Source organism: Rissa tridactyla, chromosome 4 (assembly GCF_028500815.1).
Source record: "Rissa tridactyla isolate bRisTri1 chromosome 4, bRisTri1.patW.cur.20221130, whole genome shotgun sequence".
Classification (NCBI taxonomy): Eukaryota; Metazoa; Chordata; class Aves; order Charadriiformes; family Laridae; genus Rissa; species Rissa tridactyla.
Window position 1 is genome coordinate 84,610,777 of NC_071469.1, and position 71,816 is coordinate 84,682,592.

General features: G+C 42.4%; 1 protein-coding gene across 1 annotated transcript; it reads right to left on the bottom strand.

Moving 5' to 3' along the window:
• Positions 1–10,443: 10,443 nt before the first annotated feature.
• On the bottom strand, positions 10,444–40,460 carry CDH5 (cadherin 5). The gene is made up of 12 exons (XM_054200236.1): positions 40,251–40,460; positions 23,301–23,503; positions 20,713–21,001; positions 20,507–20,623; positions 19,587–19,751; positions 18,982–19,169; positions 16,963–17,216; positions 16,243–16,385; positions 15,624–15,748; positions 14,433–14,541; positions 13,911–14,156; positions 10,444–13,090 (listed from the first exon to the last, which is right to left on the bottom strand). Exons 2-12 carry the CDS (start codon positions 23,487–23,489, stop codon positions 12,597–12,599), a joined length of 2,319 nt encoding a protein of 772 aa, XP_054056211.1. The 5' UTR covers positions 23,490–23,503; positions 40,251–40,460; the 3' UTR covers positions 10,444–12,596.
• Positions 40,461–71,816: the final 31,356 nt, after the last annotated feature.

Below are 71,816 nucleotides of genomic sequence, written 5' to 3' on the forward strand. Positions count from 1 at the left end.
ATTAAGCAAAATATCTTAATATTTAAATGTGGTATTAAAGGCTGAGGATAAATGGCAGACAATTGACAATAACATTTGTATACAAATTGGCTTAGATCATGTCTTGCCATTGAAGATGAGTCAATCTGAGCCTTAGAGCTGAGTGACACTGAATAGATCGTCTCTTTGCAGGTTAAATTTCTGATCTGAAGCTCTCTTCTTTTTCAGTAGGTACTGCTCTCGCTGGCGTTTGTGAATTTTATGCAGACAAAGTGGGCTTGATTTCCGTGTCGGCTCTACTGCCCTATCTTCAGTTGTAGAAGACCACTGTCTTAGTCCTTCCTTTGGCTGCTTCTGTAGAAATATCTAGTGGCTATTTCATTTTCTCAGGCTTCTTGATGGGGTAAGTGCTGCAGCTCTTCATAACCTAGCAGAAGCGCATTACTTGGGTGCAGCGCAATCACATGCTCAGCATTCAATAAGAACCCTTCAGTTTCCTCAAATAAAGGAGATATGTGAAAAAGATATGCTGATTTTAGATTGAGTTGAAGCTCCTCTAAGCTGAATCTGAAAATCATAACTAACTGCAAATGGCAGAAAAAAGGCAATTGTGCTCTCTGGAGATAAGGGCAACTGATAGGTGGAGCAGCAGAAAAATCCCTATGAAAATGAATGCATTGGAAGGAATTAAGATCAAGTGCTCTAATGTTTTCTGTGTCGCAAACCTGCTATTGCAGCTTGAACTGTTCCCATTACAGCAAAACATTATTGCAAGGACTTAAATAGCTTGCCTAGCAGAGCAGCACATAGTAGTATCACTGTAATTAAGCTTCCACCAGCATTTCTATGATAAACATATCTTCAGGGTCCTATAACCCAGCTTTCAGATCTTTATTTGGTGCTTGCAATATACTGTGCTGTGATTTAACATTTGTCCAAAGATTATAATGTGGAACTGTGCTCTCATAGTGGTGGAGCCTCGTTCAGATCAGAGGCACTTAGAGCAATATGTACGTTCCAGAGCAGTGTATATGTTCCAGAGTCTCTGGACAGGATCAGCTCTTCGCAGACTGTCCTGCCTGGGGGGCAATGGGCAGCTGAACACATGGATATAGTGAAATCACAGCGTTTGTGGTCAGTAAGAGCCTTATCCCTGCATGATGAAGTAGTTGCGCAGTGCTCAGGAGAGGGCAGGGAAATCACAGTGGAGTGATGGTCACAGTCTGATTCCTGTTTCATCTCCCCTGCTTGAGGAGGAATGGAATCAGCGCCAGGCCCTTTCTCTCTGTGCGCAATATTGGGAAGTCTCTCAGGGTTAAGTGAATCCAGATGAACTTGTATTAGCACATGGGGGTGGGCGGAAGTTTGGATCTGCACTCAAAATACTTCCTGTGATAAGGGACCTAGAGAAGATTGCTAGTTCATTGTAGTGAGGAGCAGAAAGAGACTCAGTAAACTTCAATTTCTGCATGCCCTGGGTGCTTAACAATGACTTGGGCAGAGATCCTCTTTAGGAATGCCCTGTCTTTTTTCAGAAAGCCAGGAAGCCTCAGGAAGACTTTAGCTTCTAAAGGCAGCACGTTAACAGTACTCTTATCCCCAGCGTGTGAATGCAAGGATGCTTCCCTGGGCTGTTGCAGGTGCTTAGCATTTTGGGTGGTTTGTGAGAATCGGTGGATGTACAGTTCAGTTTTCCTTCAGGAACTTGGTGCTGTCAGCTCACCTGCCCCTGGGCTTCAGTCTGTCCCATCTCCTTTGGGATTAATATAGATATTTCAGAGTCACAACAATAAATAATGTATAATGTTCATGCAGGGGTTTTGCTAGGGATAAGTAGAGACTTAAACTAAAGTCTACAGCAATTCTGGATGAAAATTTTCTCATTACTGGGCTTCATATGGATGTTGGCGTGTGAAGGCCTCTCCTTTCCTAGCCAAAAAAGAGAAGTTTTGAGATATTGCCTCTTTAATACTGCTGTAAGCAAGTCTCGGAGATGAGTACCCTGTGAACAGTCCTGTGTTACTGCACGTTAGGGGCATGTCGTAGGGATTCTTCACAGCGTGGCTTATGCAGCCACAGCTCCTGTAGGTCCTGTTTATAGCGATGCAATTCTAAGCACCTTTGAGAAGCATCAAAATAAAATGCACTGCATAAACACATACAGTACTTGTTCTTCTCTGCCTAAGTAGAGTCCAGTTTAGTTCCACTTGAAGTGTGTCAGCTCTTAAGTTTAAATTCTACATGCGAATGCTTCCGAGGCCAATCCCTTGGACGTTAGTCGAACCAGCTGCTGGCATGGAAATGAAAGTTTGTCCAGCTGTTCACCTGTTCTTGGGGTCTTCACAACTGTCCTGGGATGAGCGTTGGGTAGTCAAAGGAAATGCTAATGAGCTGTGAGTGTGTTTCATGAATCCTTTCCTGTGCTGCAAAGGATTTGAACAAGAGGGCCTCTGAACTTGGTGACTAAAAACATCAGAGGTGGGTTGAAATTAAAAAAGCTAATCTTAGAGCTATGCAAGAGAAACAGCTCAGTGTTGATAATTTGTTGTGGTCTAAAATGGGATAATTTGGGCAGCTGCAATAAAGGTCTGATGTAAGTAGTGTGAATGGCTAAAATAAACATGTTTCTTAGAGGCAGAATTGAAGTAAAGAAAAGGCACTGAAACTTGAGTCTCTTGACTAAATATGAGTGTTTTTCCATCCCATATGGAGCCACGTGAGGTATATTGGTCATTCGTTTAGCATTGCATAAAAATAAAATCTGTGTTTTATTTCTCACCAGTGTTTTCTGCATGCAATAAATACTCTTTGTGGCTATGCCATGGATTTTAAATGCCTAACATGATAATTTTGACTTCCAGATGTGTACACGACTACCTTGCTCTAACTCTCCCTCATATTAACTGTGTTACCCATCACTCTTGCTCAGTGACCTGTGAGATGCAGGTTCTCCTCATGCCTTATGTACAGGTTCTCTGTTAATTGCAATGGGAATAATGCTGTATGCATCATGCAGAGCTGTAAATATGTGCAGGGGAGGGTGTTTTAATTATAAGTCTTCATAGATCTTTTGCAAAAATCTCTTGTGCCTGGAAGTGTGCTGTAAAATAATGAATAGTATTACAGCTTTCATCCTTAAAATGCGTAAGCATTAGAGAGAGAATGTTACTTATTCAGAATGCTTTTATGCATATTAACTAACCCTTGCGAGGATGTGGGGAAGTGTGTCTCTGTGGTTGCTGTGGCACATGGAGAGGAAGACAATGGCCGGATAACCTTTCAGAAGGGAGTCCCACTTTGAACAGCTGACGTGTAAAAGCGAAAATCTGGGCCTGCGTGATGTACCTGAGATGGAAAGGGAAGCCTGTGTCACAGCTAGGATACGAGCCTGCAGTTCTGCTCTTGCAAATAGGCTTCATTAGTGCATATTGTTTATTAGTCACAAATGTTCTTCTGAAATATGTCTACATCAAAGGCAGTCAGCTTTGCATAGGTCTCTGTGGTGACTGTGTAATGTTCTGCCAGGTAGCCTTCTCTTGGAAGGCCACGTGGTGCTTCTGGTTCACTCAGAAGATGCGTGTGACAGCAGACGGATTATACACAGCTGTGCCCGTAGAATGCCTTTTCTGCTTGCCAAGTACTTGCATCAACCTCCAAGTTGCCTCCAACCAACCAACACAATCCAGATGTTGCGACAAAATTCAAGAAACCCAGTTCTGATTAGGGTTGATGCTTAATCATCTATTTATAGGAAGGAATTAATTGTGGAGCTTGTTGTACTAGGATTGAAGAGAATCACTTAATTCTTCTAGCTAACTGGAAGCTCTTTTAGCAAAAGAAGAGGAGGCTGGCTATGTTCTAACACTCTTGTACGGCCCTTCAGTAAGGGTGTAAGGTTTTTCACTTACTCCACGCGGTTGCCCTGCCTGGCTTGGTGAGCAGTTTTGCCAGATCCCTGCAGGTGCTGAGAGACAAATCTGAGTCCGTTCAAGATGTGATTACGCAGTCAGGTGGCAAGTGGTCACTGCCAAATCAACAGAATGAGATAATGATTTAGTGTCAGCGTGAGACATAGCTCTGCTGCCTGGTACTGCTGACTGCCCTGCGTCTGCCCTCTGCTAGCTTTCTAGGGGTATTCCTTGATGCCAGCTCTTTTGCACGGTTGACTTTCTCGGTGGGTCCCTGCTAGCCTTGCCTTCTGCTCCTGCTGGCGAGTGCTCTTGAGTACTTAGAAGGCAACACAACTGGGCATGGCCATCGTGTGTTTCTGTCCTTGTCCTGGCTGCATTGATCACAAAGGTTGGGGGTTTTTGCAGCTCTGTATCCTCACCTGGATGCAGTTGCAGAGCTTGTGTCATTCTCAAGCATTGGTCTCCTCTCCCAAGTAACAAGCGATAGGACAAGAGGAAGTGGCCTCAAGTTGCACCAGGGGAGGTTTAAGATGGATATTAGGAAAAATTTCTTCACTGAAAGCGTTGTCAAACTTTGGAACAGGCTTCCAGGAAAGTGGTGGAGTCATCATCCCTGAGGGTATTTGAAAGACGGGTAGACATGAAGCTGAGGGACATGGTTTGGTGGTGAACTTGGCAGTGAAGATTGGACTTGATGATCTTAAAGGTCTCTTCCAACCAAAACTGTGCTATGATTCTGTGATTCTATGGTGCTATTAGGAGGAGACTGCACTCTTGCCCCCCATGTTTGCAATGACAGAATACTCCAGGTTTGGGAAATGGTCCGACACTCAAAGCTGGAGTAGTTAGCTCTAACATTTGGGAAGTTTCAGTATCCATGTGGATGGCTCTCACCCAACTGAGTGATACAGAGGAGAGCTTCGTGGTCTCCCCAGCTGTGTATATTACTGGTATAATCTCTATCCATCCTCCCTCCTGTCCAAACAGTAATTCCTCAACCAGGAAGGTGCCTGCTCTGCTGTACACCCAGGTGTGGTAAGTCATGGCGGCAGCTTCCCAGAGCTTCCCCTGGCTGCCCTTCAAGCTGGCCAAGGCCATGCAAGCAGGGCTGCCTGTAAGAGGTGCTGGACCTGCTGGCCTGTGAGGTCACTGCTGCTTGGTGGTCTGCTAGGACCACTGTTTTAGGAAGAAATCCGAAGCTACTTTCAGCTGCAGGTGTTGAAATGCGCTCTGATTCCCTACCAGAGAAGGGGCTCATCAGGTGGGAGCTCTGTCCCGTGAGGTTTGCTTGCAGCGCCCTGGCTGCGGCTGTGTGGTACCCAGCGTCTGTGGGAGCAGAGAGGATGGGACCCACGTGCACCAGGGGACAGATGGGTGAGCGGAGCAGCCTGAGGTGGCGCAGCTGCTGCCGAGGAGTGAGGGATTATGTCCCTCAGGCCAGTCTCTGCTTACAGAGAATTTGCTACTTGTATATAAGATAACTTTCTGAATCAGAGGGAGAAATAATTTTTTTTTCCTCTCCTGTTTCTGACATACAAATTCATGTGCTGCTGTTTCTCTCTCCCCATCCTAGCAGGATTTGCTTGCTGTCAAGGAGCTGTTTTGGGGCATATTCTTACACCAAGTTTTGCAAAGTCATCCAGCATTCAAGAGGAGGGTGGCAGCGGGTAGGGGGTGCAGTGGGGGTGCTGGGACTCCCAGCCCTCCTGCTGTTGGTGCATTGCAAACTGGTGCTGGCAAGAGCAGAGGATCAGGCAGAGTCTTGTGTTTGGGAATTGAGTATGACATGGATGTGAGTGCTCCGTCTGCAGCATGGCAAAATAGTAATTAAGGAGTGACAGGTGGGATCGGAGAGGTGGTGGCTGCTGCCAAGTCCTTTGTCACAGTGCTGCCAATGTCAGTCGTACCGGTGCTCAAAGAGGTCCATGCATTTCATTCTGCCTGTTCCTATGGGAGAATGGCTCTGCTGAGACTCCCATCAGTGTGGTGTCAGTGTCATCTAGCACAACTCCTATGGGAGTGACCTGAAATAAGGAGCACCAGGCGTTTTTTGGGGCTGGTTCTGGCTCTGGATGTTTTCCTTGAGGACAGGAACAGGGGGACATCACGGCTGCCGCTGTGCAGAGGGGGAGGAAGAGAGCTGGAGCTGGCTGGGAGAGGAAAGCAGAGTGACCAGGAGAGGTGGTGGGCTGAGAAGCAGCTGCTGAAGACGCTGTGGGAAACGCAGTAGATTGCTGGTGTGCACAATCGCTTACTCGGCCGTAAACCATTATCATAACTTTAGCCCAGTAAAACATTATAAACAGCCTTTAAACTGGCAGAGGTGTTTGCCTCTATTGCTTTGTGACCGGCCAGCCTGAGCTCAGCCTGAAGCTGCGCAGGCAGAGCCGGCCTCTGCTGCCACGCTGGGCTCTGCAGGCTTACAGTACTCTGTCCAGAGGAGCAGGAATAGGGGAGGGCATGGAGCCTTTTTAAATTACTGATTACAAATACTGAATTAAGTCCACTTGCAAGGAGTCTTTGACTTTCGTGAAGCCATTAATCAGTAATTGTGTGACAGGTGATTTCTGTGAATACTTTCTGCTTTTAGGTGGTCACTGAGAGGTTCCTGATACTTTTTTTTTTCCCCCTGCTTTGTTTGTATGACTACTTGGGAAAGTTTTGCTGCGTGGTTACAATATATAAATAATGAATAAATAATGACTAGTGGATAATACATGAGTTCATACACAAATACACTCATTCAATGAAAACCCAACTGAATTGCAAGAGTCACTGAAAATAAAAAATATTTAAATATTTTTTATTGCTTGAGAAAATCCTGATTAGTAGTTGCAGTTTGCTTTGGAAGGAAAAATATTTTTAAGTAGCGTTGGACAACATCTTTATCATTAAAAACAGATTTCAATGTCATATGACAAATGAGCAGGACTTAGTGTTTGAGTGCTTCTGGCAGCCAGGCAAACATGCCCCAAGTAGGGAGATCTGGACAGACGTATGAATGAAGACGACATCTGGAGCCGCATCCTTTCCCCAGAGCTATTTCCCTGCCCTTTATGCCCTTCAAAACTTACGCCTGAACAAGCTCACTGCTTTTTCCTTTATAAATCCAGGCTTTGTAGCCTTTCTGGCTTCTGGAAAGCTCTGAGTGTTTTTGTGAAATCAGCGTTAAAGCATGAAACTGATTGAATTAACTTTGTGGAAGGATTAGTTTTATTGCGCACGATTAAGATGTCGGTGCGAGGTGATGGAGCAGAGCAGAGCAGAGGGTGAGAAGCCCTGGAAGCAGCGAGCGGGAGCGGTCCTTGCCGCGGTCCTTGCCGCAGAGCTGCCATGGGGTGCCACCAGGCGTCCGCTCCCGGCAGCGCTGCCATGGGGTGCCACCAGGCGTCCGCTCTGGCCACGGCAGCCAGCGGTCCCCGCAGCTGGCGGTGAGGTCGGCTTCTTCCTTCCTTCACTTGATCAAACGGCACCGTCCTGACAGCACTGACTCAGGCTACACTCACTTGGGATTTCCTGCTATTGCACCAGCCTGCGTTTATACATCTGTGGTACGGGACATACTGCGTGCAGTAAGTGCAGCAGTAAAATCTGGTGCTTCAAGTTCCTTTCAGCTTTTTGACATTTTTAGGTTCTTCAGGTTTGCTCTTTAAATGGGGAGAGGAAAGCATGGACAGCTGTTCAGAAAAGACATTTTAAAATGAGGGAATTTGGACTCACATTTCAGTCTGTTTTCTCTGTACTGCCCCAGTTGCATAAAAGTAGTTTGTAGTGGCTTGATGTTGTCCGAAGAAATATCTGCAGTGGTGGAGGTTCTCTGCAGGGCAAAGCAGCAGGTGGCTCCATGGTGTCTCCTTTTGAACCTTTCCATTTGAGAATGTCCCATGCAGAGGGCATCGCAGGTCAGGCCTTGAGCTCTAGTGGTGCTGCCAGAAGAGCTCCGTGGACCATTTGCAGTCCAGCTGTTACTGACTTTCTGGAAAACCTTATTTGGCTTATTTTTCAGATGTGTTTTATTTGCCTGGTGAACGCTGCCTTGCTTTGTTCGGCTTGTTTTGGTAACTTAATTCAGAGCATTGGCTTTCAAGTAGTGGTTCCTTTTTAACGAGGACTGAGAGGACCACAGAGATTTATGATTGATTGTGGCATTGGTGAAGGGGTTCACTAGAGTGAACTAGCAGAGTGTTGTGGGAAAGCAGGTGGGACAGCCCCTCGCCAGGGATTAGTGGAAGGAAACGCTGTTTTTCCCTTTTCTTTCAGGTCAGGCAGAAACAAAGTCAGGAAGCTGAGAGAGGTCAGCGGAGATCCAGGGGGTTTTTATTGCTCATAAAAGAGCTGGTTTTGTTTACTTTTCCTTTTTCTGATGCAGACTAAAAGAGTGTTTTTGCAGTTTTGTTTTCTGTTGTGCTTTTTGTGTGGACTAGGTTAGGTTAAATCATCTGCTTTGATCTGATCAGACTCTTATTCAGTTCCTGGTAAGACTTGATGACTTGTGCTACAGTAAAATTGTGATAGTTTCTTAAATCATAAAGACACCATCTTGCTTGTTTCTTTCATTCCGGGAAGCACGTGAAGGTAAAACCACAAGAGTTTTATTCCTTACTCCTTCAAACTTGAAACATTTATTAAAAAAAAAAAAATAGGAAGGGAGAATATGTCAGGAAAGATGGCAATTATTCTTTTTTCTGTCCTAGCCCCACCTGAAATAAGTATAGCTATCATTTCTAGCCAAAGATATTGCATCTGCATGTTTACTGCCACCGTGAGCATCTCCCCTGCATGGGACATATGCGTAGGAGTGAAAACATTTCAAATAAATGTATTTAGGTGGATTTGTACTCCGAACTCTTAAGCTCCAAAACCCAGCTTGGGGGTGGCTTTAGGTGACTCGCTGGGGACAGGTAGTGCTGGCTGGATGATAGTACCTGTGCTTGAGCAGGGCTGACTGCCAGCTTGCCTGCTCCCTTCTGGTCCTACTCTGAGCCCTCGCTGCTGCAAGCAGAAGAGGGAAGAATCCACTAGTTGAAGAACAAGGATTCAGAAAATACTATATTTTTTTTTGCTTTTATAACTAATTCCTGTTATATTCTTCCTAGCAGTGTATAAGTAGTACTGGACTGTAATCAGATAATAACCGATACAATTGTTCTTTCTTTCTCTGAACAGTGGAAGTTTGGTTTGATAACGGGACCTTAGCTTACCTGCACTATCTGGGAAGTGCGGCAGTGTGCCAGGTGTTAATATTGGAACAGCTTTTCATCCCTGCTTTAATACTTATCAACGATGCTGATCACAAGTCATTATTTCATAAAAATTTCTAATGGGGTGGGAGTAAAAAACCTTTATTAAATGGCATGAACCTCTGCATCTGAATGTAATAAAATAATAATTTACGATATATTTTTAGGGATAAGATATTAAAATGCATATTAATTAAATTAATAATGAAAACTTTTATGAGAATCCCTGCTACAAGTTGCAAGTAGCTGTTTAATCAAATTCTCTCTATGGAAAAATGCATTTCATTATAACATAATTAGCACATCTATTGTGTTTTTAATACAACTTGTGCTAAAGCTTGTTTGATCTGGAGTTTGCTCATAGCAATTAGCAGTGAAGGAATTGAACTTTTTTGCTTTATTCCAGGCTTTGTAAATTCTAAGTGCCATATCTGAGGAAAATTGATGTGATCTTTTTAAAGCGCTAGAATAATCTTGGGATTATATTGGGATAGTCATTATTAGTAGTGAAAAGAAATAGCAAGAAACTGTGCTATCTGAAGCCACAAATTTAGGGGTCTTTTTTTTTCTTTTTTTTTTTTTCTCTGTCACAGGTGTGTACTGTTCTGTGCTGTCCTGACTAAATCCTGGGATGTGAGAAAGCTTTTTGTAAGCTCCGGAGGGATCCTGCCTCGGGTACGTCTGTAGGAGCAGGCCAGAGGAGAAGCAGGTAGGAGAACAGGGCTGGGGGGTGATGTGGGGGCATCAGCCTCTCCTCCCGTGGGGGTAACACTGACGTCAGCCTCTCCTCCCATGGACAGACGTCAGTCTGTCCTCCCGCTGACAGACCACTCGGGTGGTGGGCACACGTGTAGTTTCCCCGTGGGCGGGTGGTCTGTGCTGACCCAGGGGTTAGTACTGTCTGTTCTGCAGAGTCCTTTCCCGTTTGAGAGGGATACTCTTCCAGTAGGAAAAAAAAGGGTAGGATCTCAGTGAACGTGGTGGTTCAAAATCACCCTGGTGCCTGGCTGCTAAAATACCAAACATCTGGGAACCGGGATGCATCCTGCAGCGCTGGGAGGCACGAGTCCTCTGAAGTCAGGGAGTTCAGCCTGGCCAGCTGCTGAAACCAGACTGCACTCCTTACCCAGGAGCTTTACTGACAGCTCTGCAAAGAGTGGGAGAAAACTTCTTTTACAGAAAATCTTTTGGTGAATTTGTGTCTACTCTGAGTTCACTTAGAGCACAGATACCAGTGTTTTTATGGTTGAGTTCACTGTGCTATAAAGCCTGGTATTGTCTTCTGTGTGAAACTCATTAATGCACAGAACATGCAAACTTGAGATTCACTTTTATGTAGTAAAAAAACCAAAAAACAGTACAGCAATATAAAAAGAAACTATCCAGTGCAAACATCTTTATACAGTGGAAATTGATACAGCGTTCCTTAAAATAGCTTTATAAAACAGGTTTAAAAATAACGTTTACAGGTAATACTATCTGGATGATGCTTACCAAAGTACTTAGTGCACTAAATAATTTCATAACTAACTTTACCTGTTGATAGCCAATACCTAGTTACTGATGAAAACCTTAACCTGTAAGTATTATTAGTTAGCAGTCTTTATAATATACTAACACGTGGAACCTCAATAGCATAGACAGTTGACTGGATTAAGCAAAACAGAAGAGAATGAACACATTAAAAATAAAAGCAAGACTGTCATCCCAAAATGTACTTCTTTTGTAAAGGATGTGCTTCAAAGCTGATTTGACTGGTGGGCAGAATTCTACTTAGTTTTCCTTTAGTTCATATTTGAAAATTTGAGTGATTGTGTTATTGATGATAGTAGGCATCAGTGTCCAACTAAGTAATGTATTGGACAAATTTTTACAGTAGTGAGGACAAATGTGAGACCATATTACAGTGAATTGCCAGTTCCTGCCAAGAAAGCATTTTGGGGGAAGGGAGTGTAAATTAGAGATGACATGAATAAGTGAAAAGCAAATTTGCGAGGTTCCACTATACTGGTTTAGGAAAAAAAAAAAGATTTAGTGTTATTTGGTTAGCTACCAAATTTAAATAATCAAATCAACTAAACTAATACATACAGCTCCAGCACAGATTCTGCAAAATTGAGTATCTGTGTGGTCGGGCTCTGTTCCTGTTGAAGGCAACGGGGATCTGCATTGCCAGAAGCCAGTGACAGGCCATCGTCCTAAGAGACCCGCTTTTTACAACATGTATTTGGCTGGGTAACCTCCTGCATGGGAAGTTTCATTCTGTTCATTCTGTGGCTCTTCATCAGGCAAGAAACTAAACACACGCTTCCCAGGGACATAGTAGTTGCAGCTCCAAAACCTTACTTACATTTGCAGTTCTTTTATGCGGACAAATGTGTGGGTGTGTAGCATTCTGCTTTGGAAGCCTACAATATTTTCCTAGGTGGAAAATACCCGTTTTACAGTACCTGCTTAGAAAAAAATCAAAACAGTTTCACAGTAATGAGGCCCTTCATTTGTTTGTCCCTGAAATAATACAACTGCTTTAACAGTGTTGAATAAAAAACCTATTCAAGCTCTTTAGAAATCTAGAGAGACCTATGTTGCCATCTAGAGAGATTTACAGTATTTGGAGTCTTAACATTCTCCTGATCTCCACATTTCCTGCCCTGCAGGATATGTTCCATTGAGTAACACCGAGATCCTATTTACAGAAAGAAAAACCAATTTTGCTGCTAGCTAGCACGCCAGAAAAGTGCCTGAAATCATCATCAGGCTGTTAAAAAGGACAGATGAAACCAGATTGTGCATCTAAAAATCCTGTCTAATTTTATCTTTAGTAACTCGTATATGTAGTAGAAGACTGTAAAGCTAGAATAATTAATAGATTGGAAAGAAGGAAAAATCATGCCTCTTTTCGAAAGTGATGGAATAATTTCTAATATTAAGTGATAGACCATATGTTCCTCCTCTCCTCTGCTGGGTAAGCATAAGCGTGGAATATCAATAAAGATGTTACGAGAGGGCCAGGCAAACCAGCCGACTGAAGATACAGGAGGTTATCCAAAACATTCCTTCCCAAAGCCACTGAACCGCTCTGTTCCAGCGGATGGTGACCTTGGATGCAGGTTGATGAAAACAGTGCAGGAGGAGAGGAATGAAGGAGAAACTGGGGACAAAACCACTTTTCAGGAGAAGTGTCTATCTGGATAGGGAGAGGAGTTGTGTCCTGCAAGACTCGAGCAGGTCCTCGAGCAGCAATTTTGGGGAAAGAACTGAATGTTAGCAAGGATAGCAGTGCTGGGGGAAGTCAATATATGTGGTCTGTGTGTTTCTTTTTAACCCTACTGCTGTCGGGTTTTTTCATGTCTGTTTGAAATCCTAGCATGGCTTGGGTGAAGAGCTGTGAGTCCTTCTTTGGCCATTGACAGGCTCTTGGTGTCTATGTCTAGTGGGAGGGAGAAAATTCATGGCTAATTTGAGCTTAATACACAAAATCTTCATTTGGTTCTGATCCATACAGCTCAGCTAACATTTTAAACCTGGGTCCCCAGTCGTTTAGAAAGTCATAATCAATATCTGAGTCTGAGGAGCCCGATCCCAGAGAACTGAGAGATTCCGCAATGGACTCGGCACCTTCGTAGCCATAAATGTGAAGTGTGTCATAAGGCAGCAAATCCCTGTCATTGTCGGCTTCATCCTTCTTGACTTCAATCATCATTTCCATTTCTCCAGCACCAGAAGTTGGATTTCCAGGAGGCTTTTGGACTTGTGCATACGGAGAGGGCACCAGTTCCGGCTTTATACCATTCTTGCGGACAGAGTTGAGGACGGACACATCATAGCTGGTGGTATCCATTTCCCCACCACCTTCTTCATCGTAAGTGACAAGCTGCTCGTGAATCTCTGCCACATTCCTCCCAAGACCGCTCAAATCCTTCTTGTGTCTCTTTCTTAGAAGAATTAGCAATATGATTACTGCAAAGAAAACTTAGATGAGCACGTGTAAATAGAGAAGTAAGGAAGTAAAACAAATTGCATTTAAGATATGAGCACAGTCTGAAGTGGTCTTTTTCTGGAGTGATGTTTTTTTTAACACATACTTATTTAAAAAATGGTGTATAATACTGTTTAACTGTAGGATTTGTATGTTCTCAGGGTGTTTCAGGCTGTACAGGAATTGTACAACTGCCTCTTGAGCTGTAATCACAAGTACAAATGCACAATGTCACTAGTTCATTGATTCAACTACTGCCTTGAACTGGCAAATCTTTTAAGGCCAGGTATCAAATGCTACTGATGTGGTAATTGCAAAGGAGGCCTCTTCTCAAGCAAGAAAAAATGTTGCCCCTTCTCTGATAGATTCCAAATACAGCAAAGAGGAGGTACTGGTTTGTTACAGGTTTATTTATGTATATGTGTTCACTGTAGTGTTTAAAGGGTTTCCAGACTAGTTCAGCCTTTGGAAACAGGAATCCTATTGTTACTGCCCTAGCACAAATTTCCTGTTCTATAGCTGCATGTGACCCTAGTAACAGTAAATCAAGTATGTTATGCACACGTGCAATAACCTTTCCAGGGACTCAGCCTTTCCAACAGAATGAACAGCTTTGTAGCTGCAACTATGCTAACTGGCCAAATAGAAAGAGCAGGTGAGATGAATCAAATAGTTAGAGTATTTTTGCCTTTGTGACCATATTATAGCCACAAAGCTTTTGTAGACCTCAGTTAAGACAAAACAAAATGAAACGATCCCCACATTTTAAGTCCAAGAACATTACAAAAGTCAAATACTTACTAATGATTGTGAAGATACAGATAAAAATTGCCACCAGTGCTTGTATACTGACTCCAACTTGTTTAGCTCTTTCCTCACAAAAAGTGAAGTTGCCTTTTTCATTGCACTTGCAGACACTGATGACAAGTGTATTTGTGCTGCTGAGCTCAGGATCACCGTTGTCTGAGATGATGACAGGCAGGTAGTGGATTTTGGCAAGTTCACGATTAAACTGTCCATATTTGACAGTGATATTAGCTGTGTTATCTGGAAGAAGTAACGACATCTAATTAAGTGATAATCTCTACCAGATTTTCCTTATAGATTATCAGTCAGTCTCTTAGACAGACCCAACCTTTAGGGAACCCAGTGAAACCTGGGTGGCAACAAACAACATTTTTTTTTCAGTAGGTTAAGCCTTTAAAAATAAAGAGTTACTTGGCTCAGCTAGAGCAGTCACAGGACATTGCTACAGCTTTTCTCCCCTGTGTCCTAGTCTCTCACGTGGGCAAGCTGAGAAAAGGCACTGTGGGGGTACGCTACCGTAGTTCTCAACCAAGGAGAAGTTGCTGTCTTCTGTGGCCAGGGAGTATTTGAAGAAACCTCTGGGTGATATTTCATCCTTGTCAGTAGCTGAAATCCTGATGATTACCTACAAAGATGGAAGAGGTCATAATTGTCAGTAAATGTTGCCCCCGGTGATAAACCAGTTGACGGTGTTTCAGTTAGAGCTGGGCTGTGTGTGCTCTATAACCCTTCAGTAAAGGGCAGGACAAGGATATCTCGTGATGCTCCTCTTCAAGTTCTTTCAAGGCAAGTAATTTCCTTGTAGCTCTTCAAAAAGAGCAGTCATGCCCCTTCATTCGCAGGTGGGAAACACAAGAGGAAATCTTGCGTAATTAAAGCATAAAAAAAGTCTTATGCTCATAGAAAGATGACTCATTATATAATATAATATTGTATAATAGCTACGATGGCTGTCTCTTAAAGTGTTCGGCTTACTTAGAAGTGTGACTCTCCGTCATTGAATGTCATTGAGATTGCCACCCCTGAATGACAGGCTTGTTTTTGAAAACCTTAACCGGGGGGGGTGTAGAATAGATGTATAAAATATAAAAAAAGTGTATGATTGTGTCTCAAAGGTTTTTTACAAATTAAATGAAAGGTGAAAGAATACCTTGTGTGTTCGAACAGATTCCATCGGTCCAGTCTGTGACAAATTCTCTTAATTAATCAAACATTATACATATGGGCTAAATACTTCTGAGGCCAAACATCTAAAGCCACAAATACTAACACTATTTGTGCATGCAGATACTTGCGCTCTGGTAAGTACTACAAGAACGTTATATGCAGCAATGTTTCTCTTACTATTTCGAAATGGTTTCATTCTCAGTGTCACCTACGAACATTTGTGTGATACAACTGAATTGCTAATTTTTGCTCTGCAAGGCTTGACTGTACTTCGCGGTTCAATTGCTAATGCACAAATGTGCTTAAAAGCCTGGGGGGAGAGGAACTGCGCAGCCCGTGTGCTTAAGCGGATAAAAGTCAATATTCCAACGGTGTAGAGTCCTGAGGAGACATTTCTGACCACGGACGCTTTGGAAATTGGTGAAGTGATCAGGTGCTTGGGTATGAAAACTGAGAATAACTTTTATAAAAAGACATATTTCGCCTGAGCTTGCAACTAGATAATTCAGGTTTGGGGGAAGAACTCTCCCCCTGACTCACCTTTCCTGGTGCAGCGTTTTCACACACTCTGGGTTCCTCAGGATAGACAAGCTCTGGAGCATTATCGTTTTCATCAGTAACGATTACGTGAACTTGGGCATGTGATTCTCTGTCAGAAAGACGGCCTGAAACAACAACAGTAGAGGTCTCTCAGATGTCTGCAATCCCAGGGCTTTCTCCCCCCTCTTCCTACTATTTGTGTCCACCTCTGCGCCTCCTGCGTGACACATACAGAGAGGTTCTAGCTCTGTCATTCATTTAAACTTTTCCTTTGACAGATTCAGATGTTTTCCTACTGGGCTAAAAAATCAAGGATCTATGAGGAAGGTTTATCCGTGTTTCCCAAGCTGCTTCCTTTCCTTATGCCCTTTTTATTCCTTGTAACAATCTGAATGCATTTTCATAATAGCTAGGGGCCAAATCTTAAAACTGTATTTGACCTGCTTGTAGGTACTCATTTGATTTGGAAGATTATTGTGCAAACCCTGCAAGCTTCCCTTTCATGCATAGTTTAGTGGAAACAGGCTCTCGGCTTGTGGATTTCCTTTTTGATGCATTACAATCCTGCTGTAAAGTCGTACACCGATTTCTTTCCAATAGGGAAGTGGGAAGCGCTTACCATCTTCAAGGATTTCCTGAGCTGCGACAGTGATGTTGTATGAGGAACTGAATTCTCTGTCCAGGGGCTTGGGAAGTTGAATAATTCCAGTATCGGATACCCTAATATAGTCTCCGCTAGGACTAGCTCTTCGTCGAATAAATCTGGTTTTTGTTTAAAAAGAGATATGTCAAGGCAAGGATGATAATACCGTGTTTCACTTCGGCTCTTCATTGTGGAAGGTCAGAGAGTTCTTGTGTGACAAATTACATTAATATCTTGACCAGGCGGTCTCAGAATATTTCCGTAAGATTATGCAAGCTGTGAGAGCAAAATCTATCAGTTTGAAAAGTTTCAGATTATTGTCTTTTGCTGTTTCAGAAGTCTATTTTCTTGTCAAAGCAAAAGCTTGAGGGAGTTATCAAAATAAAAAAAAATAACAATAAATTATAACCATGTAAATATATCCAGGATTATGCATTTTCCTGTAAGTGTGCAAGTGCTTTATCAGTAAGTTTTTGTGGTAATTACATGTGTAAATGTAATTTATGTTTATATTTGTTGGTTACAATATATACCCATGGCTGCGGTGCTGGAAAAATCAAATCAGATTTTTTTTTTTTCTTTTGGCATGCAGATTCTGAAAAATAGGGTCAAAGTCTCAGTTCTTTGTGAAATTCTTGGAATTGTTAACAAATTCTCCACTTCAAAATAGAATTACTAAAGCTGGTGTTGCCTTACCTGATTTTCCGTTTAGCTGCGTCGGGGTCGTGTGCCCAAACTGAACCAAGTGTTCTTATTTCTGGATCGTTTTCCCTCACTTTAAATTCATATGGTAGTTTAGTGAAGACTGGAGGCTCATCGACATCGGTGACTTCAATGGTGACTGTTGAAATGCTCCTAGAGCCACCGACTTTAAAATAGCGAAGATCAACTGTGGGATCTGTCGCTTCAATGTTAAACCTGTATTCTGCTACTTTTTCGAAGTCCAGGGGCTAAAGAAAAGACAAAGACAGATATTCTTCCTTTGGAGATGTCTAAGTAAACTTTGCATAATCTATGCAAATGTAAGATCTGTGTGCTAATTCATGTTTGGGACTATTTCCAGTTTGCATCTCAGCTAGCCTCTTGGGGGAGTATTTCCAAACTGAACTTCTCTTTCATAAATAGAGTGGCTTGAGCAGCTCTGGTTTTGAACAGGTTCATCGAGTATTCTGAGTTCAGCGAGTATTTCTTGGTTTAAATAATTTTCTTTTTTTTTTTTAATTCTAGAATTTTTAATTCTAAAACAAGCTACCAAAACTTGTTTTTCTCAAAGGCTGGGGGCCAGATTCCTCTTCTTTGCTAGGCTTTCTGTTCTGAAGCCATTCAAGGCAGACTTTGTAGCTGCACTGACTGATAGCTGGGGCAGTTAGTGATAAACGACATCCGCTTCCATGTTTTTCCCATTGCCTGAGATTACAAAAGGAATCCCACAATGGAGGGCGGGCAGGAGGTAGGGCAGTAAGAAATGCCCGAGCTATCTCTCATTTCAAAGTTTGGGCCCCTCTGCACTATTGCCTGAGATTACAAAAGCACCCTGAACTACGCAGTGGTTAATTGTGGGGACTCGTGTTTTTCCCTTTGAGCAGACATTGCAAGTGGCAGTGACAGTCCTTCTCTTGGCAGTTGGAATTTTATCTCACATGGCTGTATATTTAAAATTATGACATGTGCATGGCCAAAAGTGTGTTACAAAGCAGTGGGGTGAACTCGGCCCGCTGTGTGTTAAAAGACGAGCTGATTCCAAATCACCCAGTGTGTGTATGCGTGGGGACTCTTATTGCTCCTCCTCTGGGCAGAAGTTGGAAGCAATGTGTTCCTCAGGTCCTGGGAAGACCAGGGGAAGGGCTGCATTTGGAGAAGGAAAGCTGCTCACACCTAGTGTCACCACAGCTGAAGACCTTTCTGCCCGTCTTGGAATACTTGGTACTTTTTTCCCTTAAAGTTTTCTTCTCTTCTTAATGGCATTTCTAGTTTTAAGAGTTACAGAGAGACATTTGGAAGTTAAAAACATGTTCCTGTCAATTTGAGGATTACAGGAGGTGATTTATAGTGCTCCCTCCTCTTTTTTTTAACTGTAAGTCAATGAAATCAATGAACTCTTGGCTTGGCAGTGCTCTGCACAACGGAGGAATGTTCCTTGGTACAAATCAAGCAGGTTTGAGAATTAAAAAACAAAGAGCAAACCATAATATAGGCTTTGGAGAGTCCAGACCCTTTTAAAGAGTTGTAAGGAATTAGTGGGAAAGCTCTGAAAATACCCTGAGGCGAGTAAGGGAGCTGTGGGCTCAGACTGGAGCAAGTGCCAGACTATAAAGAGCACTTTTAGAAGAGCGTCAGGTGGACTTGCTCACATTTTCTGTTTTGGTTTCACTTGGGCTGCAGAAGGGAAAGATTTTTTGACTTGGTCAGTTGGTTCAACTCTTAAATTCACAGACTCTTTGAAGCATCTGAATATCTGAAGTTTGAGAGGAGCCCAAAGGGCGTAACCGGAGTATCTGACATAGTCCCCACAGTAACTCTAGATTTTCCCAGGCCTGGCAGTTAAATTGAGCTAGTAAATCCCCAGCTCTCCTTCTCCCACAGCAGGGGCTTCAGGATGAACATATTTCCTGCTAACTTCCACGCATATTCTTTTTTTTCCTGTCGCTAGTCCCAAACACTCTTGTTACCCATGGAAAAACAAAATAATCATCTTTTTGTTACTGGGAAAAGTACCTTCTTTGGCCTAATGATTCCTTCATTTGTGAATGGATTTGCTACAATTTCAAAGGTATCCCTGTAATCTCCTCTGACAAAACTGTATGTTGTATTTCGGTGTTGTGGTTCGTCAATATCTTCTACTTTGACTCTGCCAACTTCTCCTCCTACTGAAATGTTTTCAGGAACTCTAAAGTGAAATGATGCTGTTAAAAACAAAGCAACAAAAAAGACATAAAGACTGTGCACGTGGAAGTTAGGACTTAGTTAAAAATTGCTCTTAGTTTATAGACATACAAGAAAAATATTTCATTGAGGATTCAGCATTATGTATCTCTACAGACAGCACTTCTGATGTATTTTTCATAAAAGTATAATTAATTCTCAAAATTGTCAAGATCTTGTACAAAGTGATGAAATTAATAGTGATTTTTATTTTCCCCTCTAGGTGTGTGTCACCCAGGAAATGGAGCTAGGGCTGGAATGCAGAAGACCTTCTGAATATGTAAGATTCTTTTGTCTACTTTTAAGAAAAGTTGAATTGTGCTGAACTCTGACATAAATTGGTTATAATCGTGTCAGCCCTTCGTTTCCAAATAATACTGCGCTTGTATTATACTTACGGTGTTTGAATACTGGGAAGTTGTCGTTGATGTCGGTTAAAGTGATAATGACTGTAGCTGTGCTTGAATCCCCAGAAGACCCTGGAGCATCTTTTGCTTTAACAACGATTTCATATGTTGATTGATTCTCTCTGTCTAGATCAGCCCTTGTTGTAGAAATCACACCTTTGAAAAATTAACATTGAATATGATTAGATTTTGCAACATGTCCAACATCTCTTAATTTTGACAGCAAATTTTTGCCTTATGCCACACATTCAGCTTTAAGTAGCATTTCTACAGTGGTATTTTTCTATGGTTAGAAATGTTAAAAGTCTTTCTACATGACAGAATATTTAGGAGATTCTGTACAATACCTTCCTTTAAACTGATCTTTGCTACTTGGAAACAATTTAATGATGTCTAAACTTGGTCACTACAGCATCTAGAGAGTTTGTCTGAGCACTTCTTCATCCGAGTTGTTTGCTCCAGAGAACTAGTACGGCTACAAAAGATACTGACATTATTTTTAAAACTGGGCAAAATTTAAGCAAGAAAGTTTAGGAAAGCAAAGGGTTGAGTTTACTGATTATTGAGTGCTGCTTTGGAATTTATGTATTCCCTTCTGCTGTATGGTCAAAGGAAACAGTATCTCTGCTAAACTGAAAACATGAACTGACGTTAGCTCCTAGTGAGTCTCTTCATCAGTGGGAAAAAATGACCTTTTATCTTCTCATTTAGTTCATAGCACCTGATATCCTGACTTTATTAGTTCATTTGCAGATGCAGACACTGGTATTGTGTGGGTGAATGAAAAATCTCTCTAAATTATGGTTAAAATTATATTTTTGAATTATTATCCCGCTTGGCCAGAATGAAAAAGGCTTAAAACTGTGTTTTCTTCAAAGTGTAAGGTAAGGACATTTGTGTATCTGACCTACCAGAGTCATCAACTGTGAAGTATTCGTCTCCTTTAATGACTTGGTACGTAACCGTGGCATGACCTGTAACTGTTGGGTCATCAGCATCTACAGCTGTCACTTTGGTGACTGAGGTTCCTAGAAAAGGATTTTCAAACAGCATATTTAGTATAAATTCTGCTTTTTAACCAGAGACATGAAGGGAAATGAGTGATGGAAGAACGTACCTACTGGTGACATTTCTGGGACAGATCCATTGAATACCTTTTGTACAAACACAGGGACATTATCATTAATATCATAAACCTTGATAATGAATTTAGATGGGGGTTCCAGTGACTGGTTGTTTCTTCTGTCAATAATGAGGGCTGTCAGCTCATACTCTGCTTTCTTTTCTCTGTCAAGCCTCTCAAATGCATATACATCACCACTGGTTTCTTCAACTTTAAAAATGGTGTTGGCATATTCACCTTCAATAATGTACTTAGCGTTGTTGTTCCTTACGCTTGATGTGATCTAGAAGGAAAGTGTAATTCAAAGAGATAAAAGTGAGCTCTGGCACAGATGCAGCACAATTTCTACCAGGAGATACACAGTCATGACTTCTTCAGATGGAGTTTGAAACCAGAATAGCAATCAAGACTTTAGATGTCATCTGGAGAATCACTAAACAAACAGCACCACAGCAGCTACAGCCATGCAGGGTTATAGAGTGGGACTTGCATCCACACTGAAAATTGCTTGCTTATATATCGAGTAGCATTTTTTTTTTCAGATCGTATCTCATATTTCCTAAAGATATAAATTGCTCATGCAGTTAACACATAGAAATCATTAACCTCATTATGTCTGAAATAGGACGTGCCACCACGTTCAGTTTGAGCTGCTCTTGTTTGCAAGTAACCTTCTGATTTTGCTTAGATTTCACAGAATTACAGAATCAAATCTATATTCACAGCTATTATTCAGCATTAGTCTCTATTACGTAGCATTTAGCAGGATTCCTGCCATAGCTGACAGATTTCTTGTGTTTAGTCACATGCAGTTTTTGTCATAGTCAGTCTTCAGGCTCATGCTATGGCAGTAAATTTCCACCCCATAGATCTTAAAATTTAAGATTATACACAATGAAATAGGGATGGATAAAAGGAATGAACATTAATCAGTTTTAAAATGTAATTTAATCCAATCCCAAATGGTTTGGCACATTATTTAATCTGCAGATAATCTGATGATTCTTCCCTTTCTATACCTTCACTCATCTAAGGACACTGATAGCAGGTTTAAACCATAATTTTCTGTGCACTATATCAGCATTCTTATTTCAGCAAGCTATTTATCGATAGTTGCTGGGTTGGACCAAGAATTTCTAGTCTTTTGTTACTGATGTTATCATAAATAGCAGCTGTTTGGTAGTTGGGATTTGATTTATCCCATAGTTGTCATTTACTGTTGAACATTCTTTCATTTCTGTTTGCTTTTTTGAAATGTGTCGCTAAAATTTTCTTCCCTTATTCCACATACTGAATCATGCTTCTGGGTGCTGGGGCTGCTGAAGAAGAGTTTACAACTCTGTATATGTAACACGAGAAATAACCTCACCCTTCTCTCAAAGATAGTATAGTCTCTGCCTTCTTTCTCCATTTTTATTTACTTATTCAGTGTAAAGGGTATAGAGTTCCAAGATTGCCTTTTCTAAAACTGAGGGTGAACAGACAAAGGGAAGTAGCCAAGGTCATGAACGATAAAATCAAAACGTATCAGCATATTCCCCCAGCTGTCACTCAGTCCTGCCATGCCGCCGCCGTGGCCTTTTTGAAAGGGTTTATCGAGTGTTCAATCCCGCAAAGGCGATGTGCTGAACACAGCCATTGCAAAAGCAATCAGCAGCATTCCCCGCTGAAAGACCGCAGCGCAGGGTACAAAGTGAATTACTCTTATTTAGGACAGCTCCAGGAATAGAAGTGTTCTCCTCAATCTGCTACTGAATTGGTCTGAAATGAAAGAGAGATGCCCCATGTCAGCTGAGAGCACCCTGTGGCCCCTTCTCCCTCACGCTTTCTGCCGGGAACAGCGCTGATCCGGAAAGGTCCGTTTCACTTTGCCCAGACAGCCCTGACGGATGCTGATTGTTGTACATGGGAGGAAAACGTACAGCTGCATTTATCTGAAAAGTGTCAAAGTAGTTCAATTTGAAAGATGAGATTGGAAGAACTTTGTTGGGGTGATATGCAGTTAATCATAGGACTTTATGAGTGCTGCCCTGAAGAAAATGGGTTTGCAGGCAGGTCAATGCTCGTTATTATTTTTAAAAATTATTTTCTTTCACTTTGTGAAACAAATTTTTTGATTGTGTAACAGTATTCCTAAACATAGCACTTTTGTATCCACGTTGAGAGATGTAAACTGTATGGTTTTTGATGCATATGTTTTTATTAGCTGATCTCCTAGGTTTTTGAAAGAATCTTGAGCTGCCAGAAAAATACCGACATCCATCAGCCGCCAGACTTCCTTCCTGACTGTGCACCCACGTGCAATGCAATTGTTTCCTCACTGTGGATGCTCCATACTTGCCATTCTCTAAAATTTATTTCTATTCTTCAAAAGAATTAGAATCCCTTTGACATTATTCTTGATTTACTCCGTGTCCACATTCTTAAGGTTTTAACATGTTAGTGTGTTGGTATTAAGTCCCATTTTTTTTTCCTTTTTTCCCTCTGCTATTCTGCCTAGGCTGCAAACAGGTAATACTTTTCAAGATGTTCATTTGCTGTCTGCATTTGTAATTCTTCATTGCTATCAGACTACTATTTACCTTGCCAACGTGGTGCGGTAATGGGGTATCAATCTCTTCTTTGATATGCATTTGGTTCCATATCCAGTCTCTCTTCAGTCGTTTATGACTGGCGCTGTTTGAAGAAAAGTTTTGGTTTGTTTTCTGACTTTCTTTGTCAGCAAATGCTGGAGCCAAGAACAATGAGAAAAGTAGAATAAGGTGGTTCATCTTCTTTCAGGAGCCTAGAAAGTAATACAAAATATGAAAACTTTATAAATAACAACAGAATCAGATTAATCAGAGAGAGCACACATAGAAGCGCAAATGGATTTTCCTTCTATAGGAAAGTTTGATTACTTTCTGTGTTTCTTTTCATCTGCCGTAGAATCAAAATTTGAACTATCAGGCTTCTTCCTTCTGTGAAACAGTTTTAACTAGATGATACGACAACTGTAAAAAGCAACAAAACTATTTCAATGAAATAAAAAAATGTGCAAGATTTGAAAACTAGCATAAAATCCAGCATCCACTGGAGCTACCAGAGTTAACCTGCAGAGAAGATTCCGCAGGGAAGGTTGCCCGTTGCAGAGCGGAGCTGGAGGGGACAGTGGTCATGGGAAGCAAAGGCTGAGCCAGATGAAAGTTTATCTGAACTTGAAAGGAAGTGTTCCAGCTTCATAAACCCAAATGCAATGTTTGGGTTTGGCCTGACACAAAATATGCCCAAGTCAGTATCTTCAAATGGAAAATATTGATTTAGAATGAAATCTGTTTTTTTGATGAAAAAAATGATTCATGTGAAATTTTCAATCAATTCCAAGTACAATATAGCAAATTACCTTGCTGATCGATTCAATTCCTTGTCTTTTGAAACATTTGAAGACACATAAGTTCATTTATCCCTATTCTCAGGTTTTGCCATCTAAAACGTGGTAAAACCTGAGAAGAGGGGATACATAATTTGTGAAACATAATTTGGGCAATTATGCTCAGGTGAAACTGTATTTTTTTGTCATATGTTAATATAAGCAAACCGTAGGCCTGACACTCAGATTGAGAAGTTATTTTAATGTAGCCAAGCTGATTCCTTTCCTTAGTAAATTTCCCCTTCCCAATATAAAGGACTGTCAGGGAACTTTAATGCTCAAATAATCAGACTTTAAATTACACATAAATGACTTTCCATTAGCTTTTAGGAGCTGTCAGCATGCACATCAAAAATAAAACCATTAATTGTGATAGAGAAGTTGCCATCACACAGGTTGCTTGATGCGAGATTAAATTAATATTTTCGGCGGGAAGGTGCTGAAACGTTTCCAGAATTACGCTTTGGTAACTAGGCAATCAGTGTTATCCCGTGGTGCAGCATTGTTGGCAGTAAAAAGACCTTATTTACCATGAAAATTTGCTTTCCTGTGCTTTTCTCTCTCCTAGATTGTTGTACACAAGCTGAGGAACACTCCTCCTCTGTGAGTGTGTAGGAAGTGAGCAAATAAGGTGGCTTTGAAGTTGCTCTATAATAGCTAAGCTGCATTTTATACAGTTTTCTGGATTCATGTAAAACATTTTGACTTAGCTAGATTTTTGTATTCTCTGCGCTTACTTTGGCTCCTAATACTTTTAGGAAAATGAGTGAGATTTAGTTGCTTTGCTTTGTTTTATTTGTGTACACGGACATTTTACAACTGGAAACTGGAAGGCATTGGTAATGGTTCTGTTGTGATCGCATAGTCTTTTATTCATAAAAAACATGATAACCAAAGGAAACCAACTTCTGTTGTTGCTGTGGTACAGCGGAGATCTCTGGCACTGCTGTAGTGCAGAGATGAGCTGGGAAAACTGGGGACAATACTGCTCAGTAGTATTTTCCCAGTCTCTTCCTCTCTTAGCGCTGCGTTTGGAGCCTGCCGTGCCCTGTCGCCCTCCTCGCGGTACCTCTCTCGCTGTCGTGAGGGCGATTACCGATACCAGCCGCTCCGGGACCTTTGGTGTCCTCACACAGGGACACTGCTTATTGGACACTGAAGGCTGGAATTCATTAGGAGTGGACTGTTATCTGCACAGGAGCTCCGGGACTGCAGTAATATCCTGATTATTGCCGAATATCCATGCAGCAAATGGCAAACTCTCCTTTGAAGTAGGTGCCCTGTACGTGTTTCACAGTTCAGGCCTTGTTTGAAAGCTTGGCCATTAATACTGAAAGCGCTAGACTGAATCTTTTTAAATATATGCATATTTCAGCTGAAACCCAAGCTACCCCTTCCACTCAGAAAATCCATCTTTTTGTTCTTAGATTTTTGAGGGGGCTTCACTGCCTTTAACTCCCCATTAATGGATTCCCTGTTAGTCATTGTCCAGCCTCCTTGGTAAATTAACGGTTCCTTTATGAGCAGTTTGGTGGCATTTGGTCTGCCCTCTGGGATGCCCTGTAGGTTGAACACAGGCTGGGATATAGAAGAGCCTTTTGCAAAAAATGGCTTCTGCTTTGTGCATGGCATCTTTCAAAACGTCTCATTTTGGTGGAAGTGACACTGCCCGCTCGAGCGCTCGGCATGCTCTCTGTTTTAGGGGCGTTTGATCTCCGTGGCTCTGTAGGACAGGCTCACTCCCAGAAGACTTCCTCTATGATACCGAGCAAGTTTTCCATTTGGCAGGTGGAAGTCTGTTGCTGTTGAATCCGTAGCGGAATTCATCACAATATTTAAGAATACCCTTCTTCAGCAGCACATACAAACACTTCAGGAGCAGGCCCCTGCTGAGCAGTGACTGGATAAGGGCACTGTCCTGGTGTGAAGGCCACGTTCCATGGATGTTAGCTCTTGCCAAACTGTACTAAATGCTTTCTCTTTTTCTGGCCATGATAGTTTTCCTTTCCAGCAGATCTCCTTTGAAATGCCAGAGGTAGTAGCAGGAGAGAGATGTTCCCGTGCCCAAGCAGGGGAGAGCATTCCCATGGAGGCAGGAGCAAGAAAACTTCTGAGGGGTGACAGGCAGATGACATGTAGGGATTGGCTTTTGCTTTCTTCTCATGTCCGCTGTGGCAGCTAGGACTGAGATAAGGATGTAAGACGCACCCTTTCACGTAATGACCCCCCTCCACACACTTCTGGAGAAGGGGACAGCACAGGACGTGCTGGGACCGGCCTCTCCCATGCTGCCACAAGGTCCCATCGCTGGGCTACCTTAGTGTGCAGTCACCCGTTACCCCTCTGTCTCTGACTGATTAGACCAATAATTCAAACTTTTTTCAATTTAAGCAGGGACCATAAATGTTCCTTAAAGTTAGCAAGGGAATGGTTTATTCAAATAGTGAAGTTTCTTGCTTTGCTCTTAAATTTCCTTTCAGCAAATGATGTTTTTTTTCACCAACATTACTCATTTTATGTGTTGAATTATTTTAGCGAATAACTCTTGGTCTGCAGGGTACTATAGACAGTTAACTGAGAAATTCTGGTATTCAAACTGATTTATGGAACACATGAATCATATAGTGTAGTTTCTTTTCCCAGACTGGGAGTCATTATTAAAGAAATGTCAGGTGGAGATACTGACAATACTGCACTAATTAAAAGTTTGCATTTTACAAGTTGTTTTGGTAAGTAATCAACTGTAAAGTTGATGATCAGCTAATATAAAGAAGGTGTACGTGTTATAAAAACACATTTGATGAAATATTCTTATGAACATTTGTGTTGGGTTTTTTTTTTGTGGTATTTGCTTCCTATCTGGTTTACTCGTTGCTCTAAAAATGTTTATTAATGCTTATGTGAGGTTAGTTTAGTTAGCAAAGAAATTTAAAGAAAGTTAAACCAGGTTTCTGTAAGGAGACTTTGGTTAATGAGCAAACAGTTGTAGCTGAAATGATGTATTTTTCTGGTTGATTGGACTAGAATCTTATGTTAATCTTAGAGGATTTTTGTTTTTGAAAACCATTCTGAAAAACAGAAATATTGCTAGAAATAGTGATGAAGAACATCCTAAGAGAGGAATTTGCTTAAAGTGGCTATCGTACACCAAAAAAGAAATAAATTTTAAAAGGTTTGTGGCAGTGTTGTTCAAATAATTTGCATACCTGATTGTCAGAAAAGCTGGAAATTAAATTATTATTGATGATTGAGCTGGAAACAGTATGATTTTTTTTGCTTACAGTATCTTGGTTGGAATCTGAACCATGTAAATGAAAATGAAAAATCCCATGCAAAAATGAGTTTCATCAAAGCAGAAAATATTAACAAAATGACTGATAAATCAATACTATAGGACATAATCTATTCCATTCCACAGGACTGGAGATGTTGCTGTTTCTGGTTGTTAATCAAACCTCAGCTGTCCCGCCTGCAGCCATGTAAATGTAGGGAATACTAAATACCCAAAACACTATATTCAGTCCGTCGGGCGAAGGCGAGGGGTGTGCAGCCCGACCCGCCCTTGCTGCGGGTGCAGGACTGGCCCTGTGGTAGCCTGGGATGGTGCCTGCCCACGGAGGTGGGCTGGCTGCGTAAAAGAGAAAAAAAACCAAGAAAAACTTTCAGGAACTTTCTTGACCAGAGTTTTGTCAGAAAAATTGACTTTGGATAGCTTTAGTTTAATAAGTATTTATTTTCTGACTCTTTCTCCTGCTCTTATCTGCTGTGCCCTCCCCAGTAGCTCTCTGCAAAAAATTCTGTTGAAATTGCTGTGGATTAAACCTAACAATACAGAGTAGACAACACTTCAAAATTGGTGGTTTTTTCAGATGCAAAAAATTTGATACATGATCTAAACGCCTCTGAAATTACTATGCTCCATGAAGCCATGGTAGATACAACGACAGCAGAATCTGACCCAGTGACAAGTAACAAACCGACCCTGAACAACCCAGAATCCATTTTTAACATTAATTTCTCATTTAGATGATGTTTAAGACCAAAGGTAAATGTGTGAATGCAGTGAGCAGTACGAAACGGCAAGGTACCATACCAAACACAGGAGGGGAACGCATTCTCTTTTTCTCGGTGACACCTGCAGTTTAAGATGTGCTTCGCTTGCTTTGCAGAGGGAGCATGTTTGTATGCAGGCAAAACAATATTAAAACAAAATAGTCCTAGCAATACTTAAGGCTGCCTTTCAGGCACCTTCAGTGGCTGTGCAAGCATAAGTTGATAAAGCCTCCTCATTTCTCTGTGAAAAGTACTGCAGCTGGATAAAAAGCAACATCGCTTTCAAAGGGTGCACTTGAAGCACAGAGGACTGGATGTGTTTGCCATCTCCTGATGGTGGACCCGGGTCAGGAGCAAAACAGTCTTAGATTTTGTTCTCTCGGTTTCTTCATCTCATAATTAAACAACATTGCTCCAACCAGCTTCTAACGAACCCCGAGAAACGCGGCAGCAGAGCAAGCACATCGCTGTCGTTGTTACCTGCGCTCCAGCTTCTGCTTGGCATCCAAGTGGTGAGAACGTGATGCTCCGTCGCGGCCGTGAGCCCCAGCGCGAGAAGGGCTCAGGGCACCTAGTGAGTACAGCGGGAAGGGGAACTAGGGTAGGGCCACAAACTTTAGTAACGTCACTCAAAAAAACTGCTTAAGTGAATTGTGCAACACTGGACTTGGAGCAATCCTTTTTTTTTTTCTTGCATCTTCAGATATAATTTGTTTCGGGTGGTTACTCGGTGTTTCTTTTATTTCTTACTAAAGCTGTCTTGTCACATGTCCTTGACAGTGTACAATGATTCATTTAAAAATAGGCTTTTCCTAAGGACACTGTGCTGCTTTTTTGTTTCCAGGTTATTGAGCTGATTTAAATGGGCCTAGTGCCTGACTACCTGGTATTATATTTTTGATTGTCCTTATGTCGATTTTATGAATCTGAGAAGTGGTTTTCGCTGATGACTAAACAATCTGGAGTGCAAATGCCCACCTGAAAACTGATTATAAAATGACTTTTTATATGCATGATAGTACCTTTGAGTAAATAGCCACTTTGATGACTAAACAACCTGGAGTGCAAGTGCCTGCCTGAAAACTGATTATAAAATGACATTTTATACTTGTGATGGAACCTTTGAATGAATAGCCACTTCAGCAATATCTTAACTAAACTTACTACTTTAAAAAAACCCGGCGCATCCCTCAGCATTGTGAGAGCTCTCCTGCGGGTGTTCGAGGCTGCTCGGTTCTTGCTGTTGACGCTGCAGCACCCTCTGTCAGTATTGCTGAGGAGGTAATTCCACACTTCTAGTTTTGGCTCCTCATATTTTCTTCCAGGGAAAAAAAGAATAATTCTAACCTGAAAGTTCTTTGTGATTTCAGCTCCAAGTTTCTGGTGAGTCTGGGGAGAAAAATGTATTGATGATTTTTTTTCCCCTGTCTGTTCAGCTCACCAGAAAATTCTCTCCTGGGTGATATGAAATACAACTTCATCTCATGGATGGATGGAGTCCTCTTTCAGAAATGAAGAAATTTGGTTATAAAAGACCTATGAATACTTACTATGTATACATTAAAGATTCATCTCCTGGTGGAAAGCAGGCAGCCAAATTTGTCTCCCACTCTTTCTGTTATCTCAGATACAGAACTGGCTAAAAATGGGGGAGGCAAGCGTTGGTTTGGCTTTTTTTCTTGTTTCTTTTTAAAGAAACAAAGCCTCCCTCCAAGGAAGTGAGTGAGAGCCCGTGCGCTGAAGGTGGGTGAGCAGCAATAATGAAATATAGATGAATGTCCTCCCTGAGCTTGCATTCCACCAAGGGACGTGCTGGCTCCGGGATCGCGGAGCTGCAGTAAATACCCAGAGAAGGGCATATGAAAAGGCTGTGTGAACCAAAAATATGTATGGTGTAAGAAGGCGTTTACTGTAAACAGAATGATTTTAGAGAAATGAGTGAGGAAGAAAGCTGTAAGGGGTCACAAAGGTCTCCTTTCTTCCTGGCCAAGAGGCTTTTATGGAAAAGGGCTGTACAGATTTGCAGTTTGTTTGCTAGAAGTCACCTCATCCCAGGTCTGAAAGAGAAGCAGGATGAGTCAGATCTCGCAGCAGTACATTCTCCTGGCTTTACTGGAATTTGTTGTATATCAGCGATGTGCCTGATAATAGTTTAGCTGGGTAGATTAACAAAAATAAAAATGTAGGCACGAGTTGAGAAAGACAAGCCCACAGCGGGCTTTGCTAACTTTAGTCTATGGGCAGTGCAGTGCTACACATGCAGTCAGCCATCGTAGGGGCCAGAAACACTGTGTTTCATGCTTTTCTCCATCTTGGCTCTGAATTGCTATGAACCTGACCACTTACATACAGGCATGACCTCCAGGACAAACAGGGGAATGGTTTTGATGGTGATGCTACTTCAGCTCTAACACCGGTTCTTCCAGCGCTGACCTTCAGAGGTACCCCCATGTCTGTACCAGCACAGAGGCACCCCCATACATGTATCAGCACAGAACGTTCTCTGTCCCTCAGCTGGGTGTGCAAGACGTAGTCATGATCGCACTTGGGCTCACAAAAAACTGTCGCAGGTCGGTGCTGATTTTGTTGAGAGAGCTGATTTTGTTGTTGTTTGTTTGGACTTAGATCTTGATTTACTTGTATGTAACACCCATACAGCTTGGAATCAGCTCTGGATTTGGCTTCTGTTAGAATTCAAGAAAACCTCAAACCATATCCTTTTCTGGGAAAACTTGGAAGAGAAGGGCTGGTAGATTGTGCCTAGTTGTTCTGTGTTCTTTAGGGACTGGTAGCCTTTTGTGGATAATGGTGGTGTGAGTACGTCTGGGGATCTGAAACATTTCTGTTTGTGGAAATGCATCACATACACAATCTAATAAAATATTTCTATGTACCTGTAGAGTATGTACGTAAGTATGCAACTTCCACATAGGTTGGAGAGAAGCTAGGGGTTTTTTTTATGCGTCACGTCAAAAATCTTACACACTTAAATTATCCAACCAAGAGGGACTGCTTCTGTGTTTCACGTGCACAAGCTAGGATTCCTTTTCTAATCTTTAATTAAATCATTTTTCTATCGATCTGTAGTAACCTGGTTTTTATCTGAGTGTCTTACTTGCAAATCTGGTAATTGAGAAGCAAATTAAATACATGTTTTAGTTACTGGGCTGATCTTTTAATGGACTTTAAGGAAGCATTATTTTTGGACTAGATAAATTAATAATTCTTGAATCAGCTGCTGCTGTTGAAATGACAGTGGGCTGTTTACGTGAGGGTTGTTTGCAGTGGCAAGGATGATGTATGTGATGAAGGTGAAACAATACTTGGCAATCATTAAAAGGCGCGGTGAGAGCACTGACTAGTTTCTTCTCATTGGATCAATTATGCAGTGTAATTGGTGTCTTAATGGCTGACTGTTTTCCTTTCGTTTGAGCATCCTGATATGTCTAGCAAGTAATCCACGGGTCTTCATAAAACTGCTGGCCTTCTGCCTTGCCCAGGAGAGAAATGGCTATGAGGGTCTCTCAGAGCCCCATGGAATCATTAGGTGAGCTTTAAGAATCGTCCTCATTTTGCACTCTCAGCATGCAGATTGTGTGTTGTGCCAGGTGCAGAATCAGTGTCTTCACTCATTTTTCACGACAATGTTATTTGTTATCACAGAGGCTGTAGAGATATTTGAGAGCTGATGGTAACCAATTTGAAACTGAAGAGATACAGTACATGAAGCACTGAAACGGATCTGTTCTGGTGCTGCTTAAGGGTTCTTACTCTGGCCATGCTACTGTAGTCATATAATGCTTTACTACAGAAACCTTCCCTGAAGTGACTCCAAAATGAATTAGAGTGCTTTAAAGAAGCAGCAAGTCGTATTGTCCAGTCTTTCCACGAATAAAGCCTTTTACTTTACACATAAATATGTTAGTACAAAATATAATAAGGGATAAAATGTGTGTAAGCACAGTGCCCAGTGTAAACCTAGCCACTAAACTATTTTGAATTTCGTTTGTGATTAAATTATTAAGCCAACTTATGACGCTGTTCCATAACAAATAAATATATTCTCATAAAGAGAAGATTTTGGCTTTCTCTTAGTTGCTGCCAGCATGGACAGCATTGAGTTTAAGGTCACAAGCTACTCTCCTATAGCTCTTTCCAGCTTTGGAGCTTTGGGAGCACGTGGATGAGGGCTGAGTGACTCCTAAGGAGCAGGAATATTCCAGTGTTTAGTGAGTATGCTCAAAGCCATAAGCAGAGTTTGGGTGTTGGTACAGAATATTATCACCTCATCATATGGATTCTGTGCTCTGTTGATTTAGAGCATTCCAATTTTTAAAATCAGTAAGCTCATAGGACCTATGACTAATACGATTTATTTGCTTTGCAGATGTTGCAGGAGTGAAACTAACAATTAAACGACAAAAAATTTGTTCTTGGCTACACGTCTTTTGATGACAGTTGCCAAATGCTGTTGAAATCTGAGCTGTTTTGGGGGGTTAACTTTGCATTATATCCAGCCCTTCTGTTCTGAAACAAGCTAATAAGACGGGTGGGCTAAATCCTGCATGCATAGTTTGGAACCGCAAAGATTTTCCCTATGAATTCTTTGTCCAACATATAAAGCTAAGAAGAAAATATCTCCCATAGAGATTAATTATTGATAAGGGCAGATGCTGAAAATAGTGATGAAGTGCTAGTGTTACAGACAGGCAAAGAACTTCTTCTCTGCCTTATATCCGAAAAGTAGTTTGAGGGATGATGTTGCAGTCAGGGGTACGTGTTCCTGGGAAGGCTCTCACTGACTCTGACGAATGATTGAGGCTCTGTCAGCCTCAGTGGTGTGTTTATGCGCCTTTCTCGCTTGCTTTGAGCCAATTTCCTTTTGCTTGGCTCAAACTGTGGTGGCTCCGGCAGGAGAGACAGAGGTGCAGGCATCTCCCTCAACCCAGTGCCTCCCACACTCAGTGTTTGATTTTTGGGGAGCGGGGATTTGGGTGAAAAGAGGACAAGGGAAATCCTCCAAAAATTCTTTGGCTCATCCCAGTGCTGAAGTGGAATAGTTTGAGTGTAATGGAGGCGTTTGCGATCACTAAAAAGGTTTCTTAAATGTCTCTAAGCAGAAGCTTTGTTTCCTACAATAAATTGTGTGCACATTTCAGAATTGATCTGTTTTGCTGCTGCCCCCTGGTTAGCTCTGCTGTACACAGAGATTAGCCGAAGCTGTCACTGAATGTTTAAGAGTTTGGCCAAGCTGAAACAAAATATGGTACGCTATGAGAATAATGTATTATAGAGCTTTTTCCACTTCCTCCTTGTTTCCAGATAAAGCCTTAATATCAGAGATGCTTCCTAGCATGGATCTCTGACTGAGGAGCTTTGATTAAGGAAAAGCCCCTATCCTTTGAGGAACTGCATGCAATAAATATGATTTTTTTTTTTTTTTAAGTACAACGTAGCTGTGTTTACAGCAGATAAGATTTTTTTTTTGACATTTTCCTTCAACAAAAGCTCAAGAGTAAAAGTATCTGTCTCGAACACAAGCATCAGGCACCGGTCACAGTAATTGATATTTATTGCGCTAACAGTAATCTGAAGCAGAGAAACCATGTTTAGCTGGCTGTGTGTTCTGTGTCCTTTGTCCAGGTTATTCTTCTGGGTAACTGAATGCATTAGTATTTCCTCTGAAACTTAATTTTGTGGCAGATAAAGAAAGCATGTACATAAATCTCTTGTTTTCTGGCTGGGCAGGAGGCTAAAAAAACAGGGTGTGTCTGGATATATTTTGTTTGGTAATTAGCATTCAGTATTTTTCTCCCTTTTTTTAAATGTCTAGTACAAATGTCAGTTCATTCTTCTCTATTTCCTGCCCTTATTCAACTAGACTTCCAGACCAGGCTTAATTAACTTTAGGACCTTTTCTGCCCACCCCTATAGTTACAGTCTTTTCCTGGAACATTTCCATTGTTATAATCGCCATGTGTTGTGAGATGATACAAATGATATTATTACCGCTCCTAGGAATTTACAATGAGCCTTTCAGTATTTTTACCTACAGCTTCGCTCTTGTCAGGAAAATCTCATCTTCTAAATCAAAATAAAACTAAGGAAGCGTATTTCCAGTTTACAGTGCTGATAAAGGGAAGCTGGAGGACTTGAAAATTCCCTCAGACATAGGGAAGCTTCAAAAGATGAGGAAAGCTGCTGTAAGTTTGGTGAAATTTTTTAGAGCTAGACTTTTTTTCTGCATGGGTTTGTTTCCAAGTGATTGTGATTTAACACAGCGTTGTGTTGTGTTTTGCTCCGTTATCTATGCGCTGGCTTAAGCAGGTCATTAGTCTGATGAATTCTACAGCCCCAGTCCGGAGGCAGTGAGGGAAGGGGCGCCCAAGGAGAGCTTGCTTCATCAAACTGGTTGCAGCCATGGCAAGTGCTGGTTCACTGGGCCAGACGTGACTGCAGGAGTCACCCTGGTTCAAGGCAGGCTAGGCTTCTGTTTACACGTGGTAAGAAGTCTTTGTGAAAGTGAGAAAAGTGAGAGCTGGGGACTTTTGGCTGGCTGACATTTCTGCTCGTGGGTCTTCTCAAGCCAGGATCTAGGCTGGTGCCCTGCTGGGGCTCGGTGTGGGGAACAGCCTGCGTCCCCCCGGGGGCCGACGGCTTTAAAGTACCCCAACTGTTGGGAAGTTCCTATTCACAGCAGTGCTGCGCTCCCGGGGCTGCTGCCTGCATCCGAAACACAGCTGGAGATACTGCTGAAGCTGAGATGGGAATTCTTTTTTCTCCTTAGTTAGTGGCTGTGTCAGTGGAACTTTTATTTCTCCTACAGCTCATATTTTAATCATGACCACTGAAACCCCCTTTCTTGTGCGAATAAAGCCTTTCTCTTCATTTAAAGAAGCCGAAGATTAATCCTTATAAGGCAGGTAATACAGCTCGCCATTTCACAGCAGGAAAATGACGCAATATATTCCAAAGAGAAATGTGCCCCTTTCTTCCTGTTTGAAACTTAAGCCATCTCCGAGTGCAATTACTCGAGGATTCAGTATCTATTCTAATCCTAAACTCTTACCAAGGCTGCTGCTGGCAAATCTAGTGTACAAAGGAAATGTGTTTGTTAAACGGTGCTACAGATGATAGAGCTCTGCAATGGCTTTGTCACTGTCAAGTTCACATTATTGTCTTTGTAAAATGAACCCATTACAAAAAACATTCCTGCTTTTCGTGCTGTCTGCTTTTTGCCCTCGCTCCTTAATTTCTGTGCTGGATACATGTTTGAGGTGGAGTGCATTGGTAATTGGGATGATGCTAAAATGTCTGTGGTGTAGCAATATTTGTTTATGCTTTAAGGACAGCCTGAAACCCCCTAACATTAACAGGACTGAGCAAATAGACAATAATACTATTTCATTGTATGTTTGGGTTCATAGATTAGGTGGTGAAAAGCCTGATACCTTATTAGTAGTATTGATTGGTTGGCCTAACCCTAGCATGAGTAAACTGGTTCTCTTGTAGGCAGACCATATATATCTGAAAGATAATGACAATAAAAGCCAGTAAGAGAATGCAAATCTCCTCTGAAATTCAGGTCTAGGACTGGAGGCAGAGGGAGGGAGCACCCCACAAAACGAATGGAGAAGCTAAGCTAAAACTCTGTGCCAGAGGAGGTTCTGCCCATGAAGCTGAACCTGTCGCAGGAACAATTCCCATCAATGGCAGGATTTCCTATCATTTGCTTGAAAGCTGCATTAGGCCCTTGGTCTCCTCAAGTCTCCTTGTTGCGAGGTAGACTTTGCACTCCTAGAGGATTTCCAGAACACAAATTCATAGCAGATAGCATCATAAAAGGAAGGGGAAAAGGAAGACTGATCCTACCAAAGCACTCCTTAGAAATGTGGACAAAGGCAGGAGAAGGAATTCAACTGTATCCTCCAGATGTGCTGTGGAAGTGGAATTTCCCTTTACGCTGTCATACACAGTAAGGACAAGGGCCTGTGTGCGCTGCAGATAACCCGCCTTGTGCCCTGTGAACCTTGCCAGGTGCCAGGAGGACCATTCCAGATGTTGGTGGTGGGCTTGGGGAGAGAGGGGGATGCAGAGAAAGGGCTGGCTTCAGGGGGGGCAGAGCCAGATGGGCCACTGCTAATTTGTGGAGACTCAGAATAGGCTTTTTAAAAGAATGTGTAATAGAAACAGGGGAGTCTTTCTCCTAAGGTTTTGGCAAGGGATGATGGTGAAATCCCACAGGTACATGAGAGTTTTGATGACAACTAGACTGGGACAATAAAACTGACCTCTTTGCATTTTGAAAAATGAAGAATTTAAAACATTGCTGCTTTCGGTCTGCCCCTAAGTATTGTGGTGCTCTGTAACTCCTTGCATTTCAGATAGCAATGTTAGGGCAGGAGAATACTCTTCCTCTCCACTGTTCTTTTGGGAAAGTGCCCCTACAATTTCTGTACTGTGTCCCAGGTAACCATGCTTGTCCTTTCTCTAAAATATCAGTCATTTTTCACTCTAAGTTTTGGACTCTTTCATGGATGATACTTGATAACACTGCCACATGCAGCTCCTAATCTTTTGTAAGGCAGTTTTGCTGTCTGTCTCACACACAAATACTTGTCTGGAGAAAAGTCTACCAGAGTGTCCATGCCCCTGCTTGACTCTTTCTGGTTTACTGATGGTAAGTCTTTACTTGGATATGCTCAGAGTCCCCAAACTGAAGCGTAGGCAGTGTGAGCACCTTCAGTGGATGGGTAAGTTTCCCCTCTGCCCTTTCTCTGTCTTTGCCCAGCCCTGGAAAACACGGAACTCCTGAACTCTTCCAGGTCCTGTGAACGTCCGTAGGCTTTAATTAGCACCTAGGAGGGCTGGGTCCCAGATCTGCTCACTGCCTGCCCAACAGACATGTATAGCAGCATGTGTACAAAATAGACTCGTGCCACAGATAACATCCATCTCAGAAGTATGTTACGGAGAGAACTTACTTAAAATATTCCGTGCTTATTGACAGATTTGAAATTCAGATGAAGATGAGCGAAACTCAAGTTCTCATTGAATGAAAGGACTAATTTGTATTCTTGCACTGAAGAACTGTAAACAGGTTCTTCACAATGTTTTCTTATTTTTTTTTATATTTCAAGTACAGACTCATTGCAGAATTTAGGAGGCACGTGGCACGTACACTGGTGAGTGATGTGCATTCCTTTTGCACATCATCATTCCCAGTATTAGTCCTGTTGGTGGCATCCCTGGGTTTGCAGTGGCTGTGTCCTTGGGCGGAGGACAGGCCCTGGTGCAGGATGCCTGCCAGTTTCTTGGCAGCAAAAATGGTGGCTCCTGATGATGGCTGTGGCCCCAGTGTGTTGTCTGCTCTCTGTGTTTGCAGTGGAAATACACCTGCATAGGCCCTTCCCATGGAGTAGGTGCTGGGCTGAAGTCCACAGACGGATCAAGCAAACTCATCATGGACCCAACTGGTATCCAGCTCTGGATTTGCTCGGGTCTGTTCTAGTGCAAATTCCTATCACTCTTCAAAGGTGTGTGTGGGGAATTGTTTTACCTTAGTGATTGTGAGCCGGGAATCCCTCTGTCCCAGCAAATCTCCAGCTTACAGAAATAATCACTCTCTGGTTATAGGGTAGAAGGGAAACCAGTCATGTCAGGGCTAAACTTCGAGGGATTTTGATTTGTAAACCCACAAGGATAACAAAGACATTTGTTTTTAAAAAAATACACCAAAATATTTTCATGGCCAACAAATTTCTCACAAAGTCGGAGAACCTCTTATTGTCTTGTTGGCACTAACGTTTGTACCTCTGAATTAAACTTCTAGAACCTGAGCAAAAACCGTAATTCTGAACGTGTGACAAAAATAACCGTGAAGATTCCTTACAGAAGGCTCAGCTGCTAGAAATAATCAATTACCTCTATTCTGTCAACCTCTGCTTTTTTAGAAAATGTACAGTATTTGCTAGCCTGTAGTTCTGTAGACATATACCCTGACAAGAAAAAAGAATTTTAAAAAAAGTTTTTATATTTTTAATTTGAAATATTAATTGAAGTAGTTGATTTATGGATGCATGGTGAAATCCTTTGTTCCTAAGTGCTATGAATCAGAGGAGCTTCTGAGCCATCCCCAGTGGTTTTTACCTGTATCCTGTTTTCAGTTGTGTTTCGCTCCGCAGAGGCAGGATGTGCAGCAAACCTGGCAGCAAACCTTTAACTCTTTGGGTGGAACTTTCTCTGCCAGAGAAGCGGCATTGAGCCCTGCATCTGGCTCTCTGCAGGCTGCAGAGTGACGCGTAGCTATTTCATGGCATAACTTCAGTGTTAGCATTTGTTTTAAGATGTTTAAAAAACAGTTTTATGATCTTATGTTGAAGAGGAAAGCTTTGGCAAATACTTCTTGTTGCAATGCAGTGCAGCTCTAGCGCTCCGAAAAATAAAGGTCAGGTTTATGGACAAAGCAGGAATGATTTGTTAATTGAGTTTATCTTTCGCTTTCAAATTCCTTTGTTTTATTGTTTGTAACTTCACGTTCTTCTCTATGTTATACTGGACTACTCTAAGGCTTTCCTGTGCTAAATCCTGTGTCCTTTTCTCCTGCTCATCACACTGTATTTAAGGATAAAAAGCAACTCCTGGAGATACTGCAGATAAATTGCAAATCAGCATTTCTGTGATTTGTTTCTGGTATGTTGGTTGTTGTTATAAGGCACAAATTAACCTAAGATGAGAAGCTTTTGTAAATCTTTGTAAATTTTGTACAGGAGTATCCTTGCTTTTGTCTAATATTTTTTCTTACATGAACATCTATAATACTGTATGCTTTTACAAATGCTGATATAATGATTTATAATCAGTGGAGGCAGAGACACATTGATTAACTATACCTTTGTTAACTGCAGTAGCAACCAACTTTCAATGTTTTCGGTAGCTAAGAGTGGAACAGATTTTCTCACAGAAATTCATCTTCTTCCGTATCTTTTTTTCCCTGCATTTCTTTCCTTCCTTTATCTTTATTACAGCGTGACAACCGGCGCAGTAAGGTACTGTGCACACTGACAGTCCCACTATTGCAGAATAGAGTTCTTACAGAAAAAGCAGTATCAGTTCATCTCTTATGCATAAATGCTTTGTCTCTGCAAGCTGTACAGCAAACTTGTTAGCTCAGGCACTTGCTACACTATCTTTAGGATAAGATAAAAGCCTTTTCAACCAACTTTTTGTATCAGCCACTGCTCATAAAATACCTTGTCAGAAAAAGTGGTTCTATGTGGACCACTAAGATTAAGAAACTTTTAAAGTAAGAAGAGTGGGTCTTTTAGAACACGGGCTGTAAAACCTGGCAGTCCAGCGTTACGGTGCTAAAGTACCTGGGCTACTTTAAACTTGAGATTTAGGAGACCAAGTCACCAATGTAAACTCCCCTCGAAGCCTTAAACAAATCTCTTAGCAGGAGACACACCAGAGCTGGCTAGTATACAGGCTGGCTTTCACCTCCTCTTGGCCTTGGTCACAATAAAGCCATAGTACCTTAAAGACAGATACCAAGTCAGCCCCCACTTTGATCAAACATAATTACACCAAGTCACAGCAGAGTGTACGCCTGTTGCTCAGAACAGAGCGAAGCCTGGCACCGTCCTCACCGCGAGGGAAATCCTTCCTGAAAGGGTTAACAGGTGCAACTGGCAATATAATTTCTGTCCCTTTTCCATTAGGAATGAGCATCGGCAACATAATTTAAATATTACAAAACAGAACTACAAAAAAGCAGAAAACGTCTCTTCTTTTAAACAACCTGGGAATATTGTGCTATAGCCCAAGAAAGCCAGGGATTTTCCTCTTCCAGTGTCAATTGAAAACGGCTCTGCTGTTGTCTACACTTACTTTGGTTTAGGTGCCATCAGTGTTAGGCCCAAAGGATTCTGTGGATTTGCATAAAATTCATGGCCTGTCTACTGGTATTTCTTAAATTATTTAAGACATTAGAAGAGATTTTTAGTGGAGGTAAAAAACCTTTGAAATGAACTTTGTAGCCGAAGGGCAGCAAGTGCTGTTTATCCCTTACCTGAGTTGGAGTGGGTGGAGCTTCAGTTTGTTCCCAAATCAGGCAAACTAAAATCAACAGTATCCCAAAATGTGAAGCAGCGTACAGAAAATGAAGATCTAATAGAAAAATCCACTTCTCTTTTCGTTAAGCAATACTGGGAGTGTTCAGCTCTCCAGTCTCCAAGGCTTTCCAGCTGGGAGTCAGCCTTTTCCCATCCTGCATCCCGGCATCCTGTTATTGTTCCAAGTCTTAGTAATACAGTGAGAAAAGGGAGGGGAGGAAATAAGATAAACTTAGCCTTATTATTGCTATACCTACTTATTTGTTGCTGACTCTAATGAGGGAGCTGAATAAAAGGAAATTGGCTCAGAGAGAAAGACAAAAGTTGGTATGTTATTTAGTATTGCTTTATAAAGAGTTTTAGGAGTTAGCAAGCATCTGAAAGGTACTTTAAATAGTGTCTGATATTTGATCAGCACAGACTATGCCCATTTTGCACAAACGGGATTTTTCAAAGCGGTTTGGAGATGTCCTATCTATAAGGATTTTTATACCTGCAAGCAAAAAAGCCAGAGCCCTCATATGAATAAGACCAGGTTCCTTCCTGTAAAGCTCTGTCAGTGCTGGATGTAAAAATGAAATTTAACAGTGTTTTTCACAGGTAAAATCATGATCCCAGAAGTAAGACAGTGTAGGTGGGTCTTCCAGAAGGAGAAAATGTTTGCAACATCTTGATTATGGTGAGTTTTAAGTCTCAAGACCACTCAAGGCAGACAGAAGGGAAGGATTCAGCGTCTGTGTTACATCCCTGGGGCTGGGCAGGGGCACCCCGGGACGGCATCAGTGTCCCCTTTACTGTCACCCATGTAAAACTGCAGTCAGGCTGTTCGCGAACCCAACCTGATGAGCCAGTGGGCTCTTCTCCAGCCGAGCCTCTGTACCCGAACCCTTCTGTGGGACTGGGATGCATTATTCCCTGCTGCCTGCCGTTTCCTGACCCCAGTCTGCACATTAAAACTGAAGGCAAAGGGGTATCTCTGGCGTTGGACACTACAAATGGAGGAGGAATTTTTTTACTAAATAATGCAGGAGAAAATCTGAGAAGTGCGGGACATAACTCAAAACTCACTTTTTTTTGAACCAGTTATAATAAATGTAGGCAAATGTTCAATGTATCTTAAGTAGGACTTTAAATAATAATGTTCCACAGTTAAATACTCTCTTGTCCCTATTTGTCATCACAGTCCAGCACAGGTGATGGCATTGATTTCCTGGCTTGCTGGAAGGCTGAGGTTGGTTAGATTGTTCCACATTTTTATGATGTACAGCAGTAAAGATGAATTGCTTTTTTAAAAATTTGATACATTAATTATTCAGAAAAGTGAAGCAACTAATGAGGAGACATTTTTCAAAGTCTTACATAAGTAGACCAACTCGAGCTAAGTTTCCCTACAAGAAAATAAGCCGTTCTTGTGTCGTTGCTGAGAGAAGAGCAGGGAGGATGTTGATAGGAGTTTTCCAGGGAACTGCAGTTATCTGGCCAGGATGCAGCTCAGTGATAATCTGGTACCCAGAGCAGACAACGGTCCCAGATATGATTTACTTTTTGCAAATGACTCCAACTGTATTTACGACCGTTGCATAGCCTTTGATGTTGGTATCTGTGGGCTTGGGAGTAAGCACGCCGTTTAGCTAATCTAAACAAAGGATGAGGATAAGGGAGCCCTTCACGTCCACTGCTCAGAAAAGGAAAAACGAAAACCTTTGTTCCTCTGTATATGCCCTGAGACAACAGGTCTCGATTATCAAGGTCTGTTGTGATGCCTGCTAAATAAGATTTGTATTTGTCGACTTGTTTTATCTCTACTGAAAAGTGCAAGGAAAGAAGCGAGAAAGTTTCTGACAGCATTGTCAGCATGCCCTGTTTCAGAGCTCAGTAGAAAAACTGAAAACCATTTATAAGCTTAGAGGAAGAAACTTGCATTTACATTTTTAGAAACCTAATTTAATATCTCAAAACCTTCCACATATGCTTTACAGATTTCATCTCTGCTGAACTGATTCTTACTGGCTCCTTTCTGGCTCTGAGGAGATGTCCACTGAGGTTTTATGGAGCAAAGAACCTGTCTGTGCAGCCCTCCCCGACCAGCGGCAAAGCTCCTCGGGCTTCAGCCCGCCCCGTCCCCCGCCTCTGGTTAATCCCAGGTGTTTGCTCCACTGTGCTTCCGAGGCAGTGGATTTCATCCCGTTTTCAAAGCTGCTGACTCCAAATGCTAACGAGCAGGTTTTCTTGTAGATCTTAGATTTGCAGGTTTCTTTCTCTGTATCATTAGGGCCAAATCATAAGACTTCGGAAAAATTCCTTGGTGACTGGTGTCTTTTGCAAGCAGTGGGGTAATGTTTTAAACCAAATACTATTAATTCACACCAAGTTTTGCTAACGAGAAACAACCTGTGCATGATCAGACAACATTGGCAGGTATACTTACCTTTTAGGTGCTTCAATTTAATAGTCAAACTTCTGGAAGTGAAAGGAATAGGTAAAAAAATGAATAGAACCCTTGGCATCTAACAACTTTCCATTACTCTGAGTGACTCATGGATGGAGCTGGTGACATGAGTAAAAGCAGCGATAATCATTTTCCAGATGACACCAGGCCTTTTTCATTGGGCTGTTCAGCACTGCTGTACAAGTTTTCTTCCATGTTATATCCAGCTGTCCCTACTGGATCATTTGCCTTTTTCCCCGAGGTTTTCCCACGGATGTTCATTAGCTGCTATGTTTTGACTTGGTGGCACCTGGATTAGGTGTCTCTGGTTCAGATCAGCTTCTCTTTCTATGAAACTTTATAATGTTAGCCTGTGTTATTTAAATGCTGGTGTCTGAGCAATCTTCCAGACTACTAACGCTAGTGAAGTTTAAAATAGTCTTTCCTTTCTTGGATAAAGGGGGTAAAACTCAACTTTGCTTTGGAGGTGCTTGTGCATAGTTTGAATTTGACGTTATCTAAAGTAATAACTGTCATCTTGCTACTGCTGACAGGAATAATGTGTTATAATGGGCAGAAACACAGCCGTCATTTACTATGCTAGATCTCTTAAATTTGACTGCTCTCACTATACACAGGTACCTGTGAGTGGGTTAGTGTAAGTTAATGGAATTGAAAACCGCACGGAATAAATGTGAGATTAAAGCTTGCATCTTTCTTTGGAATTATATTTTATCTGAGGAGATTGGTCGGTGATGTGAAACTCCAATTCCATTACTTTCCGCGTAGCCAGCAAAGCAGCCTGACTCCTTTGATAGTAGCTTTTGGTTACATCTTGTTTCAGTACTTCACTGTAGTGCCTGTTTGCTGCCCCGTCTGATCCGTGCTCTGTGAAGTTCTCAAAGAATTCATGGAAACCATAGTTGTATGAACAAGTTCATTGCTTTCCTAACCAGGGCAATTCCAGCAAAGTTGATGAAACAGCCTATGCCTTGCACTGAGCTAGTGTGGATTTTTTTTTTTTTTCCTTTGCAAGTAATTCTAGTTATGGTGAAATTCCACAAGATAAGTAAGACCTTCTTAATAAGCACAGTCATCAAACCTGAGGACAGCTATTGACACAGCTGCAACTAATGATGTTTTAATTTCTCAAAAGCAGTTGCCCTAATATTCGACTCTCGCTGGAGGAGGACTTTGGCCCTTGGCAATACAACTCAGGAATGCTTTTGTAACAGCTTATAAAGGTTGGACCTTGTAGTCTGTCTTGCTAAACCCTGCACGTTACAGGCACTGTGGAAGTGAAGCTCTGCCAGGATTTGAAATTCAGTCACAGCAGTAATACTCGCGTCAGTATTTTTATGACCAGCTAAGAATTATGGTAGAGGAGAGCATAAGCTTTCCTTTGGTTATGAAAACAATCCTGAAATGCTAATTTTGAAGAGCTCAGATAATAATTGTAAAACCCCTCCCATCTTAAATGTGCAATTGTATCTGACTGTTGTCTGAGGCCTCTCTGGAAGAAACATTACTTAAAGTTTAAAAAATAACAATTACTGCTCCATGTGGAAAGCATAATCTCTGCAGAACGTTGTGTTGTTATTTCTGGGACTTTTAATCGGGGCAGTGCAGTGCTCTTAGTCATTTCCACTTGGTAAGTGTTTTCCTTTTTGTCACAGATTGAGGTGCGTATCCTGGAGTGAGTCTGACTCAGCTTCCTTTTGTCAGGTTTGTTAAACAAAGGAATGTAGCTCTGAATTTTTTTTTAACATAAGGTGTATTTAAAAAACTGCTGAGGAATTTTAGTTAAAGCTGATGGAATTGGATGTTTGCTGGGGACATATGATAGCATTTTTCTGAAATGTTTTCCAGAGCACTGTTATGGCTATACCATACGCATTTCATTAAACTGGATCTCTCATGGAAGGTTAAATCCTGTGCTCCTTAATCAGGCAAATCTCTCGTCGTATATGAGACCTCTGGCTGCATAAAGACTAATGACTGCAGGATTTGCGTCTAAAACGTTCAGCAGGGAATGATCCCAAATGATCTTGTTTCCTTGTTTGGAAACGACAGGAAAAAATAGATGGTAGAAAATGCCCCCATATTGTACTAAAACTCTTAGTAGCACTCTGAGCAGGAGCTGTAAAATGAAACTGCCTCGCCATTGAACTGAAAGAAAGGGATCATGAATCCCTTTGATTTGTTCACTGAAAACACAATCTAGAGGGATTTTAACAAGCGAGCCTGCAGGCAAACTCAGGCACACTAACCTTGATTTGTGATTTGAGTTTGAAGAGCAAGTCTAATGCAGAGGTGTGAGGCTGATCAAAAATTGTCCAGAAATGTTTTTTGGTAAACGATCTTGGTTTCAGTGAAACTTTTTCACCCAAAGAACATATCTGCTTTAATTGAAATGTCCCTTAAAATAGAAACTCAAACCAACACAATGTCCTCTTCTCCCACTTAAACAAAAAAGATGACCATCATTACCTTTCATTTATTAACACTGCTGACTGTCTGTAGAAGCAGCCCAGCTTGCACCTCTGACTGGTAATGTAAATGGGAAACTCCTGTTTTGGTGTAGAAGAACAGAGAAGTCTCTCTCTGTTATACCAGGTCTGAAATGAGAAGGATAACATCCATCTTAATTTTTGGTAAAGTTTGCAGTGCATTAACGGCATTAATTAAACTGTGGCACTAATTTAAAAAATAAACAGAACCAGAGTGTGCGGTAGGGGATGGAGAGGTGCTGCTGGGGAGCTGCTGGGGCAGGAGGGGCTGGGGAATTTCCCTCTGAGCTTGTGTCCTGACGTCCTGCTGCGATTCCTCGCCCTGTGAGGGGTGCAGTGCATCAGTAGGGAGTGGAGGGGAGCCAGGGGTATGGCCTCTGCTCTTTCCTTCCGGCACTGTTTACATAACTGGTATGCCCATGCTGATGCTGGCTGTGGTATGACATTCTCCCCATTAACAGGTTGGATGTTGCCAGCTGGAACAAGCTCCTGACTTCAGTGGTGGGGTGACCAAGGGCAGCAGATCTCGATCCCTGCACTCGGCGGTACTGGCTGTTTGTTCTCTTCTGGAGTTGAATGTCTGCTAGGAAGCTCTAAACCAGAAGATTTCAGATAAACTTTAAAAAAGGTTGAAATAGTGTTGATCTTTCTTTCAAAAAAGACTGAAACCTAATTTTTCTGCTTACTGTTCTATGAGAGCCTCAGGGGAGATAAAAAGTCAGTTTATTGCTTGAACTGCAAGCTATATACCAAATAACCGTTCCAGACACCGGAGAGATGTCGTCCCAAAAGCTGCAGCACACAAATAGCTCTGTGACGCGGGGATTCGTGAGGCTAATCAAGTGCAGAAGGAGTTTTATCTTGAGAGTTAAGATTTTACAGCATTGGGGTGAAAAGAGCAGGGTGCAACAAAGAGGAGGTCACAGACTGGGGGTTGCTTTCAGGGAGGCGCTGGGGTGCCATTCACCTCTGTGTCTTTCCCGATGCTGATGCACCGTATCCACTTGTAAACGTGCCAGAGTGGGGACGTGTCTCACTAGTGCTGTGTTCTGCACCAGATGCATCTGCAAATAAACCAGTTCCTGGAAGGGAAGCTGCACTGGATGTTTACAGGACGTGAGATGACCCATATCTTAAATGCTTTCCTTGATGCCCCTTGAAGTCCCTAGGTTTGCCTTTTATCTTGTTACGGCTCTCCAGTGATTTAATCTCCATGCACAATGTCACGCCATTGCTGTTAGCGTGTTCCGCACCAGGTCGTGGACCATTCCTCGCTTCCCCCTGCATCCCTCTCACCGGGGTAGGCAGGACCACTCTGTGCATGGAGCATCCCCAGCAGGGCTGCTCGGGCACACACACCCCCCCACACACCCTCCCAGCAGTGCTGCTTGGGCGCACACACACACATGCCACCACCCCGCTCCAGAGCACGCCGTGCCAGCCCCAGCTGGTTGGCAGATCCCAGTTGGGGCTGGCCAGATCTCTCTGGCATATGTTTTCACGGAGCGGGAGGGAGGCAGCAACACGCTGCTCCCCATGCGGGAGGTGCCAGGGAGGGGATGGAGAAGCGGGAGGCGTGGGGTCCAGGCTCCGCTGCACGGCACAGGCTGTGGCTGAGCCTCCACAGGTGTCCGTGACAGAGATGAGATGGATCTGAGTCTCGGGATTGCTGCCACCCTCTCCCCAGGGCCACAGGGATTCAGACTGGGGGTCTGTTGTGTGAAAATCGCGCCTGGGAGAAGGGAAGGAGGTCCATGTGCTTTCTATAAAAGCTGTTGGTGGATCTGTCCGCTGGGCTGAGCGTGTCTGAGCGTCTGCCAAAAGGAGGGTGGAGAGAGCTGCTCTGAAAGAATCCTTGCTGAGGGGCTGGAGTCTGGCAGCCAATGCACTAATGCCTTGTAAATTGGTTCAGTGACTTTTACTCATTTATATGCACTCCCTTTATTACACCCCCAGACCTAGGCTGCCTTATTTCTGGTTTTGCTGCCAAACGCTGTGCAAGTGCAGATGGTTTAAGTGTATCACTGACAGTCCCCCATGTATTGTTCCTGTTCTGCAGGCTGCATTGTGCCTCTTTTCGCCAGCGAGTGTATGTGTAAGAACTCCTAATGGCTTGGAAATCAGTCAGTATAGATTTTTTTCCCCCAACCCGTTGAAACCAAGCCATCCGTGTGGAGGCAACAGCAGCCAGTATTTTCCTTTATTTAAACACTGGAGGCCATTCTCTGCTGTGGTGGTGTCTCCTCTGCAGTGAAGCTGCTCTCATTTGCACTAGTTTGAATTCAGCCATTGGAGTGGAATGTGGAATATAAAGCTTTCAGTCTTTCCCTAGAACTGATAAAATAGCATTTAATTCTTAATGGAAGGAATATATTTATAATTGCATAAATAACTTCCTACCTTCCAACAGCACAGGGACAGCGCAAATCTGTTGGAAATCCAAAGATTTGAGTTTGGGTTTTCTTGTGCGTAATTTTGGCATAAAGAAGTACCCTGCAAACAGTCAGGGGAGCTAGTCTCAGAGGTTGAAAGGCCTGGTCTATGAAATGCCAAATTTCAGTGACTGTGATCTTCGCGATGCAGCGGAAAAGTAATTTTTAATCTTCTGGTTACCTGTGAATTGCTCGGTTTGGTAGTGCTGGGGCACGGGACTGGTCTCCCAGCTACAGGCTACCACTTCGGAGCTGGAAGTATCTCACTGTAACTCTGCTAACCGACGGAATAATGCAGGATGAAAAATGTGTAATGAATAATGAAAAGGCTCAAGCTTTAGGAATTAATGATTCATCCTGAAATATATCTGCCCTGGACAATTTTCTTTTGCTGATATTTCATCTTGAACCTGCAAATGGTTATGCCGTGCCCATCCCTGTGCACTTTTAACAGAGATTAAAAGAGTAAGGGTTGGCTACTAACATCCAAACAGAATCTCAAAGGAGAGAATATGTATATTTAAAAGCACAATGGAAAATTTAAGACAGTTAAATCCTTGCTTTGACTTTCCTGGCTTTTGATTAATTTTGGAAATTCAGAGAAATAGAAAAATGAATGATCCTGCTAGTTTGCAAACGTTGTGCGTGAACACTTCTGTTGGGATCTATCTTCCTGAGCGCACCCCTTAAAAAATAAGCCACTAAATTAACGTATTGTGTAAAGATATACTTACAATGAATAACAGGGAAGATAAATGTTCGTAAATTACTGCAAGTAGATTTGCAGCTATTTTGACTTGTCACCAGTTTAATGCAGCAGAAAATTATGCTAATTTAACTTTAAAAATTTGTTTTGAAGAGAAAGGATGATTTTAAACCACTTGATTTTCAAGAAAACCCACCTTTTATGTATTATTTGCACACTAAGTGCAGTATTTTAAATATGCATCAAGTCTCTATGAAATAAAATGGCTGGTAATTAATAGTATTTGTATTACAGAATAACTGAAGGCTGCCTGAGGTCGAGGCAGAGCAATAGACCCAGGATCCAGGAATCCCGTCCCTTTGGTGGCTGGGGCACTTCAGCCCCAGCAGGTCTGACCCTGCCCTTGTCCCTGTCCTTGTCCCTGCCCTCCCCTCAAAGCAGAGCGCTCTGGCGGGTTCTGTGCTCTGAAGCACAGAAACCTCTGGGAACGTGAGGGTCTGGCCTGTTTGAATATCGCACTGAAACAGCCAGATGTTAGCGCATTTATTCCTCAAAACTCTATGGAATAGAACAGACTATTTCAGTTGGACGGGACCTAAGTACTCATCTGTGTTTGGCTTCTGCAAGGCTGGGCTGAGATCTCATTAGAAAAACTTTCTTATGACACTTCCAGTGTTTCCTGCCCGTGTTCAGATGACAAAGGATTTGGCTTTCTTGAAGCATTTTGTTGTTTCCTCTCCTGACCTTGGCCGGCGTCTACAGGTGTACAGCGGCACAATGAGAAATGCCTTCTATGTGTTTCCTTTAAACCTCCAGAAAGGCTGGTTTAGAGGAGGCTTGGATGAAATATGAGCCATTTCTAATCATCCCCGTGGAGCGTTATCACAGCTTGGGCTGCACGTAGGAAACGAGTGCAGAAGTGTTCTGAAATGTAAGTGTTATATATGAGCAGATTTTAAAAATCTGGCTTGTTGGAAACAAAAAGGCACCAAACCCAATAGCAGTGAAATGCAGTGAGTCAACAGGTGGAACGTGCCCTTGGCTGCGGCGATGTTCTTCCGTGGCTTCCATCTGGATGGGGGGAGACAAGGCGTGTGATGTGGCTCCAGAGGGAGCATCCCAGTGGGGTTCCAGGGGAGGGAGTCCTGACTGTGCAGGATTTCACTGTGGTCAGAGATGCTCTCTCCAGCCCTGCACGGGATGGCGTGTCTGGCGCTAAAACAGAGCAGCACATTTGTGTGTCGCAGTGTTTGTTTCGCATAAGCACTCTCTGACTGTCACAACATGGATTTTTTTGTCCTCTCTTATCTGCAGGGAAGGAAAAAAAAAAAGGATGTTGTTGCTATCATTACAAAAAATAGATTTGTTTTAAGAGAGGTCAAATTAAGACTAAGGCGATGGGTACCTGAGCATGATTTGACAGTGGGGCTGCATCTATGGGCAGGCTGAGAGTTTTAATACACTACACGACAGGAACTGGTTTTTACGATGAATCAGTTACGCTGATCAGACTTGATCTCTGACAATTACATGAGTGCAAATATAAAGAGGTTCTACCAAGGCTGTGAGCAACAGTTGTTTAAAGTTTACAGTAACTTTTTACAATAACTTGAATAATATTTGGAAGTGTGGATTTACTTCTTTAGCGGCGATTGACCAGTTCAGGTGTCTTGGGTTATATTTGAAAAAAATGCCGTGCTGTATTTTGACTTGACAGTCTGGAGGTAGAGAGAAAATGAAGAGCAACCATAGTCATGAAGTTGAACTATTCAGTAAGGCCTTAAAGCATCAATAATCAGGAAGATGAGAAATACCAGGTTTTGTTACCAGCACAAGAGACCGACAAGCATACAAGGAAATGAGGCTGCTGTCTCGCCTGCTTTTGTTAATAAATACGAACACGTATAGATTGCAGCATAAATCTGTGGTTTGTGTAACCAAAAGAATTTAGTGATGGAACAATCCTTGCTTCATTCTGCATATTTCTGGAGGGTCAGGGAGTTTCTTGCTTCTGCAGAAGTTGTGCCCATTAGGCAGAGCCGCATGTTTGCCTGCACCTCTATTGGTGAAGTCTGGCCAAAGCCTGGAGTGTGGAGAGATTGCTTGGCTTGTAGAGGTGGGTGTGCTGGTTTGAAGGGAACTGCTGGGACTAAACAGGTAGTGATGGCTGGGTGATTGCAGGCATGCCTGTCACAAAGCTGACAATTTGTTTTTCCTGTTGCTGTTTAGGGGTTCCCTTCTCACCCCCTCCTTCTCCAGCAGCACACTGCGTTTCCACCTGCTTCCCTGCCGGTTCGCGTGCACTCAGTATCCTTCTCCTGCTCCTTCCTGCACCTCCTCCCGTTTTTCCCTTGCCCTGCTTTCTTCCCTAGTGTCTCCAGGTCGCTCTGTACTGGAAATGGAGTTGTGCCCCCCAAGCCCCTGGGGAGCTGAAGATAGCAGTGCCCTGCCTGCCATCCCAGGGACCTTGGAGTGCTTGAACGTGGCTCTCCTGCTGCTCTGATTTTTCCCAGCAGCAACAGATGTGGCCTACACAGTGCCCAAAATATTTTCAGGGGTAACTGGATACGCATGTCATTAGCCACCCTACTATGGTGGGTGGATACAGTAGGAGCTTATACTGGTGCTCCATGGTTCAGGGCTAAAACACCTCTTTTTAGCTTCATTGGTACCTCATCTACAAACCTGCGTGCAGTACCACGAAGCGAGATGAGAGCTGCTGGGAGCGCTTGCTGATGAAGGTTGTGATGATGTCCAGAATGAAGTGGGGCCCTGGTGTGCTGGTCACTGTGCAGGCGGCTTATTGCTCTGAAATCTTCCGTTCAGACGTGGCCCACAAAGTGCTCTTTTTTCCACTCCTGCAGGGGGTAGAAGGCACTAGGGTCACATTTTTATTGACTTACACAGATATAGCTTAATTAAATTTTGAAAGTGGGTTTACTTTAAATTCTATGACTGAATATAGATGAAGCCCCTTGAAACAAATTTGTTTGTGAATGATTCAAATATTATTTCCTATTGATTTCCTTATTGATTTCCTAGTTTTTGCAGATCATGTCTCCTGAAGACTGGCTTAGATTTTTCATTCTGGATTCTGATCTATGACCCATGATTTTATGATAATACAACTAACTGTGAACCCTGTGTTGGGAAGAATCGTCCCGTTTCCCTTAGTAATACTGCTAGCATGAGTAAGGTAATCTGAATTTTGGATTTACTACTGCAGGTTGATACGACCAGGAAGCGTATCTTTCTAAAGTACTAAGAAATACAATGGTGATTTTAAAGGCTTTTATTACCATTTAAAATCAAATGCTGCATTCATTTTCTGGAAAGCAGAAGCTGGCTTCTGGTTTTAATTGGATTGGTAACGTTTCTCCACATTTTGTTATGTGCGTTATAGAACTCTAGTGTTAGCTACTGTCTATTATATAAATGATGGAAATACTCACAAAGCACTTCATGAGCAATAATAACCTAAACTGATGATGCTGCAAAGATGTACGCTGTGCATGTATTGGACTTGTCCTGTCGCTTAGGGGAGACCTGCTAGCTATCAAGGGTTTCTTCTTCGTTCTCTGGTTTAACGATCGTTGTAGGGACGTGTAGGGCCAAAGGGGCTCTGAAGCTCTTGAGAGCTAAATGTGGAACATGGCAGATGGAGCCAGGAGTGAGGGGTTCTTCTCCCTCTGTTGCTGCCTCCGTCCATACACCATGGGGTGAAACTGGGCCAAAGCTGCCAGGAGCTGCCCCGGAGTTCCAGTGTCCCAGGATGGTATTTCCCATGACATTCGTTGCACGTGCACGTGCTTACTTCTTGGATGACTTATGAAATGTCCCCCCTCCTTGGTTACAAGAGGGCATTTTTTTTTTAAGAGAACATAAGCAACTAATTTCTCCACTTTTTGAAGGCATTCCATGGAAGACACGTATTGTGGTGCAAGGGGAAGATGCAATCCGGATGCCAGTACATGCTATCAAATGCGCTTTGAATAGAATAATATGTGAGAAGGGGAACTTTTTTCTTTCTGAATAGAGTAGTTCTGGTTTGTTTTGACCCGTCAATGCTTCTGTGGAAAGGATTTCCGTTGTATAACAAAGCTTGGGACAGGAAGCACATTGTGTTTGGACTTTTGCTGAAATAAGGTATAGACTGTTGTATAATGTTAAACTTGTACCTTAAAGTGGGCTTTTCTCTATTGCAGTTGTTTTTTTCACACTTCAGAAACTGGCTATTGAGGAAACAAAGCAAAGTTTAAAGAAAGGAGAAAATTGTTTTTCTCTGTTGGTATAGTATTTTAATGCTAATAGATTTTAGTAATAGGAGATCTTAGAGGATGGAAAAAGAAGGGTCTCATTTTAAAAATAAAACATACACCCTTTGCTGTATATATCAGCTTCCTACAACAGATAAGGGCTGTGTCTCACCTTGCCTATGTCTGAAATTCCCTCCTGAAAAGCTGTTGTGACCTGAGATACAGTAATCAGCTCGCACACCAATCAGACTGCAGCAGCAGGCGTCTTCTGCCTGCTGGGGTCTCTTCTGTCCCTATGACATCTGCTGCTTTTTTTCTGTATTTAAGGGCAGCTTTAGAAAAAAAAAAATCATTAGCATTAGCCCACTAAAATCAATGATCGCACTGGTAGATTAAATAACAGATCATGTAGATTAGTGATACATGAAAATCAACAGCAGTAGAAAGATTTCATCTTCCAGGTTTAATTTTTTTCTATGCCAGTAGAGCAGCGGTGCTTTCAGCTCGGAATTGGAAATGTGTTCTGGCATTTTGCGTACATATATAAGCAGCCTGAGTTTTAAAAGAGTTGGTTTACTTATGTATACACAGTGCAATAGTAACTGTCCCTGGAGATGGAAACCACGTTCCTTGAGTTTTGTGACCTGTCCCAAAGTCATAGCTGTACTTACAGTAGTCAAATCTTCCATGGCTGGGGACTTTTCACTAAGTATGAATAGCTGTACTGTGCAAAGGCAAACCCTCTTATTCATTCCCTCTGATTTTAAAAGGAAATTTTCTCAGTAATCTTATGAATAGTTTTGTTATTTGATGGGTGTTAATTACATCCTAATTCCTTTTGGTTGTGACGTGAAAAGTAAATGGTGAGACATATCTTATAATGACATGTACAGCTTCAGTTGTAGCGAAAGCTGGTCTGTATTTTCTAAAAGATGTTCTTTGGCAGTTATATGGGGGAGTTAAGAGGATGAGTGTAGATACCATGAAGCAGAAAATATATATGGAGAACAGAAAAGTCATTGTCTGTTAGAAAGTTTTGTGGAAAATACGTGTAATAATTTCTGGCTGTGAAGTTGGGTTCATTACATAGACAGTTCTAATCCAAGCTGTATATTAAGCAGTTTTCTGTCTCTGAGGCCTTCCCAGAATTGGCCTCAGCGATGAGAAGAAATATTTTGAGTTTTTTGGGGTGATATTCCAGGTTAATGCTAATAATCCTTAATGCATCACAATAGTGAGAACATCAGTTGAGCCTTACAGGGTTTTTGCGAGGGAAGTGCAGGGCGCTGCTTGATACGAGGTCTCATGTCTGGTAGGAGAGGTTTTTGTGCTCTTCTCTGGACTCCCCCCAGTACGAGCCCGGGTCTGTTTTCACCACAGTTTTATCTTTCATGCATGCAGTTTTCTGCTGACCAGCGCTCATTCCAGTGCTTGAAAAATGTACCCCACCTACTGTGATGAATGAATCGACTTTTAAGAACAAGAGGAAAAACACATTGCATCCATCACCGGGCAGGGTCTCCTGGGAGGCCTGGGAGGTTCAGGAAGGATGCAAGAATGAGAACTGAAAGCCAGAGCAATCTTAAACGCACTTTTTTAACCTTGAGAGGGTAACATTTAAGGTTATCCTCCTAGTGGATGGTTATCTGTGGCCAGAGGCTCCTGAATTTCTGAGCAGACCACAGTGGCCATGAAACTTATTATTGGGGGAGGTTGGTACTAAAGATAGAAACAAGGGCTTCGGCTTCTGTTGAGAAAGTGTTTCACAGAGCGCGCCAAGCGCAAATTTATACAGCACACAGCCTAAAGCAGCTAATTGTAAAACGGTGTGTTTTCATGTATAATCTTTAGAGGCTTTCTAATCTGAATGATCAAATAGCTCAGGATGTTTGTAATGGACCGTGGAGCTTTTCACTTGTTCCAGCCTGGGGCTGAGGAACGATGTTCAGTGCCCAAGGAAAAAAATGGTTTCAAGTATGTGTGCCATGTGGCATCCACTAAACCTGTATTGGCAGCCTTTTCAGTGAATTAAGGGACAAATAGGGCATGGTGGAACTCGAGCTGCTATCTTTCTGTAAAAAGAAGGCTATTTGGGCAATTGCAGTTTTCCTTTGTGAGTGGCGAGAGCTTGGGTCTGATGTTCCTGAAACGTTCAGAAGCTCAATCAAAGTTCATCAAAATCAAAATTAGACTGTGGGAGATAAATTTGCACCTTTGTCCAGCATTAAGATCACTTAATATGGAAAGAAGAAAGCACTGTTTCAGTACGAAATGCTGGATGATATTTAAAAATATTAAAATAGTCTCCTGGTAGGTGGAGAAGGCCTGAAACGCATCACTGAAAATCTAACAAAAGCAATGTTTTCTCCCCCTTTCCCTACCAGAGATGTTGCTGTGACATGGCAAAATGTTTACAGAACCAGAGTAGTTAAACCAAGGTCGTTCCCTTTTCTGACATTTTTGAAGACTTGATAAGAATCTCTTCCTCATCATTTTTGCTTAGCAGCCTGTCGTTCCTCTTTGGAAGTTGTGTCACACTGCTGCAACAGTGAAAACACTTCATTTTCAGGCTGACACACTAGTATAATTTACTCCAGTTTGTATCGAAACTAGTCTCTTAATCACATTACAGAAAACAGAGAGGAATTACAAAATTTAGAATTTGTAGATTATCCTGGATTAGAAAAGAAATTAAAAAATTGAACGCATCCCACGTAGGTCTGTACTTGCTGAACAGCTTCAAAGCAACTCCTTCGAAAGGGTAAATCAAGGTCAAGATAATAACGTCTTTGCTTCTGCTGAGCAGAGTTCAAGTCCTGGTGTAAAATGCTGACAACTGAAGGAAACACTTCATTATGTTGCCCACAAACAAAATTTATCTTTGGTGACCACAGCACAGGTAAAGGTAAGAATTATGCTGGCTTTGTGAAAAGATGAGAAATTAACCTAGGGTTTATTATGACCTGAATTTTTAAGTCTTTTGTTGTCCTCAATTTTTAGCTTATTTTTTGAATTTTCATCTCTTGGCTTTTATTACATTCAGTGAGTTAAAGGACATACTAAATGATACAGACATTAAATACCGTGCACATCAGTTTAAGACCCCCAATTAAGAGGCAGTAAATGGGAAGACGTGCGGATGCAGTAGACCAGGCACCGAATGCAGCAAGATGAACCTAACCTTGTTTTTCCATTTCCAGCGATGAAAGATTTCAAAATAAATACTTATTAATAAATGGATTTTAAATTATAACTTAGTATATATTTTATAATTCAGATGTAATTATTACTTAATATTAAGTTAAACTTTGACTATAACCTATATAAAGTAAAATAAGTTACATAGGAAAAATAATATTGCCAGCTTCTTTCTTAACACTTTGGTGGGCTCTGTGGAAACTGCATCTGTGCTGGGCTGTTTCCAGGCCAGGCATTCAGCTTTGGGGCAGCTTCCACTGCTCCGGGCTGGTCCCACGTCCTGCCCTCGAGCCCTGGCACCTCTGCGATGCTCACGGGGCTATTCCGGGGAAGTGGGCTGACTGGGGACAGCTCACCTCTGCTGGCGCAGGTGAGTCTGAGAAGGAATTCCTCTCTGATGCCAAAGAAGAGTTGTCTGTCTTTAGGGTAACCCAGCCAGCAGGTCACTCGGATGCTGCATAGCAGTCGCATCAAGAGGTGCCCCACTAATACCTGGAAAATGGAGTCATGTTTTACACTTGCTAGAGCCACATTCTGGTACCTCGACTGACTTTGGGTAGCTTCATAACTGGTCCCATTTAATTGGGACTGTTCAGGAATTTCAAGAGACTCATTTTCCGTATGAGAAAAGATATGAGTTGGTCCCATAATGCTGTTTGCTGGTGTTACTCTAATGGTCTGGATTGGTAACTGCTAATTCATTGTAGCTCCGTCATCTTTACCGATAGATTTACTATTAATGTGATGGTTAAGTGGCACATTAAATATTATAGCCATTATTTCATCTTCTTTTTAAAATATAGTCTAGCTTATTAAGTGTAATTTGACTTCAGCTCTACTTGTGTAACACATTACGCCAATATAAATGGCTCTACTGCAGGTGAAACTGAACTCTTAGTGAGGTCAAGATGTATAAAGTTTAGCTAGCTGTCAATTTTTATGGATCTGTTCTGAAATACTTATGCCCACAGAAAGGCAGCCCTTCGGAGAATAGAATTTACAGCTTTAAAAAACGTGTAGCTAGAATATGACTATGCTGTCCTTAATATTGGAAACTTCAGAATCTGAAAATGAAAAGGTGGTAGGTTTGCAAAGGTATGAACAAAATTATTTTGCTGTTAAGAAACCAAATTAATGTAATAGAAATCTTATCCTTAGAAATAATAATCAAACCAACAATAATAACACTGATAAAGGAATATTCATATCGTGTTTCACATTCAGGAGTGGCCTGCAGCTTCGGTGGAGGACACAGGATAGTTGTTATCACAAATGCTACTTCATTTCTAAGTAGAAGATAGTATGCACAGCTCTGACCCATCAAATTCTGTGTCGTTAGGCATTACAGCTATCTGATATTAATTCTTAGCCTCTTTAGTGATGTCATCACAGTAATTCTTAAGTGTATGTAAGCACCCCAAAAGCTTAAGCCTCACAACACAATTAGGAGGTGGATAAATAGTAGCGATCCTGAGATTTCCATTTGCGCTGGGACCAGCTCCGTATTGATCCCAAACTGGCTCGGGAATGAACAGACTGAAAGATTAGGAAATGGGCTCATTTAAAGCTTCAGAAATAGGCTGAATTTGTATGTTTGGTTGTGATTAAAAATAATTAAATAAAACCACACCTCTGTTCCTAAAAGGAATATTAAATGAAATGACCCCAGAAAGAGATTTATTTTAATGAAAATGACTGTCTAAAATGAATGCCATAACTAAAATTTAAAAAGCTTTACCTATAGTTACCGATTTCTCTAAGAAATCAAGTATACATTTTGTGAAATGGCATTTCGCTTGAATCAGTTATTCCATTTTGAGGTCAGGCTGCTTTTACATTATCATCACCTCTAAAACATAATGTGATATACAGACAGTCATAAATTGCCTCTTGTAACACGAGAAATAAAAACGTAATGGATTCCCATTGGATTATAAATGGCAGTGGTAGGAAGACCTTCATAATTTTGTGGCTTTACCCCATATGAATTATAGCTGTGATCTCTCACTAGCAGGATGCATATAAATATCTATAATCATTGTGCATTCATTTATGTATTCTCCATTATGCTTGTAATGTGTCTAAGGGTAAAAAATACAGCCCTGTCAATGATAGCAGAGTGCAGCAGAAAAATATTTCTGAGGTTTGTGCCACGGTGATTTGTGCCAGAAGGAGAAGCTTTCCCCAGCACCTCGCTGACCCCGTTGGAGGGTTACCCTGACCTGAGAGCGACTGGGGGCACGGTCAGAAACACTGCCTGCTCCTCCCAGGTACCAACGGAGGCATCAGGATTAATGAGCAGGCAGCGGCATTGATTTACTGGCCCCACCACTGCCAGCTCTCAGCTTAAGGGTGTTTAAAGAACACGATGAAAGCTCCGGTCCCTTTGGCTTTTCCGTTTGGGTTTTCGTGACTCTTACGTAGAAACAAATGAAATGGTTGCGAGCAGCAACCAGAGATAAATAAACAGAAGAGATCTCTCTTGCAGGGCACTGATTTTTGTTCAGGCTGAGAACTGATAAATTGTGAAAATGACAAAATCTACAAAGTTGACGCAAGTCCATGACTTCTATCAAGCCAGGTTTGTGGTTCACCTCTTGGCTGGGTGCCGATGCCAGTGAGCACTGACCAGGAGCTCGTTAGGGCTCGTGTTATTCCTGTGGGCAGCCCAAGGAACCTGAGACCAGATACGCCATCTTTATAAAATGTGTGTATTACCTGGAGTAATTGATAAAACGTATGAATTACTGGGTGTAATTCTAACAAGGCAGCGGCCCTGTAGCTGTCAGCACGAGCAAAGACCACCAAAATGTTCTGAAGCTGGAGTTTCTGTACCCAATAATTTCTACATGTCCCATTGCTTCTTCTATAACCTCATTTAGGGAAAATGTGCTTGCTGCCCCTCTGCTTCCTACACGTGGTGTGACCACAGTGATCCTGCCACGTGTCTTATAAGTGCCGATTAAAACACAGGATACTTCTCTTTCTTTTTCCCCTCTTTTTTGTGCTTATATCTCATTATCATCAACTTCGTATATTTTAGCTATTTTACCTTGACAGAAGACATTGTTTTCCATTTATTGCCTGCTCTTCTTTAATGAGCTTTCCTTTACAATTTTGTGATGGCTTCGGGGTTTTCGGTAACATTGAGAGATGTGGGTGAAATGACGGTGCAGACTGTATTTGTATTTCCAGTCAGTTAAAGGTTTGTTCCAATATGAAAATCTGGAATTAATCTAGTTAAAAGTACAAGAAGATTTTCTTATTGTGCTTACAGGAGCCATAGACCAACATGGTGTGCAACGGACACTGCTGGTTTGAAAACAAAAAAAAAACATGACTAGAAGAAACTGCCCTTTCTCAAAAGGGGCTGCTGTTTTTTTCCAAGTTCTTTGTTAAATCTCCGCTGTCAGAAGATTTATTTTAATGCAGTTACCTGTGGAGTTACTTAAAAGCACTCTATATTGCAGATCTCCTCAAAAGGATTCTGCAAGTTCTACACTTAATTATTTTAAAGGATAAAAATGACCTTCAATATGTTCTCCTGCATTAACCTTCTTCCCTGTAGTAAATAAGATGGTGCAAAGTATAATTTTCATACACTGGGCATTGCATTAAGCAAATAGATAAATGAATTCTTCTACAATTTATACTATATAAATGTATTACAGCAGGTTGCCACTTTAAGTAATCTGGATAATGTTTTTTCCTTACTTTTGTGCCTGTTACCGGCAGTTGTTTGGGTCATATAAGCTCCATGTCCTTTGCAGCTAAGATAGGCAAACACTTATTGCTCCTATTTACAATGAAATTGTTGTCAGGATATGATGGGAGACGTAACATTGTGCCATGATTCGGTTGTCTTTTTTTAAAGAAATATTCTGCTGTTAGTTTGACACTTTGACAAAATGTGTGTTTTTACATAAGAGATCAAGTGTAATCTTGGTTTTAGAGAAAGACAGATAAAGGGTTTTTTAAACAGAGCCTATAGATGCTAAAGTCTTTCTTCCAAAACAACTCCATCCCAGCAACTTCTCCATCTGAATTGTCAACTAATACAAATTCTTCTGTTTCCATAGGCTGAGGTTCCTGGCTCCGCTGCGGCTGGGCGGCAGTGCTGAGTACTTGCTGACAAGCGCAGACTCTTGTTCCTGTGTGACGGCCACTGCATGCCCGTTGCGTGGCAGAGCCGTGCCAGCCCGACGGCCAAACGTCCAGGGACTGTAGAGCAGTGCTTCCCTGAAGTGACACCTTTTACCGTAAGCCTCAACTCATTTAGCAACTTTAATTCATGTCATTAATTAGACCTTCTTAAATAGTGTAGAAATGCTATAATGGCTCACCTGTCTTCCTGGAATGATTGTTGTTTAAATTATACCCAAGACCAGAAGAGAGGCTTTGCAAAGCTGTCCTCCGTAGCTGTGACTGGGGACATGGAGGCACAAAAGACGAAGCGCGTGGCTGGCTTCTGTCCCCGCTGAGTGCAGGCCAGCAGGACATCTTTGTCTGCCCCGATTTACTGGAACTGCACTGATGGGCCGCGTGCCGGGATCTGGGTTATACGAGGTTGAGGGGTGAACAGTTGAGTGCAGGGATTAAGCAATTGTGTGTGCAGTTTTGAGCATCAAAGCTAGAAACTGTGGGTAAAACTGCCTGGAAATATGGTCATTAGTAACTCATACAGTTAATAACTATCTCGATACGCAGTCATCCAGCCATCTGTCTGACTGCATGTGCAAAGTCCTCCCCAAAGTACATGAAACAATACTCTCAAAATCTGCGGCATTAAGGAAACTGCAATATTTGTAAAGCCATTCCATTTCATATTCAATGCCTTCCTAAATAAGACCAGTTAGCTCTGTGGCTAATATAACGAGAAGTCATTCTGCGACAGTCAAACCGAACCAAGCCTACTGTTTCTTGAACTGAGTGGAAATGTGTTCCCATGCCGGCTGCTCCCGCTCTCAGACACCGCCTCAAACATGAGGAACTGTCTCCTCTGGAAGTTTCGGTGAGATGTTAAAGTAGGTTGAGTAAGGCAGAACTTGGAGCCCTAGTTCCCCCTCTTAGGGATCGTTTACGTAAATCACTTCCTCAACCTGGGAAAACACTGGTAGCTCTTAATGAGGGTCAGTTAAATTGTAATGAGCGAATGTAGGCAAGTGTGTGTGCATGTTAATTTTGCATGAGCACAGTTGCTGGTATTTTAAGTCATGAATTTAAATGCATGCAAATCCATCTAATGCATTAAATTGATAGTTTTTGGAGCCTGAATTTCAGAAATAAAGCTGTCATGGAAATGAGATGGTAGGCAGAGACAGTTTTCCTCTACTGTAGCTAAAACTTAAGATTATTTTTTTTTTTTTAAGCTATCATGGTTGTTCTCCCATTAGCTAAAAAAAAATAATAAGAAAACCTCAAGTACCCTAAAAGTAAACTAAACATCCATATAAAATAATTATTTTTTGAAACCTTTGTTGAATATTAAAAAGTTTAAAGTTGAGAAATAAAGCTCTCACTCAGTAAGCCTGATTACACCATTATGTGGTCTTTGCTGATCAAAATGATGAGGATTTGCTGTCTACCTCGCATTTTTGGGTTGAAAGATTCACTTCCTTGCTTTTCCTTCCAATGTTCTTGAAAGTTCATCATTTCTATTCCTAAATTTAAAACTTTGCTGTTTCCTTTTTTTTGCCCCCCCAAAATAAGGCATAGCTTTCAGCCAACCAGAATACTGAGAGAAAATTAGACATAATATTTTTTTAAGAAATTTGACTTAGGCATATTAGGTTTATGAGTCTTGAAGAGTTTTTGGACAAATTGCCTGACAGAAATTCATAGCCAGCTGCTAAAAGTATCTGAACTAAGAAGGTAACGTTTCCATGTAAGGGATTAATTTACTTATTTGAACTACTATTTCAGCAGCTTTCATAGTAGCCGTGCAGTGTCTCAGGTTGCACGTATTGCAAATAAGTTATCAAAAATTAGCTAGGAATACTGTTGTGTAGAAAATTCTCATTGGACATGGGATGTTGAGGCCTGTTGTAGTTCAGTACTTTGCATTTTATTTCTTAAAAGATCTAATCTGGTTTAACTCAACTTGGTCTCTTCAGTTTGCCTTGGTCTCTTTAAGCACTCCAGGAATGTCGGGATGATATTCTGCCTGCCTGTGGATGAAATGCCTGGAGTTGATCTAGTTTCCCCACTATAAAGAATATCTTCAGGTTGTTCTGCCCAATAACCTTGAGCAAAAGTATAGCAATTTGGTTCTTATTAGTGTTCTCATTAGAACATTAGTTCGTGTTCTCATTAGAACCTCTTATTCTTCTTTCTTCTCCAGGCAGCGTTGAAAACTTAGCGTACCACCAACATCCTCTCTGTGCTTTTTAAAAATGATCAGGGCTTTATTTTGAAAGAAGGAAGCATGGAGGCAATTTTCCTCAAATTTGTCTCATACCTTTTTCCAATTAGAAAAGTGAGATGGGGTAAGGACTTGATCTGTGTGCTCAATCACAAGTAGTGTGCGCCTAGAAGTTGTGCAGTGGGAGAAACAAAGCATCTGTCAGTAACTCAGAATAATGGAGCCGCTGAAAATCATCAGAGCAGGATGAGCCGGAGGAATGGCCTTGTTTTCCTAAGTTACTCACTGGGAAAGACTTAAGCTGTGATTGATGAGATGCCTTAGAAATACAAACGGTATCGGTCAGCTGGCATTTTGTTACTGCTGCAAGCCATTGCCGAGGCAGCTCAGGGCTGGTCCCGCAGGGAGGCTGAGGCGTGGTGGAAGCGTGCTTTCTTCCTCCATAATTCAACCATAGCTTTGGTGGTTTCATTTTAGTGCCTTGAAAATATATGCTTCGTGCTTCACCCAGTCAATGCTCGCATTAGTAAGAATGGCACAAGACAGCGGGAGAGGAGAGAGAGACCAGGCGTGTGGCACTCCCTGGAAAAAGGAAACCTTTAGCTGCCCTCTTGGTTTCATGTAGCGGAGAGTTCTTTAAAGAACAGCCCAGAATGTGACAGAATGAAGTAAAGTAACAGCCGAGATGGGATCTGCTCATCTGCAGAGGGAATTTAATTACACTTCTGTTTTGCTTATGTAATTTCCTTCTTCCTTCCCTCCTGTCAGGCTCTGTTCTCGTCAAGTGATATCAGACAAGGAAAAGATGTGAATAGGATGGAGCTGAAAGCTTTTGAGCTCTTGGGACTTAGGTAGGGAATGCAGAGTCTGATCCAAAGCCTCCTCACCTCCTTGCTGCCGGATTCCTCTCCACCCCTCCGGGAGGAGAGAGGGGAGATGTCCAGGAGGGCAGCTCCGGGGCACAGAACCGGGACACAGGCAGCTGCCTGAGCCGGACACTGGTTTCACCGGAGAAAGGGTCTCCCGATTCCCTGTGTGCCCAAGAGAAAAGCAGTCAGCCTAGTGCAGCAAGGCTGGGGGGCAGGTAACTTTCACCCACCTTTACAGTTTCTCTGCATAAGAAAAACGAAATCCTGCTTATTCCCCACCGCTGGCTGGTGAAGAAAGTGGCCACAGCTCATGGCAGTGGAGACACCCGTGTGGCCTCCGCTGCTGAGATCCAGCTTGCACCCTGAGGAAAGAGAGGCCATCAAAAGCTGCCTTCATCTCGGATTGCAGAGGATTGCACACGCTAACTAACTGCATAATGTAATAACTGTTTTCATCACCTTTGCAATTATGCTGATACACTTTTTCCCTATTCCTAAAATAATGGTGTCTCTATCCCCTCAATGCGTGCTAAGGCTAGGGAGAGGGTGTGCTCTTTGGACACACGTTCTGCTGCTCACTTAACACAAAAACACATTTGCTTTTCCTTCCCTTTCAAACAACCCTTTCTCTTGGTGGTTTGTGTCCAAACGTGACCTTTCCTCCTCACCTGCCTGGAGCCAAATCACTGCTCGGGTAATCCTGATTTTCCTGCTGCAGGTACTCGGCTCTGATACAGAGTCTGAACTCCGCTCAGTAAGTCTCTGCTCCTCACATCATCCACAGTGTTGTCCTGGCTTTTCAACCAATCTGTCTTTATTTTACCGTCTTTCTGGCTTTCCATTGGCACTGCTCTTTGTCAAGTGAGTGCTGGTTTCCCCAGTATATTGCTTCCTCATCAATTCATCTGCAATTATTTTTGTACTGCTTGTAGCCAAAACTTCTTGTTTGGCATTTCATTCCTTTTCCTGTTGATTTCTGTCTTTCCCCCAGCCAGTCCCAGCTATCTCCAGCTCCTGATCTGTCCTGCTGTCCCTGATTATTTGGCACTTATCTTTTCTAATTTTAAACTGTTATCCTTCATGCACCTTGTAACCAGATAGAGTAAGGCGGCAAAAGAGCACAAAGGAAAAGCTTTTTCCTTGAAAAGTCTCGTCTCTGCCACATTCTAAGGAAACATATTCAAAGGATGTGAACTTTACCTATGAAGTTATGTCAAAATCAGGCAGGTTATAATGAAGACTAAAGTTGTTTGTGTTTTGTCTGCTTGCTCCACAGCACCGGCACACTCCTGCTCTTAAGGGAAAAAAGGTTGTAAAAATTTGCAGTTAACCTGGGCAAAATTAGCTGCTTCTTCCATCAGGGCCCTTCTCAGAAACGGCAGGAGTGTTGTGGTTGAAATGCTCGCAGAAAATGGCTCCCTTTGTTTGGAGATGCCCTAAAACTGGTTAAGATTTGTCAGAATTTCCAACTGAACATGGGATTCTGCAGTTACAAGTATCAGACAACCACAGCGACAGCCGCTGCTCTGGCCGGGATGGAAGGGCTTTGCACGGGGGTAGGATTTGCTTCGATCCCTTCTGTGGTTTACCGGAGCTGCTTTGCTCTGCTCGTGCTGCAGCTCTGCCAGCCAGATAGGTTTTTGTGTACCATCCGGGCGCTATTCTTCTGCTGCAGTGAATTTAAATTCAGTAGCGCCAAGAATCCTAAAGGAAATCTGTTGATAGATTTGTTAATTGTTGGTATGTAATGGTATCTTTTAGGAGAAGAGCACCTGGCCGGGCAGGTGTGTGCTGCCAGTTGGCACTACGGAGATAGGTTAAAGTCAGGACAAAAACTCTGCAATGACGGCTGTGTCCCACACATTTCCACTGTGCAACATGGAAACAACCACAATATCCAGCAGGAAGAGGCTCTCTGCAGCATTTGAAGGGCAAACAAAGGGGAAGGAGCCTTGATTAGTGAGCCTTGTTTGTATTACACAGGGATCAAAGGAGATAAAACAGAGTCTATTGCACTGTTTGTAAAATAAAGATTCCAATTACAGAAGGTGGTGCTGCATCTGTGGCTCCCTGACAGCTGTGAGGAGAATGAAAACAGCAGCCCTCATTGCATTAAGTTATTAATAATTAATACTTCCTTGGAAATCTGCAACCTTAGGCGTTGCGCATCCTTGTACAGGAGACTGGTTTGGGCTAAGGCTGGGATTTTCAGAAGTGCCCTCTTCCCCCTTCTTCTAATTTTGAAAGGACACGGGTGTTCGGCAGCCCAAAGGTCTGTCTGCAGTGATGGGTGTGGAGAAGTAAAACAAGTTCGGGGACAGACTGTAATTTCAGCTGCAGCTGGGAAATAGGTATGAAACCCTCCTTATCCAGCGTGGGCTTTTTTGCTCTTGCGTGGGGCCACGCTGGGAGTCAGGGAAGCAGCTCAGGGCAGAGTTACTGGGTGCCAGCTGGGGCTGGCACCGTGGGACTGGAGGTTGCTCCATAGTGTGGCCCTTTCCTTGTGCCATTCCCTGTGGGATTGCCTGAACGAAGGGAACTGGGGGTGAAGGAGCACACCCGAGGCAGGGTGTTCCTGAGGATCGCTCTGGGACACAAGCTGCATCGCAAAGGAAATATTCCTTCAGCTCCGTGGAGGATAATTGGAGGGATGAGCGATGCTCGGGGTGTCTGAGGGATGTGGGGCTCATCGCTCCAGCCTCGCGGGCTGCTTGCCCCAGGGCAGCAGGGAGCAAGCCGAGCTGTCCCGAGGTGCCAAGGGCCAGTGAGCCCTTGTCCTGCGATGGGGGCAGGCAGGGACCCGCTGCTGAGCTGCCCCCCTGGCTAACGCCAGCCTGCTGCTGATGGACACCCTCCTGCTGCTAATTCCTGCAAAAAGCAACGTGCTCCAACAGCGTTGTACAAGCACTGCTGAAAGCGTAACAAAGATTTGGATGGATGCTGCGTGCTGTATGGAGAACAGCTTTTTAATTTTACCTACATGGTGCTAGGCCAGCCCAGCAGAACTTGCCTGTCTTTGAGAAATGCTTTTATTAGTTGGCTGTGATATGTTGGCAAATTAGGCCACGCCAAATGTGCTTGCAGCCTCCTGCTGTGAGGATGCTTCACAGATTCTTATGCGTACCTTAGAGGTGTTTGCACATTATACGGTATTTGCAGTCTGTTTGTCCTAGCTTTGATCATGTCCTTGCTGACTGTTTTCTAGTTGCATGCCCTTCCCTCTCTCAGCATTGATCCTTTTTATAGTATTTTATAACAACTTGGGTATAAATTGTCTTACGGTTCTCTAATTGGTATTCCTTTCTTACGCTGCCAAGGCAAATCCTGGGTCTTTTACACCAGCTGATAGCATGGCTCAACATAGACTACTTAATACACGTACACGAGCAATATGTAGCACGTAATATGTAGTGCTTGTTAAATTTGGCGTTTTATACATGGCTATAGGTAGTATAGTAGTACAATAAAAGGGGTGTCTGGAAGGAATATTTTTGATTCCTCAGGTTTCAATTATGCAAACTGGATTTGCTTATTCATCGTAGCAGGGGATAGAATTAGACTTGATGATAAACTTTAAACACAGAGAAAAGCTGAATTTTAGGATAGGTGTGTTGCCCCAGCAGGAGATAATCCATTGGCGTGGGAGGGGTTTGCTCGGCCGGCTGGTGCCACGCTGAAGGTGCGATTGCCCCTGCAGCTCTGTCCCCAGCCTTGTTCTCCGCGATGTCAGGTGTACGCGGTGTGGCGGCTGCCTGCACGGAGCGGGGCTGGCTCCTGCGCCCGCTGCCGGGAACAGAATAGCCGTGTGGTATGCTTGCCAGAGATTTACAATGAATATACCAAATATCTTTCCTCAAGCTGTGCTAGGAGACTGTGTGTGTTTAGACACATGCTGGATAACAGTATACCATCCCATGCATGCTTCCAAGTTCTGCAAAATATCCCCTCAGCTTTCATTTCTTTTCCTGGAGAAGTTACCAGATGCTTCATTATTGTTTTGCAAAACAAGCTACATATTACCCATATGTTTTCCCCCTTGTTTTTCAGGAGGCAAACTAAACGTTGCTGCCTGTTTCAAATAGTCATTAAATATTTTAGATAGGTTGGAAGGGATGAGCAAGAGCATTTCAGAGCATGGAGCAGACAGAAAATCAGCTCAACGTGCACCAGGGTCTGGTGATGGGGGCTGGAGCGAAAGCTCCTGGGTGGCACCGACGTGATGGGAGAGGATTAATAATCTTCATACAGTCACAAGAAAGGGAATATTTCAGGGTGTTAGCTAAACCTCCTGGTGAGAGGTGGGAAGAGGTTTTTTGATCCTTTAATCTCCTTCTTGAAGAAAAGGAGATGGGTTTCTTCCTCCGAGCTGAGGAGGGGTTATCAGCAGGCGCTGGGTGGTGGGGGAATGGGAGAGAGACAGGGGCAGGCGGGGGCTGCATTAAAGCCAAGCGAAGGAAGAGCAGCCCCAGAGTGCAGCCCCTCGCCCCGCAGGGGGTGGCTGGGGCGAAGGAGGCTTCGTTACAGGCCTTTCTTTTATATTCCGCCACTTGACAGAGCCTCCGCGAAGGGCATAAAGCTGTAGCTATACACACGTCCTGTAAAAATGGGAATTCTGGGAAAAATGCTCCCTTGTTGCCATTAATATGGTGCAACTATTCAGGTGAGTTTAGGTCTAGGCAGAGAATGAAGACACGACCGAAAGTGAATTATTTAGAAATTAAGTACATATCCCAGAGTAAACATTAGCCAGAAGCAGGGGATAGATTCCTGTGAATAGTGCCTTACTTCCCAAGTACTCCCTTTGATGCTAATGCAGCTGTGCCGATACTTAGTGATTTGGAAGAATTTAAATGGAAACTGGCAGATATCCATGTTTTGCTTTGTTGAATTTTCAGGAAGAAACTACTGTTTCAAAGTTTCTGATAAATATTTTGCTGTGTAAAACTCAGCCAAATGATGCATAATTCAACACATTTCCCCCTCTTCTTCAGCAATTTCTGCTCTTATTTCATCTTGATTTTATAAATGGCTTTTTGTTAAACTGCTTTGGGGAAGGGGGACTTCTTTGCCGTTTTTCGTGAATCTTTTTGCACCTCTTCATCTAATGCAATGCTATAAAAAAAGTTTGCCTAGCAACCAACGGATGCACTAACTATTATGGAAAAACTTATTAACATCACTTATTGACACAGCCTCAACAATTCACCTGTCAAAGGTCGACACTTCAGTGGGTGACAAGTGCAAGAGATTATTAATAGTGTAATTTCTGATGTGTTTCATGTCAGAGGGGAAATATCAATTGCTTTAAGAGCTAAATTTTGGCTGCTCCGAGATCAGCTGAAGGGACCAGAAGGAAACCAGGTTGATGGTTTCCTGCTTAATGTACCTGCTTCGCCCTCAGGTGAGACAAGGGACTTCTTTGGAGAAGCAGAGGTGGTTCTGTGGGAAAGCTGGAGGTTTCCCTGGTGCCTCACAGGGTTCATAGGTGTGACTTGACCTTGGCTGGAAGGGGAAAGGTCTGTGATCTGGTGGCTTCTCTGCCTTTAGAAGGCTGCAGACGTTTCTGCTTGCAGCTCCATTTAGAAAGGAATGACCTTTCTGCAGAATACTTGAGTAATCTCCTGAATGATGCTCTATGACTTTGGCTCCAGCTGTCTGTGCTACTTTATTGTTTATATTTTATTTGTCTATTTTATTGTCTACTGTCTATCTGTGCTATTTTATTGTCTGCGCCATAGATTATTTTTTTTATTATTTTAACTGTATCCTGATTGCTACATACCGCTTTGTAGATGGAAGCACAACCACCTTTTTAAAGCCCCCTACTTTGTGTCCCACCGTTGAACGGCACGCTGCCGTGCCTCGCGTTGTTGTTCCGCAGCCGCTGCGGGTCTGGCGTTGGCAGTAATTGCTGTAGTTAGCAGTGTGTGCCCGTGACCTCCCTCCAATATCTGCCATAATAATGCTCCTGTTCCAGTTTGGCCCCGTGACACAAATGAGATAGGAATATGAAAATGAGGAGCGATGCTCTGACACTGAATTATTGTCAGAGCTGTGAGTGGGAGCTGCGAGCAGAATACAGCTCCCAGGACTCCTCCCCGTCTCATTCTACTCCCCTGCTCTGTGGGGGGTAATAAAGCCCACATTAAATCTGATGAAAATTCTGGCTGCTGGTGCTCAAACTGAAGGGCCCTGCTCTGCCTTTCCTGCCATGGGGGAGTTTTGCAATTTAAAGCCATGATATATGATCTGACTGTTTTATTGTGGTGGACTCAGCCAGCAGCCGCCCTGCACTCTTACCCGCTCTGTTACTTGTGCTTTTGGCACACACAGCCCCTCTGAGCAGCTGAGAGTTAACTGTGGCCAGGCAGGACTGAAAAAACCCAGGAATGTTTGCCTTTTAATGCGTTCGTATGGGAGTTAGGGGCGCTCAGAACTGGCCTCGGCAGACCTAGGTCAGTCATCCCCTCATTTTGTGTCTGTTCTCCTTCTATAAGGTAATGCTAATTGTGCGTGACTTCGAATGTTAAATATAAAAATAGAGGTTTGTAGTGCCTATACTGTGCAGGTCTGCAAGAGAAGTTGCACACATGCCAGGGCAGTGCACACACAGTAAATCTCTGCCCTGCATTGCATATAAAATAAGCTATTTAATTACAAGCTACTAAGAGTTTACAAGCAAGTGAATCTGATTCATGCACATCATAACTTCCATGAAAATAATGCCTGTACTTCAACAGATGAGCATATAAATGAAAATGTTAAAGATAAAATACTTTATTTCATCCTTAATTTGTGGTGGTTTAAGGCAATAACTGTCATAGACAAATTAATATGCTTTATTAGGAAATCAACATGTTGGAGATGTAGCCTAATCTGTTATGCAGGGGAACCATGCCAGCATGTAATGACAATACATAATGTATACAATTCCTATTGACTTCTTGCTGTCGAGCACCTTGAACGAATAGTGGCTTCTGAACTGTTAAGTGGAGAAGCCTTGCAAAACTCCTGAAGTCTTTGCAGCTAAGAGGAGGCAGTCTGGAAAACATGTAGTTGATAAAGCATCATTCATAACAAATTTTAGCTGAACAGGAAAATACCCCAGGGTTGCTAATCATTAAATATGTTGAAAGTGTTATTTACATACCTCCTCGTCAATTTGGTCAACATGTATACAGACACCACTCAGAAGAACTTAGGGGATATCAGTTCTTCTCAATTATCCACAGCTTGTTAGACCTTTAAACATTGCACAGTAAACACAAGAAGCTCCATTTCACAAATAACTAAATGTGCAATCGTCGATTAATGCTACAGTCTTGGTCTTGTAGTCCATTAATGCTCCTCTGTATAATGCTGTGGCACGATACTTTAGGGTCTAGTCTTTGTCTTGCACATGTATTTAAAAAAATGCTACTGCTTATTGCTATTCTGCACAGGTGAAGTAGCTTTCTTAACTAAAGGTGGCCAAAATTGATTAGAACAGCTAGACTGTGCTTAAAAGAAATAGTCATAAGTTCGCTGTTAATCGATGAAGTATTCCATATAGCAGTAATGTATTCCGATATTTTTTTTCTGTATTTAAAGTGCCTGGCAACTGGCCGAAGGTAGCGAGGCTATGGGGTGCAGTCTGTTTTGAAAACAGCCAACAGGATTTTAGCTGCGTGATACCAATTGGCTTCTTGCTTTTACAAAAAAATGGATCCATGGATCCATAGCTCCAGATATGAGTGAATTACTAATACTTACTTCTACGCATTTAACACGCTAAAAGCTATTTAGAAGCGTTGGCTTGAGTGGATCATTGGCATCCCACGGGAGGGATAGGTGGGTGATAAAAAGCAGCGCAGTCAGCAGTCGCCTCCCCCAGAGGTGTTGATTAGCCCTTTCTGAAAGGAGGAGACCATGGCTCACGTGACGAGGATTATTATACTTGAGGTTTAGTCTTTGGTAAATGTGGGTCTGTAAACTTTGGCAGGGTCTGCAGTGCCTTGTGTAAAGTACCTCTTGGAAAGTGACCCAAGAATCAAATCTTCCCAGGAGGTTAGAGGCCATCCTTGTATTTATTTTGCACACGTGCGTACGTAAATATGGGTAAAAAGGTACAACTGTCTACCAGTTGGATGGTAAACGTCCCATTTCCCACCTGCTCTCATTGCTTGACATGTAAAAGGTAGAGTCATGTATCTTCACCATCTGAACGCCTAGGTTATAATGTGCAATGATTTGCACTTTTTCTCTGCTTATTTGACAACATCACTGGTTTTTCTATAGTCATTCTTCCTCTTCTTTGAAACCGAGTGACCCTAGGTGGTATTTCACAGCAGTCCGGATGCTTCCCCTGTTGGCTCTGTATGTCAGTAGCTGCAAGCCCTGCGTGGGTGAGTGCTGGCGATGGCGAGGTGGAGTCCTCGGAGCTCAGGAGGTGCCAGGCGGCAGCAGCCTGGGGCTGGCCACGCCGGGTCCCGCAGCCGCTGTCACCCACTCCCGCACTGCTCTGCCATGGGCGAGGATTTGCTTTGTTCTCTAAATAAATGGCGACAGCGCTGGGGAGGGGAAACACCTCCCACCTCCTGTCCTTTCCCCCTCTGCCTGGGAGCACAGAGGAGCATAAACTGCCCCGGGGAAGGGAGTGCGGGAACTAACCTCCCAAAAAATTCCTCCTTTCCCTCTGATTTTCAGTGGAAGGAAATAGATATTTGGGAAGAAAGTCTAGCAGAGTCTCACCTTTCTGTGTGGCCAGCTCTGGCTGCAGTACTT

What these genes read in the sequence shown, in the direction of transcription:
- CDH5 (XM_054200236.1), bottom strand. Translation starts at nt 23,489, where the DNA reads ATGAACCACCTTATTCTACTTTTCTCATTGTTCTTGGCTCCAGCATTT. An exon ending in CTTCCCAGTATTCAAACACC is followed by an intron (nt 19,170 to 19,586) that starts GTAAGTATAATA and finishes TGTTTTTAACAG; the next exon opens with CATCATTTCACTTTAGAGTT. An exon ending in CTCCTTGGTTGAGAACTACG is followed by an intron (nt 14,157 to 14,432) that starts GTAGCGTACCCC and finishes TACTTCTTCCAG; the next exon opens with ATAACACAGCTAATATCACT.